The sequence below is a fragment of the Chenopodium album genome, chromosome 6 (genome assembly GCF_948465745.1).
Source record: "Chenopodium album chromosome 6, dcCheAlbu1.1, whole genome shotgun sequence".
In the NCBI taxonomy this organism is placed as follows: domain Eukaryota; kingdom Viridiplantae; phylum Streptophyta; class Magnoliopsida; order Caryophyllales; family Amaranthaceae; genus Chenopodium; species Chenopodium album.
The window spans coordinates 49,706,023-49,766,970 of record NC_137839.1 but is presented as its reverse complement, the minus strand read 5'-3'; the positions used below and the strand labels follow the sequence as shown (position 1 = coordinate 49,766,970).

Sequence of the window (60,948 nt, the reverse complement as noted above, 5' to 3'; positions counted from 1 at the left end):
CTTACGCTCCTTGGAGAGGTAGTGATGCCTCGCTTTGGCGTAGCCCACCACTACCCTCATTCGGTTGGTAAGTGTTGTTTTGGAATGGCAAGTTTTACTCAATATTTAGGGACCCAGGGTTTCTATGTTGGTTGATTTAAGTGAAATTAATTAATCATCACAACATTCGAAATTCTAAACATGAATCTAACATATAATTCATATACATAAACATATATATATATCGAAAAACATAAATATAGATGCATTTGGCAACTAGCATGACCCCTTGAGATCTTTAAATCTTCAAAAGGTCGTCATTTGCAACTTCAAGGCTACGTCTTCCAAGAACCTCCATCTTCAAGACTTGACCATAATTAAATGCAACTACTAGTATCTACGATTAGGACTAATCTAAATATTAAGGTACAAAAATACACAACGGTACGCAGACCGTATTTAGATTTACAAAAATACATCACGGATCGCAGTCCGTATTTTCTATCCTAATCGAACCCCACTAGTTGCCATTTCATAAAACCTGTGAGAGAATATACATTCCATTCATCCATTCACTATTTGTGAATGGCCCATGCATTTTACAACGATAAACAAGTAACAATGCATAAACACACGAGAACTAGTAACTAATCTAGCTGGTTAATCTGATTAACACGCCTAATTAAAACTAGTCAAAGTTGTTTTAACCGTTATGTAAATAAGCGCAGTTAACATTTGAAGCTCCCACTAAATTCCGCATCTAACTTAATTAATCCAATTAATTAAGCCGGTAAATCCCAAAATTTGTCAAAATAAATTTTGCCAATGCCGCTCAAAACCAGAGGCCTAGCCTCCAAAATTTTAATTAAAATAAACAAAACGGCCAAAAAGCAAAATTAAAACCGAGAGAAAATTTCATCGACTACCCAAAGCAAGCACCCTTGAGCACTCACACGCACACAAGTGTTGAGCGCTTGCCTAGCAGCCTCGGCCTTGCGTGCTGTGATGCTGCTGGGCGCTGCTTGGCAGCGCGCACTCGATGCACGTCTAGCTGCAGCTGCCTAGGACTGCTGCTATGCCTTGCATCCAACTCGCACGCCCCTCATGCACCAAGTCAGCACACAGCTCTTCGCACACACCTAGCACCACACGCACCAAGCGCAGTAGCCTCGTCCCTCGGCAGCCACATGCAGGCTGTGCGAGCAGCCCAGCTGGCCGAGGGATGCACATGGCTATTGTGCCTTGGTTTGCGTGCTTGTGCCTCGGGATTAATGCCCGATTTTGTGTGACATCTCTAACAATTCTAAATTAATTTTAGAATTAATTCATTGAGCAAAAATGAAAATTTAAACAAGTCTAACTTAAAATAAAATTTTCAAAGTGCATCTAACCAATATAATTCCCATGAACCATTCTTTAATTAAATTGGTTTAACTTGGTGCAACAAAAATAATAAGAGGGCAACTACTCACTATTAATTTAATTAGTTTAAATTAATCTTGAGTTTTTGACAAAATAAAAGAAAGTTAGAAAAAATGAACATAAGTTCAATAAAGATTCCAACTTTAATACTTGTGAATCCTTGAAAAACTTGTATCTTCCAATGTGAAGATAAATCATTTTCTATCACAAAGTTTCAAACTTTATGATTCCAATCAACTAAAAAATGATTAAATCAACAAAGTTCAACAAAAATTCATGGAATTTAGTAACTCAAAGTTTCAATCACTTAACATAACTAAAGATTGAATCTTTAGTACTTGGAAGCCTCAAAGAACATTAATTTCACACTTAATGCAATTAGTTTGCAATTATATGAAAAATAAAACCAAGCTTTCAAGCACAAATTACCACCAAGTAATCATGCCTAAAGAGGTTTAAAATTGCATATAAAATATGTATTGAACCAATTACATAACCACCATAAATATGCAATTAATTTTCAAGGTTAGAAAGACTTAAAAAATTTCGTAAAAACAAAAAATCCCTTAAAAAGTGCATTTCTGGTCGTTTTTTTGGCTAAAAACCGATCCCTGGAAGAATAAAACCATTTCCAGAACGCCTTTTCCACCCAAAATTCACTATTTTTGGGTCGAAATTTGGGTTCAGGGCTGATGATATCCTTAATACGAGGTTAAAATAAATAAAACGAGCTACTAATCTAATTAGCAACTCAAAACCAGAAATTTTAAACCATAAAAACACCTTAAAAATATTATGGTTTTAAAAATAAACGAGTGAGGCTCTGATACCGTTGTTGGGGTTTGGTAAGTCCAACTTACCGCGGAAACAACCCTGACCCAAAGAACCACTCGCAATTAATAAAACCATAAAAGGATAAAATCGGAATTTACCTTTGACGCATGCTTCGCCCTCAAAGTCGGGCTCTAACTTGAAAGCTTTAGCCCCGCTCACACGAGAGCCTCCAACGAAAGTCCACCCGCAAAAACTACTAGCGACTTTAAGGTCCGTTACCACGAGGTTAGCGAGGTCCGACCAAAACCGAGTATTATGTGAGTTTAAGAGTTTTTGCTAATGCAATGCTCTATTGAACTCCTACTCAAGCACTCTTCCCAAAAACCCAAGATGGGTATTTATAGGCAAGAGGGAGAGTGGGAATTTCTATCCCATCAATGTGGAAGTCATGAAATTCCACAATTTATTTTAAAGCTAAATTAAAATAAATAAGCAAACTAAAAATAAATCTACAAGTGGCACTATCATATGTAAAGGGTGGTGAGGACCACATGGAGAGAAGGGGACCATACTTATGACAAGGCAATAATCGTTTCGTTGAGAGACTACACCTAAATCAAATGAATTTATAACGCTCTACTGACCTAATACGTGTATAGGGTAAATAGAGGGGTCGAACCACAGGGAGAAATGCTTAAGCACTGCATTCATTACCTAGGGTCTAAGCTATCTCGGAACAAGAAGTGTGAATAACTAAAAGGTTAAACTAAGAACGAAATGGATTAAAATTAATATAGCTAGGCACCAAGGGAAATGGGTAGGTGAAGTTGACGCTTGATCATGCAATAACAAAGTAGCATATCAATGGTAAACTAAACATGCATGAATACCGAAGTAAAGGGGGTCCAATCTAACCGTCTTCTGGGGTTAATTGGTTTCTCCTAACATAGCCTCTATGTTTCCACATTAGAACCATATATTAGAAGGTGCAAACAAAGAATTATCGATAGTAATGAATCTCAACTAAGTCAACTTCCGTTACTTGTTAGAAAAGACTCATCTTTGATCAACTAACAATGTGCACTTGCAAGAAAGACCAAAGAATATCAAACATGCAAAGACTTTAATCACCATTAACATAACCCCAACATTAAAAGCATGAACAATTAGCAACTACACCATCCCCACACCCTTGGCTAGGTGACTACTCACAAATCATGTTGAAAACAATATCAATCATCAAATCAATAAGCATCAACATGATGAATAAGCAAAGAAGAAAAATCAAAGCAAATAAGCAAAATAAAAAAAAACAAAGGTAAAGAGAAAGAGTAAGAGATTGCTCATTAATTGAAGATGAAGGTCTACAAAGGATTGAACAAACTCCTTCTTCAAAATCCAAGTTCATCAATGAAGAAAACCACACTTTCTCTCTCTACCAATGAAGACAAATAGTGTTTCTCTCTCTAGATTAAGCTAAAATGTAGAAAAATTAAAACTAAGTTAATCTAATCCCCCAAAACGTTCTAAGATGGGACTTATATAGTCCGTACAGAGCCAGCTGATAAAAGGAGAGGTCCGACCGAACAATGGGAAGGTTCGGTCGGACTACAGGGTAGGTTCGGCCGGACTACAGGGTAGGTTCGGCCGAACCATGGGTAGGTTCGGTCAAACCTCCCTGATCCTGGTCTGGTCGAACTCCTGTGGTTCGGCCACTCCTGCAAAACTGCCAAATTTCATCTTGTCCCTGCCTCAACGTTCGGCCGAACCACTGAGCAGGTTCGGCCACACCTTCAGGAGGTTCGGCCGAACCTCTTCTGAATCATGCTTCCTCCAGCTTCCCTTGAGCTTAGCTTCCTCCTCTTGAAAATCCGATGGTTCCTACAAAGCATAAGCATAAAAATCACAATAAGAACAAAGCGAGAAGACTAAGAAAAAGGGAAGATAAAGGAGAAAGAAAAAAGGAAGCAAAACTAAGTAAAATTGCTTAGAAAAAGGGCCAAACAAGTGCAAATGAGGGGAGAATCCTTAGAGAAAAAGGATAAAAGAGTGGCATAAATGCCACTCATCAAAATCCCCCACACTTGCCTTTTTCTTGTCCTCAAGCAAGGAATACTAAAACAAAAAGACAACACACACAACAAGCATAATATGACAAGGGTTAAGAAAATCAATCAAGCTTCACGATGGGAAATGCTCCAAATGGACTCTAACATAGGGACATGAATCAAAGAATGCTTACTTTTCTTAACTCAAAGAGGGGGAACACGTTCTATGATGCTCATGGTTGAAGGAGACAAACCTAAGCTAAGCGTAGAGAACTAATGATTTCATCCTCTGGCCTAGCCCCAACCAAGACGGTCCGCGTTCTCTCCACTAGCTTTAAATCATCCCCAAGTTAGCTCCTCGTGATTCCTCAAGGGAACCGGAAAAAGAAATTTTATGTGGAGTCATAAGGTTATCCCGACATCTCAACTATGCACACTCTTTCCATAGGGTTGAAATCTATCTCCCTCCACCGTTCTTTGACCGCACTCCTCCAAGTCCAAGGGTCTTAACTCGGGTTGTAATGTCATGGCTAGGGGTTAAGGTTGGGAATTAATTTGAAAATTTTGGTGGCAAATCCTAAGTGAAGCAAAAGAGTGGCCATCTCTAAAGAACAACCTAAGAATTGAACCTAAATTCAAATTGCAACCTTCAATACAAAATTTCACAACATTACTTCATTTCTCTCATCATTTTCTCTTTCTTTTCTTTTTTTTCAACTCCTCTTTTTTTTCTCTTTTTTCTTTTTTTTTTCTTTTCTTTTTTTTTTTCTTTTTTTCTTTTGGTTTTCATACGTTGCAACCTTCCTCACAAACTTTTTGCAAATATTTTCTTTCATGAACAACTTTCAAAATCTCACTTGAACCAATATTCACAACTTTCTTGCCCTAAAACCAACACTCTCGAATTCGAACCTCAAAAGCCAGTGCTTCACTAACTACAAGGGTTGGTAGAACATAGGCCGATAGGTTTGTAATATGGCTAGATCAAGAAAGGGGATTGAGGTCCAAATTGGTTAGCAAGTGGGTGGATGTAAAAATGAAAACCAAATTTGTAACAAAACACAAAGAAAACAAAGAAAAATGAGAAGAAATGCCCTCTTCCTCCTTTAAAGTTGTTTGGTCACGATCTCGGGAGCTAAATACCAACACAAAGATTAAGACATGCATAGTTAAGGATCCAAAGCGCCGCTCACAAGAATGATGAAGGCTAGAACAAATGACGCTCACACGGGATAAAAATAAGCAAATACCAACCAAGGGAATCCTATTCACTACGGAGAGCAACACCATCTTACCACTTTCCCGTGAACTAGGGGGTTCAAACGTCATCAAAAGTTCTAAACCGGGCTACCTTAGCTTATAATGTGTCTAATTCAACCTTAAGCATTCTTAAACCGTGTAAACCCTCATCAACTAGGAAGGTAAGCATTCAAAGTCATGTCATCAAAAAGGCACACAAATTCTCGAATCCAAATGAATGAGCAAATCCACATCAAAAATATTTCAACTTGCCGTAGTCATGCTTGTTACACAAAAGAGAACAAGAAAAACACACAAAAAGGAGGAAGAAATTAAAAAGGTTTATAATCGAGGCATGTAAATCAAATAAATCCCAATCGACATACAAGTGATCGTTGATATCAACATCAACGATCCCAGGTTCCTTGGAACCAAAATCAATCAACCTCGAACCATTAAACTCTTCCTAAACTAGACCTAAACTAAGAACTCAAAGAAAAAGAAAAAGAAAGAGAGGAAAGGTCTCACCGAATGCCGCTTGAAATATAAGACAAGGTAATATATCCAATCTCACCAAGGGAGCTAGTGTTGCTCCTTAACGTCCTACATCTCCGCTTTAAGCTTCAATAAAGATGAGCCAAACAAAAGAAACTACAACAAAACAAGAAAAGGTTATAAAACAAAGAAAAAGACTAAAGAAATAAACAAAAAGAAGAAAAAATAAATAAAAAGCTATCTACAAAGTTTGGATTAAGGGGATTTGGATTTTCGAGAAATTTGGATTTTTTTTCTCGGGAGCATCTCCACCTACAAAAACTCAGGAATCATCAAAGAAAATCATCAGAAATCAGCAAAAATAATCATAAAACATCATCATCATCATCACATCACCACATCAATATCATCACTACATCACCATCTCATCACATCACCATCACAACGCCACATCAATACCACAAAGCCACTATCCTCACTATCCTCCTTATGTGCAAACAACTACCCTACCACTCTACCTTCCTATGTACACTTCAACCAACCAAAAGGACATCCTCCCCCACACTATTCTTTTGCTCGTCCCGAGCAAAAGTTACAAGCGAGAAGATCGGGGGGGGGGGGAGGGAAAAGAACCCTCATCACTGGTTATCATCTCCTCGCCCCCTAGGTTGAGGGGGGTTATCAGGATCAAACCCGGGAGTGTCCATGAAAGGGTGGAAGGGTTGGTTAAAGTGCTCATAGGGCCACCCTTGGGCACCCCAACCACCATCACAAGGAGCGGGGGTGGATGTGGACGCCGGGTCATAAGCCAGATCACACCCACCCGGACGATAGGGGTCGTATGGGGGGGTGCCAACGCGTTGGGTAGGGTCGATGGGACCTTCCCAATAGGCGTAGCAAGGGGGGGTGGGGTGTTGAGGGTCATAGGGTCCCCAATGATTGACCGGACCCTCTTGAGGAGGGTGGTAAGGGTAGTTCACATAGGGCGCTTGAATGCCGGCTTGCACAAGATTGTCATAATTTGCCCTCGCGTAGTACCCCCATTGCTCAATGGAAGCTTGATTGTCTCGACAAATATCATCGAGGGTACTACGAAGGGCATTGAAATCAAAAGGAGGAATGGAAGAAGAAGAAGATGCCTCACCTCCCCCGGTAAGGGGGGGAATGATTTGCTCTTGATGGAGGACCGGTGGAGGTTGAGGAACTCCACCCCGGGCTCTAGTTCGCCTCAGTTCATTGGGGATGTTTTGCTGAGGGATCTTCCATTTGAGAGGAGCGGAGTGGTCCACCGTAGTGAGGTCGGGGTCCGGGAGGACACACCATTCGATCTCCCTATCGACCAAGAGGATGAATCGGCGCTTGCTATTAGTGTAGTTGAGGAAGCGGCTGTGACGGAGGGCGCTTATGGAAAGAGCATAGGGAGGGAACTCGTCGGTGAGCTCTTCTCGAGTTTGGTGCACGGGTGGGAGCAATTTAATTTGATCTTTGTATGCTCCATTCTTCAAAGAAAGAGCAATGATAGTAATCATGCCACCCATAAATATCTCATCACCGAGACGGTTATCCCTAGTATCCAAGAGCCGTTGAATGAAGGTGGAGGAGCATTGAAATTTGAGCCGTTGAGGATTATCGGCCAAGAATAGGCAAGCAACCTCTTTTTTTACCTTGGAGCCGAGGTTGGCTTTGAAGAACACGGCATATTGGAGAAGCCGTACAAAATACCTCAAGGCTATATGAATGATATTGTTGACCTTTAAGGTATTGGTTTGGAACCTATCCTTGTTTGTGATACTCCTCCACCACTCTTGCTCGTTTTAAGGAATGCAATGAGAGGAGGTCATTTCGGACGGGTGATCAAGGCCGGTGGCATGCCAAAAGAAGATCTCATTTAGATAACTTTCCGTTAGAGAGTGATCCTCGTTGAACATTCTGAAGTGAATCATGAGTTGAGGATCCTCATCGACATCTTCTGGCTCATAAACTTCCTTGCGAAGAGAGGCAAGGAATTCCTAAGTCACACGCTCGTAAGTGTGAGCGTGGAGGTGAATGAAGTCACCCCATCCAAAGTTTTGAGCCAACCTTGTCACCTCATCCAATATTCCCAGCTTCCTCAAAGTTTGGGGGCAAAAGAATCTTGTAGACCGAATCGGACGCTTGACGAGTGACTCATAGATGGGCCAAAATTGCTCGTCCAAAGCAATAATGCCATGATCATTGATGCCGGGAGGAGGTGGGAATTGCGGTCCTGAAGATTCTCCCACTCTCTTCCTCTTTGACTTTCCTTTTCCCTTGCCGAACATCTTGATTCTACAAATTCACTAAGAGCATATCATTAGAAAAAATTGATAAGAAATGACATAAGAAGCCAAGTAGCTAGCCAAGGTAAAAATGTATGCATGAGAGTATACAATTCAAGGCATGCATGAATACATTTGAACCAAGGTTTGAATAAGAATTCCTATGTCATTCCTATATTAGTTCTAACAAAGTCTAGGTGAAATTGGGCATGATGTCCCCTAATTTTCATGATATCCATTCATCAAACCATCAAAATCAAACCAAAACAATGAATAACAATCTCCACCAACATCCAACTCATGCATTTCTCAATCATAAAATGGTAACATGAACACCCTAGTATGAAATCAACAATCTTAAGCAAAGACATTGAGATCAAAATAAAACCAATGCAAACATGCATAATCATCATAACAACATGTTCTACTATCAACAACCAATCAATTGCAACAAGTCAATCCAAAGAACCACATGAATCAAACAAGTTATTACTAACAATTTCAAGAATACCACAATTCATACTTAAATATGTAAAACATGGCAAAACTATGAGAAATTGAAGAAATAAAATTGCAAAAGCTAGGGAAAACTTACCACAATTGATTGGAAGCAAGTAAAAACCCAAAAACACCAAAGCACCTAAACCCTTGAAATTGGGGAAAATGAAAAGATGGGTTTTTTTGTGAGGAAATTTTGGTGGAGATTGTAGAAATTGAGTAGAGGATGGAAAATAAGTGAGAAAGGGTGAAGATTGGAGTGATTTTGATGGAGATTTGAGGTTGTAAGGGGAGGTGTAATGGAGGTTTAGAGTGAGAAGGAGAAGAAAGGGGTAGGTGACGAAAACGAGAGTGAGGGTCACGAAAATTCAGCAGCATAAAAATATGGCAGCAGCAAATTTTTTTTTCAAATCTGAAGAGAGGTTCGGCCGAACCAAGGGTATGTTCGGTCGAACCACAGTGAAAGTTCGGTCGAACTCCCCTTTGGTTCGGTCGAACCATGCCCAAAACTTAATTTTCTGAAATCCAGGCAGAATGTTCCAACAAATTCGCAAAAATAGAGGAGTGGCCGAACCTGGAGAGAGTTCGGTCGAACTACAGTGCATGTTCGGTCGAACCTCCTAAGGGTTCGGTCGAACCTTTGCTGAAACTTCATTTTTGCAAATTCTGGCAGAATGTTGCTGAAATTTTATAAAAATTGAGGAGTGACCGAACTCAGGAAAGTTCGGCCGCACTACAGTATAAGTTCGGTCGAACCATCCTTAGGTTCGGTCGAACCTTCCGCCAGAATGCAAAATTTTTGTTCTTGGCAGAATGTTGCCATAAATCCTTGAAAATGCTGCAGTGGCCAAACATAAAGTGGTTCGGCCAAACTCCCATAAAGAATCACGCAAGTAAAAATAGTCCTTAACACACATCTAAACACCATACAATCATGCTAGATGCAAAGCATATCAAAAACCCAAGCACAATCAAAACTCAAAAATCCCAACAATCCAAAGTTGTAGATGGAAAGATAGAAGCAACATGAAAAGAAAAAGTAGAAAAGAGTTAGAAACTCGGGTTGCCTCCCAGAAGCGCTTTTGGTTAACGTCGTTAGCTCGACGTTCCTTGAGTTGATCAAGGAGGGTCGAATTGACGATGCACATCAAGAAGTGTCACAGAAATCGGTTCATCACTTGGGAATCCTTCATAATAGGGCTTGAGACGGTGACCGTTGACTTTGAAAGGAGAGTGACCGTCTTGGGAGATTTCGTAGGCTCCATATGGAAACACTTCCGTGACAATGTACGACCCACTCCACCTTGACCTAAGTTTGCCCGGGAAAAGCTTCAAGCGGGAGTTGAATAGGAGGACTTTTTGGCCTTTGACGAATTCCTTCTTGACAATTTGAGCATCGTGCCAAGCCTTAGTCCGCGCCTTATACATGCTTGCGCTATCGTAGGCATTCATCCTCAACTCCTCTAACTCATGTAGCTCTAGAAGCCTTTGCTCACCCGCACTATGGAGATCAAAGTTGATTTTCTAGATTGCCCAATGCGTTCGATGCTCCATCTCCACGGGCAAATGACAATTTTTTCCATAGACAAGCTTGTAGGGAGTGGTCCTTATTGGAGTTTTGAAGGCGGTCCTATAAGCCCATAGGGAATCAATGAGTTTGGAGGACCAATCCTTCCTTGTCCTAGCAACCGTCTTCTCCAAAATCACCTTGAGCTCTCTATTGGTGACCTCCGCTTGACCACTCGTTTGAGGGTGGTAAGCAAGCCCTCTCTTGTGAGACACCCCATACTTATCAAGTAGTCGAACGAAGGTGTGGTGCTTGAAATGCGATCCCCCATCACTAATTATTGCTCTTGGAACACCAAATCTCGGGAAGATCACTTTCTTGAAAAGATTGACCACCACCTTAGAGTCATTCGTTGGAGAAGCCACGGCCTCTGCCCACTTAGACACATAGTCAACGGCGACCAAAATATACTTGTTCCCATGTAAAGAAATGAAAGGGCCCATGAAGTCTATAGCCCACACATCAAAAACTTCAAGCTCAAGGATGGGGTTTTGCGGCATTTCATCCCTTCTAGAAATATTCCCCATCCGTTGACATCTATCACAAGTCTTGACAAATATCCAAGCATCCTTGAATAGAGAAGGCCAAAAGAGCATAGATTGAAGGACCTTTGAGGCGGTCTTTTGAGCACTCATATGCCCACCACAAGGAGAAGAGTGGCACATATGGAGAACACTTTGAACCTCGTCGTTGGGGACGCATCTCCTCAACAAACCATCGACCCCTCTTTTCAATAAAATGGGATCATCCCAAATGTATCTCTTGGCCTCGTGCTTGAGTTTTCGACGTTGTTGCGAAGTGAAATCCGGCGGTATGGCACTACAATCTAAGTAATTCATAATATCCGCATACCACGACTCCGATTTCACTTCAAGGACATATAGCACATCATCTCTTAGAGCGTCCTCTATTGGCAAGCCATCATCTTCAAACCTTGCACCGCCCAACCTTGAGAGGTGATCCGCCACCACATTCTCGGCTCCCTTCTTGTCTCTCATCTCATAATCGAAGTCTTGGAGGACTAAAACCCATCTCAACAACCTTGGTTTAGCTTCCTTCTTCCCTATCAAATATTTGAGAGCCGAGTGGTCGGTATACACAATTGTCTTAGAACCAATGAGGTAGGTTCTAAACTTCTCGAATGAATGGATAACTGCTAGGAACTCCTTCTCGGTATTTGTGTAGTTTCGTTGGGCATCATTGAGAGTTTTAGACAAATAATGTATGACATGAAGTTTCCCATCCTTTCGTTGTCCAAGAACCGATCCAATGGCCTCGTCGCTTGCATCGCACATGAGCTCAAATGAAAGAGACCAATCCGGACCTTGGACAATTGGAGCGGTGCAAAGGGCTTCTTTCAACCTACAAAAGGACTTATGACAAGCATCATCAAACACAAACTCCCTATCTTGTTGCAATAGGGATGTGAGAGGCTTAGCAATCATTGAAAAATCTTTTATAAAGCGCCGATAGAACCCGGCATGGCCAAGAAAAGACCTCACTTCCCTCACGTTGGTGGGAGGAGGAAGTTTTTCGATGACCTAAACCTTGGCTCTATCAACCTCAATGCCGGCATGGGAAATTTTGTGCCCAAGAACAATCCCACTTTCCACCATAAAGTGGCACTTTTCCCAATTCAACACGAGGTTAGCCCTCTCACACCTTTCTAAGAAACTAGATAAATTAGATAGACAATCTTCATAGGTGGCTCCTCCAACGGAGAAGTCATCCATGAAGACTTCTATCTCATCCTCAATCATATCACTAAAAATGGACATCATGCAACGTTGGAATGTTGCGGGGGCATTACAAAGCCCGAAAGGCATCCTACGATACGCATAAGTACCGTAGGGGCATGTGAAAGTCGTCTTCTCTTGATCCTTGGGGTCAATCGGGATTTGGAAAAATCCCGAGTAACCATCAAGGAAACGATAGAAGGAATGCTTTGTAAGCCTTTCCAACATTTGATCAATGAACGGTAGTGGAAAATGATCTTTGCATGTACTTGTGTTAAGTTGGCGATAGTCAATACACATGCGCCAACCGGTAACAAGTCTAGTGGGTACTAGTTGATCATGATCATTTTTCACTACCGTCATGCCCCCTTTCTTAGGCACAACTTGCACGGGAGATACCCAATCACTATGAGCAATTGGGTAAATAATTCCCGCATCAAGAAGCTTAGCCACTTCCTTCCGCACAACCTCTTGCATGGAAGGGTTAAGCTTTCTTTGCCTTTTCCTAACGGGTTTGGCATCTCCCTCTAGATCAATTTTGTGCATACATAAAGATGGACTAATACCTTTGATATCATCAATGGTATAACCCAAAGCTTTCTTGTGTTTTCTCAAAACATTGATCAAGAGGGAGGTTTGCTCCTCCGTTAGGTTAGAATTTACAATCACGGGGAAAGACTCATCGGGACCAAGAAATGCATACCTCAAGCCCAAAGGTAGAGGTTTCAAGTCTACCTTTGGTGCTCCTTTACCATTGGGGCTCTCTTCTCTTTCTTCAACTTGAAAGAGGTCATGAATGTAAGGAGCCTCTTCTTCCATGCTCGCGCCCTTGCACTCCTTCTTGCTTTCCTCAAGCAAATCCTCATAGAATTGTATGTCTTCTTTATGAGTACCTATCTTTGATTCATTCAACAACACACTTTCAAGAGGATCATTAGTAGCATGCAAGTGGGAGCGAGAAAATTCATTAAGAACGGTATCAAGAACATCTACCCTAAAGCATTCACCACTTGAGGAGGGTTGTTGCATGACATTATTCAAATCAAACTCAATAGAATCATTGTCAAATTTCAAGGATATCTTTCCCTCCTTCACATCGATGATAGCTCTAGAAGTAGCTAGAAATGGCCTACCCAAAATTATAGGAATCCTCTCATCCTCATCCATCTCTAGCACATAGAAATCCACAGGGAATGTGAACTTTCCTACCCTAAGGGGAATGTCCTCAACTTTGCCCATGGGGAACTTAACGGAACGGTCCGCTAGTTGGAGAGTAATGTTAGTGGGAGAGAGGCCGGGTTCCTACACTAAGCTTTTGGTAGACGGAATAGGGCATGAGACTCACACTTGCTCCTAAATCACACAAGGCTTTATCAAATTCAATGCCATTGATAGAACAAGGGATGGAAAAGTTACCCAGATCTTTCAATTTGGTAGGTAGTTTGTTGGAAAGAATTGCACTACAATTGGCGGTCAAACTCACCGTCTCACACTCCCTTCTCCCACTCAAAAGATCTTTCAAAAATTTGGAATAGTGGGGCATTTGCTTCATAGCATCAACAAAAAGGACGGAAATATGCAGATTCTTAATGACTTCCAAAAACTTCCCAAATTGGGCATCAAGTTTAGCTCTCACAAATCGTTGTGGAAAGGGTAGCTTCTCCTCTCTAGGTTGGCGATTTAGGGGCAAGGGGGTGGCTTCTTTTTCCTTGGGCACCTCAACATGTTTTTCCTTTTCAACACTCAATGGCTCATTGGGTTTTTCACCCTCATTCTTTAACTCCACCTCTTCTTGGGGTTCTTCCTCAATCAAAGGGTCACTCCCTACTACCTTCCCACTCCTAGTTGTCACGGCATAAAAAGGTTTTGGGTTGACTCCTTGACTTGGGATGTGAGAAGAAGAAGAAGAAGAAGAAGAAGAAGAAGAAGAAGAAGAAGAAGAAGAAGGGGATGAATTAGATGCAAGTTGAGCAATTTGGGTCTCAAGCATTTTCATATGAGCATTGGTTCGTTTTTGGGCCTCTTCATGTTTCTTTTGATCCTCCTCACGCATTTTTAAAAGAGCATCTAATTTAGCCATCACGGGATCTATTGGAGGGGCTTCAAGTTGAAGAGGTTGTTGAGGTGGAGAAAGTTGGGGTTGATGGAAACCCGGAGGCCTATTAGTTTGGGCATAGTTAGAAACAAATTGGCCCCTATTGCCTCCGGTGCCTTGGTTAGGAACGTTGCTTTGTTGATTATTTCCCATGTTACCTTGGTCACCAAAATTTTGATTTTGATGGTAATGGTATCGGGAATTAGGTTGTTGGTTTTGATTACCATACCCCCTTTGGTTAGAGTAGCCTCTTCCATTGAAATTGGAAGGGCCTCCCCCACCATGGTATTGGTTATCATAACCACCACCACTTTGGTTCCAACCACGGTTTCCACCTTGATTCCAATTCCCCATTTGATTGGAGTTTGGCCTCAAGTTTCCTACATTTCCCATTCTAGGAGCAAAATTCATAGCATTGACATTTTCCATATTACCATCATGTTCATGGGAAGGGGGTTGAACTTCACAAGCATATACACAATGAGAGGTATCATGGTCATAGGTTTCACAATTAGAACAAAACATGCATCCTTGGGGCATTGTATTGTAAGAAGAGGGGGAGGAAGTATCCATACCATTGCCTCCCTTGGTTGAAGGGGAGGTATTACCATGAGGGTTGGACCTTTCTTTCATCAATTCATCCATTTGCTTGGTCATTTTGGAGATTTGGGTAGAAAGGTTGTTGATTGCGTTGGCTTGCTCCAATGCATAAACACCCTTGCTAGAAGTAGCATCCCTTTCTCCTTCGTGCCAATCATCATAGTGCTTTGCGGCCTCCTCTATAATACACTCCACTTCATGCTCTCCTTTGTTCATGATTTGACCACCGGCCGCGGCGTCTAGGCTTGTTCTTCCTTGAGGTGTGAGACCTCCATAGAAAGTGTGGATGAGTTGATACTTGGGTATCCCATGGTGTGGGCATTGACGTTGAAGCTCTTTGTATCGTTCCCATGCTGCACTTAGAGACTCACCACTCTTTTGGCGAAAAACTTGAATCAAAGACCGAGCCTCGGCGGTCTTTCTATGGTTATAAAACCTCCTCAAGAAAGTCGTAGTCACTTGGTCCCATGTTGTGAGAGAATTAGGGGGCACCTCCTTCTCTAGCCATTCTAGACCTCTCCCTATTAGAGAAAATGGAAACATTTTGAGGCGAATATATTCTTGAGTCACTCCATTGGCCTTTATTGTGTCACAATATTTCTCAAACTCTTTTAGATGCTCATGAGGACTCTCAAACTTTCCACCCGAGAATTGTTTCCTCTCAATCAAGGCAATCAAATTAGGCTTGATCTCGAAATTGTTGGCTTGAGTAGTAGGAGTTAGGATCCCACTGTGCGCTCTAAAAGCTTCAGGGGGCCCCAAGACGACTCAAAGGCGTATTCTCTCCCATTTTAGAACCTTCTTCAATCTCAAACTTATAGGTTGAGAAAGGGTTGATTTCTGAACTCGAAGATGATTTAGGGCTATCTAATTCTTCACTTGAGGGTGAAGAGGGTGGAGTATCTTCTAATTCTCTTACTCCTCTCGTTGGAGTATGGGAATTTCTACTCCTTGCTCTTGCTTCTCTTCGAAGTAGGGACAAAGACCTCTCTAGCTCTGGATCGATGGGAATCAAAGATCTTGAGCGGGTTTGTCCTCTGTTCATACAACAAAGCTAAGAAGAACGTAAGCACTGACAAGTAACAAAAGTAGCAAACACTAACAAATAAAGATGAGATAGTCTCAAACAAGCAATGAAATAGCAATGGAAACCGTCTCCCCGGCAACGGCGCCAATTTGACAAGGCAATAATCGTGTCGTTGAGCGACTACACCTAAATCAAATGAATTTATAGGGTAAATAGAGGGGTCGAACCACAGGGAGAAATGCTTAAGCACTGCATTCATTACCTAGGGTCTAAGCTATCTCGGAACAAGAAGTGTGAATAACTAAAAGGTTAAACTAAGAACGAAATGGATTAAAATTAATATAGCTAGTGTAGGGAATAATTTCAAGCCTTTAAAATCCCACTAGCTTGAACCCCACTGTGATCATACACTAAAGTACGGTGGCGTCCAAAAGGGAAGAAGATAGAGCAAAAGAGTCGCCAACAATTTTTTAAGGAACTTGTAAACCGTTCACGAGGTGAAGGTTACACCCCTTAACGATCCAAGAGATCGTCAACTCCATAAGGTCATGAACCAAATAAGGGTTCGAGGATGAAGGTACAAATCCAACCTAAAAGAGATTGAACCTGCCCTAATAATAGGCCTCTACTTTATTCTGCTCGTATTCATGTGCGCTTTCTGATTAACATACAATCAATAGGTTAACCCTAAACCTGTTTAATCTATGTTGGTTGAATTTAATGCACAAATAAACTATCATTGGCGACCACTTGAATTATAATCACAATTAACCCTAACAGGATTATTAATTATCTTATTAAGCGTGATTACAAGTACCAAATTCCCTTTAAACATACAATAAAAGGTGATCAAGCAATAAAAAAATAAATAATGTATCAAGAAACATAATCAATAATAATCATGAAGAATAATAATAATCATATCATAATAATAATAATAATAATAATAATAATAATAATAATAATAATAATAATAATAATAATAATCATAAATAAAATAATCATCATCAAAATAATAATAAATTATAACAATTATAATCATAATCATGTTCATGTTAATATTAAAGCATAATAAAAATAGCAAGATCCTAGGCATGATACTAACAAGATTAATAACAAACCCTAGCATGTCACTAAGCAATAAAAATCAAATCTTTAACCCTAACATGATACTAACAATCATAAATATTAGGAAGAGAATAAAAGGTATCATAGCAATCATATTTAATATTAAAAAATATCCTAGACATGATACTAGGAATCATAATAACAATCTAAACATGATATCTACATCATAAATCAATTAATCAACAAAATCCCTTAAAGTACTTACTTATATGCCTCGTATCTCTTTCTAATTACAAAATACACACGTTAGTAACTTCAAGGAAAATAATAATCAAAACAATTAAATTAAATAATTGAAATAGAGATTTGGGACCAAACCCTCAGAAATTAAAACCTTTCACATCTAGGGCGAAGGCAACTTCGAATATGGCTAGGTGTATCAAGATCTTGTGATGCGGAATTTTGTATTTGAGAAAAGGCTGGTTTAGAAAAGAGAGAGAGAGAATAATCAAGAAAATCTTGATGAGAGTTGGTGAATTGAAATAAGAATTGATGAAATCTGGTTATCGAAAACGGAGTTTTAATACGTTATTTATAGAGAAAATCAGCCAAAAAGATAAAATTAACAAAACAGAGTCTGGCGCACGCAAAACGAGGTTGGCGGCTGGCGCCAGGCGCCAGGCCTGGTTCCAGGCGCCAATGCCTGGAGTCAGGCGCCAAGCCTGTTTTTAACGCGTTTTTGTTTTTATCATATCTTTTGATCCAGAAGTCCAAATAAGGCATATAATATGTCGTTGGAAAGCTCTTAAAGCCTACTTTCCAATCCAATTAGAATCAGATTAAAATATTTTGTAGATAAAAAGATATGGCCAAAATAGTGGAAGGGTGTCAGTTTTGGATAAAGTTTGATATCTTATTCATATCTTTTTCGTTATAGCTCGGATTTAATATTATAATATATCATTGGAAAGATAATTTCAAGATCTATCCAACCATATAAAATTTGGATAAAAAATATGAGGCACGAAAATAATATCTGACTGTCTTTGAACATGTTTAAATCCGAATAGAATTAGGACTTTAAAAAAAAGGAAAGTTTTATAAAAAAGGAAAGTTTATATTTAAATCAAATTCCTTAATCTTATCTTTTCAAAAAAGGATAATTAAAATATTTTAGAAACTTATAGAAGATTCTAATCAATCCTAATTAGTTTAGGAATAGGATTAAACCTTTGGACCCTCCTCATGATCATTGGGTCGTAGGTAAAATCCGGTTTGGGCCCAGTTTAGTATTTTGGCCATAACTTCCTCGATATTTATCGGAATTGGGCTTATAATATATCGTTGGAAAGGTCTTTTCAAGCCCCATCCAACTACACCATTATTGGACCCTTATCATTGACCAAACTAAACTGGAATGGACGTTTTCATAAAATAGAGTGGGTTTTCGAAAACAGAAAGAAAGAATTTTAACAAAAACTAACCGCAACACTAGACTTTTCACACTTTCACCTCATTCGATTATGGTTCGACGTGAAAGGTATTCATCACTGGGTTTGGTTTTGGGGAGACACAAATGGGAGTCTACAGCTAGGCACCAAGGGAAATGGGTAGGTGAAGTTGACGCTTGATCATGCAATAACAAAGTAGCATATCAATGGTAAACTAAACATGCATGAATACTGAAGTAAAGGGGGTCCAATCTAACCGCCTTCCGGGGTTAATTGGTTTCTCCTAACATAGCCTCTATGTTTCCACATTAGAACCATATATTAGAAGGTGCAAACAAAGAATTATCGATAGTAATGAATCTCAACTAAGTCAACTTCCGTTACTTGTTAGTAAAGACTCGTCTTTGATCAACTAACAATGTGCACTTGCAAGAAAGACCAAAGAATATCAAACATGCAAAGACTTTAATCACCATTAACATAACCCCAACATTAAAAGCATGAACAATTAGCAACTACACCATCCCCACACCCTAAGCTAGGTGACTACTCACAAATCATGTTGAAAACAATATCAATCATCAAATCAATAAGCATCAACATGATGAATAAGCAAAGAAGAAAAATCAAAGCAAATAAGCAAAATCAAAAATACAAAGGTAAAGAGAAAGAGTAAGAGATTGCTCATTAATTAAAGATGAAGGTCTACAAAGGATTGAACAAACTCCTTCTTCAAAATCCAAGTTCATTAATGAAGAAAACCGCACTTTCTCTCTCTACCAATGAAGACTAATAGTGTTTCTCTCTCTAGATTAAGCTAAAATGTAGAAAAATTAAAACTAAGTTAATCTAATCCCCCCAAAACGTTCTAAGATGGGACTTATATAGTCCGTACAGAGCCAGCAGATAAAAGGAGAGGTCCGACCGAACAATGGGAAGGTTCGGCCGGACTACAGGGTAGGTTCGGTCGGACTACAGGGTAGGTTCGGCCGAACCATGGGTAGGTTCGGTCGAACCTCCCTGATCCTGGTCTGGTCGAACTCCTGTGGTTCGGCCACTCCTGCAAAACTGCCAAATCTCATCTTGTCCCTGCCTCAACGTTCGGCCGAACCACTGAGCAGGTTCGGCCACACCTTCAGGAGGTTCGGCCGAACCTCTTCTGAATCATGCTTCCTCCAGCTTCCCTTGAGCTTAGCTTCCTCCTCTTGAAAATCCGATGGTTCCTACAAAGCATAAGCATAAAAATCACAATAAGAACAAAGCGAGAAGACTAAGAAAAAGGGAAGATAAAGGAGAAAGAAAAGAGGAAGCAAAACTAAGTAAAATTGCTTAGAAAAAGGGCCAAACAAGTGCAAATGAGGGGAGAATCCTTAGAGAAAAAGGATAAAAGAGTGGCATAAATGCCACTCATCAACTTACTCCTCACTCAATGCTCTCCTTGTGCCACATGTCCCTCAGCCCACTTGCTCCCACTTGCTTTCCATATACTCCCACTTGCTCCCCTAGTACACGGCCCTATGGCCCAGCCACAGCCCGCCTACTGCCCAGCCCGTGCGTGCGCTACTAGTTGCTGCTAACACGCACGACTTGCGGCAGCTAGCTGCTGCTAGCACGCATGCTTGCTTCTGCTAGCATGCGATGCTTGCGGCTGCTAGCACGCTGCTGGCTGTGGTGCGCTAGCACGCACTAGCCAGTCGTGCATGGCTCGGCTTAGTGAGCTTACTAGCAACCTATGCTAGGATATTTTTTCCCCTAGCACTCGCATGCTCGGGGCACTCCGATGCTAGGGGTATTTTGGAAAATATTGGCGATTTATTATTATTTGCGCGTCTCGTCATTTATTATTTTTGACTCGACTTCTGACGCTCGGTTTCGATGCTCTAAGCTCGAATTTCCGACGTCTAAATATTTAATACTCGGGCGAAGAATTAATTTCTTCCGAATTAATTCGTCGAGTCGGTTCATTTACTGCTAAGGGTGTGACCCGAAGGGTTCAGTCAAGATTAAGCTGTAATATTAATTATGCATTAATATTACTGATTGGAAGCGACCTCCACCTAGGCATTCCGATCACTTGACCTTACTGAATATATTAGCTTTCTAATAATTCTGAACCCACTTACGGAATAGTACACTTGTTCGAAGGACATCATTCCTTTCATACTCCTTGATTAGTGATGAAGGCAGTATGTGGCTGGTCCTCTTCCGCCATGGGGATTTGATGGTATCCCGCATTTGCATCCATGAAGCTGAATAAAGCATGTCCAGCCGTTGAATCCACAAGCTTGTCAATTTTTGGGAGAGGGTGGTCATCTTTGGGGCACGCTTTGTTTAAGTCAGTGAATTCGACGCACATCCTCCATGCCCCAGAGGGTTTCTTGACCAACACCATATTTGCAAGCCAATCTGTATACTGGCACTCTTTAATGAACCCTTCTTCAAGTAGCTTTTTCACCTCCGCCGCGGCTCCGGTAGTGCGCTCCGGGACTTGATGCGTTAACTTTTGCTTAACATGCTTGTGACCTGGCTTGATGTTCAAGCGATGAGTCATAATGGCGGGATCTAAGCCCAGCATTTCGTCTACTGTGTAGGCGAAGACGTCCCGATGTGCCTTTAGCACTTTGATTATCTGACTTCGTAATGCCGCGTCAATGTTCGTACCAACCCGCACCGTTTCTTCTGCGGTACCAATGACTTCTTCCTTATCTCCTGCTATGGGTTAGGGTTTGTCCATTCCCCTTGATTATTTAGTGAATAAGACGGAAGGGTCGGTTATTTTGCTCTTCTTTAATGGTTCAGAAAGCGCTTCTGATGCTCGCTTCAAACTATTAACGTAGCATTCTCTAGCGGATCTTTGATCCCCATATACCATCCCAAATGTTCCATCTTCAAGCTTGAGTTGCATGAGCAGCTGATAGACTGATATGGTCGTCTTTACCTTGTTCATCAGCGGCCGCCCTGGTATGACATTGTAGGGCAAGGGTGTGTCCACCACTAAATAGTGGGTGACCACCGATCTTCCTTTCCCTTTGGGACCAAGTCGAACCGGTAAACGGATTGTCCTTTTGGGAAAGACAGATTGTCCCCCGAAGCCAATGAAGGGTTTGTCCACGGGTGCTAAATCTTTTTCGTTGTACTTCAAACACTTCAAGCAATCAAGGGTAATGATATCTGACGATGACCCACTGTCAACGAGCACTCGACTTACTCTAAAGTTAGCAATCTTCATCTCAATGACCAAGGGGTCATCGTGAGGGACTTGCAATGGGCGCTCTAACTTCCCTCCAAATGTCATGATAGGCGAGGCAGGCGCCGAAGTTGGTGTGATTTTGAGTACTTGATGTTGTAAGGCGTGTAGGCTGTCTTTTGCTTTGGTTACCGATCCTCCAAGTGCTAATCCACCGGTAATGACAGCAACGTGTCCTCCGGTGTCGTCGCTGCGAGCCTCTCTTGCATTTCTTTGTTTAAGCGGTCAGACCCCTTGAGGTACTTTTTAAGTTTTCCTTCGTCAGCAAGTTGATCAGGGGCTTTCTTTAACTCCCTACAATTTTTTGTGGTATGCCCGCATTCGGGATGGTACTCGCACCAGAGTCTCTTATCCCTCTTTTCCTCAGGAGTCCGAACTACAGGAGGCCTTGAAAACATGTTTTTCTCCTTGATATCCAAGTAGATCTCACGACGATTACGGTTGTACCGAGGGTCGTTACCATGATCTGTGATCAGGTTGGATCGTTTGGATGGTTGGCTTTTTGAAGGTTCATCCTCATGCTTTCATTTTTTCTCTGGTTGAGAATTCTCTTGGCTCGTGCCACAAACTTTTGAGGCTTGTATATTCTTGTGCGTTGCTCCATGGCTTCAGTAAGGGTTGAAACCCCTAACTCGATAAGCTTAAATTTAAAATCCGTGGAACTCAGCCCGGCCAAGAACGTTGTTAGTGCAGTCTCATCCGGTAAATTTTGGATTTTCAAAGATTCTTGGTTGAACCTTCATATATAGTTCTGAAAGGTCTCCGTCTTCCCTTGCTTCATAGTCATCAGATTGACACTTTTTTTCTTCTATCTTGCTCCGTGCTTGAATCAGCTAACAAACACACGTTCCAGATCTTGGTATCTATGTATACATACCTTTGGTACACACTTCTGGAACCACAACAAGGTTGGTCCCTTTAGTGTAGTAGGGAAATACTTGCACCAGGTGGCCTCACAACTCGTTTGTACACTCATTTGTGCGGCGTAAGCGGCTAAGTGCTCATCTGGATTGGTGATTCCAAAGAAAGGTTCTATAGTTGGCATCTTAACCTTGTCCGCTTTTGGGGTATTCATCAACTCCTGACTCAATGGAGTTAGTGGTGTAGATATATGTGATGGCAACCATGGTGGCTGCTCATCTTGGTTTTGATTTCCTTCTTCACCCCGAGTTCTATGGCGTGATATGGGACCTTGATCAGACCTATCCTGCCTTGGTGGATCTTCCGAGTCCCCTACATCTTCCCTACGAGAAGGTGATCGATGATTAGGCAACCTAGGGCTTCGGCTTTGCCGACGATTCGCGCCCCATTCTGGTCGTTTTCACGGGCCTGGTGCTGCTCTATTACCCTACGCCTGTTAATGAGCTCTCGGGCATCCATCTCTCGCCGGTGTAGGCGCATCTCGTCAATGAGTTTCCTAGCATTCGGGTCTCTAGCATGATTAGCCGGTTCACCGTCCCTTCAGTGTCGACTTGAAGTAGAGTGTTAACTAGACTCTATGCGAACAGGTGATATGACGGGCCGATCTTGGGGTGATCGACGACGCTTTCCAAACCTACTATGGACGGATCTAGTTGTGCCCTACGACCATGTCCTCCACTTCGTCGTGGAACATCGTGGGGTTGTGCCCTTTGATTGTCCCGCGACGCTTGGCGTCCTTGGTCTTGGAGCAGCCGACGAGAGGGACCTGCCTGGTTATTTTTCATAGCCTCGGTCCATTTTTTTAGGGTGTCTTGGAGAGTGGTGTTGAACTGTTCCGTCAGCTTTTCCAGATTTTGTTTTGTCACATGCTGTTGACCTTCCTGATTAACGGGTTGTTCAAACTCCATGTTTTCATATTGATCTTCACGATTGGACAATTGGTTATTCCGCGGCTGACGAGGTGGGCGCAATTGCCCTTGGGTTTGATTTTGCCCACCAGCGTTTTGAGAAGGATCGGTTCGACGGGTGGTAACCATGACTTTTTGTTTGACGAGTCCCCACAAACGGCGCCAATTGTTTCCGCAAAAGAATTTCGGATCCGAGTTGTATGGGACTGCTCATCAAGTCAAGCCGAGTCCTGTAAAACAACGAAAATCAACTGCCTTGGGGTGTGTTCCCGAGAAAGCCCCTCCAACGGTCAAGTCAATAAACTGTGTTTAGAGAGAGTATTTTTAGAGAGAGAGTGTGTGGAGAAAATTAATTACCTCGCTAATCTCTGAAGATTAGTATTTATAGGAGAGGATTAACTAACTTGATTAGGGTTAGGATTAGGGTTTCTGGCCGTTCTAGGCCATATTAGGCCTTGTAGGGCCACATTAGGGTTTCTAAGGTTGTGTGTTGTGTATGATGATTGAATTTTCCTGTTTAGGGTTTACATAGGGGCATTTTGGTAATTTCCGTATTTAATGAACGTGGGCCCATAGGGGGTCCAAACAAATAGTTTTTTAGAGGAAGTGGAAATGGAGGAATGCTATTGTAGACACTTAAAAATGTCTCCCCAAAACCAAACCTAATGATGAACAACGTTTCACCGCCATTATTGGTTGAGTTGAGTATTTAATCTTTGGAGTGATTAAATCCATGTTTCTATTCAATACATTTCATAAACCAATCCATTTCCTAGCTCATTTCCCTAAACCATAACTTGTTTTCCACTTTTCGTGTCCACGTCGCAAAATCGAGAGAAACTGATTTTTTGGTCTTATAATTTTGATCCAATAATCGAGAGAAACTGTCGCGTCACGGGAGATGATGACGTGGAACTGGGCATGCATGGTACCGTGACATGGGATTTTTCACCGTGTCACGGTGATTTCCAGTGTCTTTTCCGTGTTTCTTTCCCACACGCTTAAGAATTTAGACGCAAAAACTTCACCGTGACACGGGAAAAAGTGTCGCGCCACGGGAAGTATTGCCGTGTCACGGCATATATTTCCCGTGTCACGATGCACATCCCGTGACACAGTATTGCTCCGTGTTTTATCCGCGTAATCCCTAAACGCGTTTTATCCTCTGTAGGTTTGTTTCTGTCCCGCGTCACACCAAATTACCCCGCGTCATACTAAAGTGTACCGTGTCGCGACAACCTTTTTTAGGATTTTTATCTTTTTAGGGTTCCGTGTGTTCCCCTTTCTCATTTTCCCTATAAATATCCCCCTCCTTTCTACAGTTCGGGGCATCAAATCATTCTCTCTTCCTCTCTTTTACACCAAAAATCATTCTATTTTCTCTCTCTCCCATATTCTAAGCCTTAAACCTATATATTCCTATTTCCTATCTACATCATTCTTCCCTTAAGCACTCCAAGGAGTCCATACTTGACCCGAGGTTCCGTCCTTAAACCAAGGTGTGAAAGGTATAAGTTAATAAGGGTTTGGACCAAATCAAATCTACATTTATTTAATTTAATTTTCATTTGATTTTTATTGTTTATTGAAGTTACTAACAATTTATTCATGATGTAGCAATTTTAAGGAACGCGCGGAATGTGAGTAATTAATTATTTTAATTACTCCTATTTTATTTTAATATTGCTAGTATCATGATTAGGTTAATTTATATTCAATTTGACTAACGCTATTATTGTTAAATTGCTTTAAATATTAATGCTTATTCTATTGTTATTATGATCACCATATTGCATGTTTAAAGTGAATATGTAATTGAAAATCACGCCTAATAAGATAATTTGGACAACCGGTTTAGGATCTTTTTTAATCTTGTCATTAATTCAAAATATCACTAATATTTTAGAATTATATGTTGCATTAATATTCAACCAATTATCATAATAATTGTTTGGAGCAAATTGAATATTTTGTTTGTATGCCTTTAAGATCGCAAGAATCACTTTTCACTATAAGAATCGAGTAGAGGCCAATACGGGAAAATGTGAATCCATGACTCACTTCGTACCATCATCCCCGATCCTCCCTTCGAACCATATGGAGTTGGTAATCTCATGGATTATGAATAGGGTGTAACCTTCACGGGTCAATTGTTGTTACCTATCGTTGTCCCTTAATCGTGGTTGCCTTTTATGATCCGTGAACGGTTTACAAGTTCCTTAAAAACTTGTTGGAGGCTCCCTACTTTATTTATCCCTAATCATATTATGTCAATCCCACTTTCTATGAGTGCCAAGCATATTCATACATGCTTTAACGTAGGCGCACTTTGAACTACGCCTACAGTTATGCATTTGTAAATAAATAACATAGATTAAAATATTTTTAAAACACATGGTAGAGAGAGAAAAGAGGAGAGAAATAGGAAGAGAGAGGTCTGTAGGTGGACCCCACCTATTTTTTGGTCGGATTGTATCACGTGATAGGGGACCACATGTTGATTGTTCCATTGAAAATTTATATGGTACCATTGAATCCTCAGTGGTACTATTTATGCATAAATTTTGTACAACTGAATGCATCACTATTTATTCAGTGGTACTATTTGATCATCCAATGATACCAGAATATGCATTCGTTTGTACATATGTATAATTTCATGAATATCCCTTGTTATGCATTTTTACACGCCTAACATTCCTCCCTTTAAAATCCCTCAGTTTTTTCAGCATAAAATTTTATCATCTATTTGCATAAGCCTCTTACAAATACTTTGGGCCCACCCTTTAATTTTCCCTCTTCATTTTCCTTAGCTTCTTTTCTCAATTTCCCCTTCTTTATTAATTTATCACACATTTGGGCAAAAACCTATAATCGAGAAGTGAATAATTAAATTAGGGTTTCAAAAATTATTCCTCTTTCTTCAATACTAAAATGAAATCCAAGAAAAAAGTATATATTTCTCTTTAATGCTAAAGGCAACTTATTTGGAAATGATACTCGAGTTTTGAATTCAAATTTGGGATTTGATTGTGTTGAAATATTCGTGGAATTAACTCAAAAAATTTGTCAATTTTACGGTCTGATGAGCACTATTATGGTTGTAATTGATGTTTAAATTAGCATAACCCATAATTTACCTTTTTTATTTGTTTAATTCGCGCTAAAGTTTGAGAGCCACATGTCCCCAAAGTGTGGTCACCCTCTGCATTGAAATTAAAGTACATGTTCAAACAATGATTTGAAAAGGAGAGAGAGAGAGAGAGAGGAGAAAAAAAATATGGTGGGTGAGTAACAATAAAGGGAATTAAGGAAGAAAGACAATGGAAGTTAAAGACCAGAGAATGAAAAAAGAAGGCAATTAAAAGGATAAGTCTTAGAATAATGTCATGTCAGGGCATTTGGGAAAAGAGATGGTAATATTTGGTGTGAGCCCCAATAATATTATAGGTAGTAATAATTAAAAGAAAAAAATTAGAAAAATAATCCCAACTTTCATCAATTTTTGGATTATTTTGGAATAATCTCAACTTTTGAGGGGTCTTTTTTTCTTCAATCCCAAACCAGTCAACAAAAGTCAATGACCTGTTGTAACAGGTTATGTGCCATGTGTCAAGCTGCAATTTGTCCAAAAAAAAGAAAATTAAAAAAAAAATTAATCTAAAAAAAACCCAAAACCCTTAATCTCCTACTTGACAACCGTAACCCCCACCACCACCACCACCTGCCACCGCCGACCGTGCTAACCCCTCCCTTCCCCGTCCCAACAGTGCGCCGCTTTCCCCACAAACCCGCTCTGTCGGTGTTGCGACCCACCTATACCCCCAATCCCCTCCTTTTCCATTCAAAACACCCTCGAAACCCCTCCCCCACTCTCGAAAATCCCCAACAGCCACTTCCTCACCGTTGAAAACCCAAACCCTAGCAGATTGGGTTTTCGATGGTGGGGGAAGGGTGTTTGGTAGTTTTCGAGAGTTGGGGAAAGTTTCAAAGGGAGTTTTGAGTGGTGGTGGTGGTTGGAAAAGAGTTTCGAGTGGTGGTGGCCTGGCGGCTTGAAAAGGAGTTTTGAGTGATGGTGTTGGCGAAAAAGAAGGAGAGGAAGGTGAGTCGCATCACCGGCGTTGAGGGAGGGGGAAACCAACGTAGGGGGAGGGGGAGTAGCAGTAGCCGCCAGAGATAAGGTTGTGGGTGGACAGATTTGGGGTTTGGCTGATGTTTATTTTTTAATTTTGTTTGTTTCTTTTTGTGTTTATATTTTTAACCAATTAATGTGTGACATGTGTCACTTTTTAAAAAAATAAATAAATAAAAAGAAACTCATTCAACCAGTAACCGGTATTTGAGATTGAAGAAAAAGAAGACCCCCCAAAGTTCGGATTATTCTACCAAAATTGATGAATGTTGGGATTATTTTTTTCTTATTTTATCTAATTAAAATGAGAAGAGCAGTATGTGCAAATTATTAAATTAATTATCCTATAAATTACAAATAACTATTTAAGAGTAAATCAATCTAGTTAAAAAATAAAGTGAAAGACTTGATTCATTTTCACCAAGCTAAGGATCTGTTCACATTTACTTAATTTCAATTCAGTTCAGCTCCAATCAGTTCAGTTCAGCTTCAATCAATTCAGTAAATGTGAACAAACCCTAAGAGCATCAACACTTGTGGTATAATTTTATACCACGGTGTAAAAACTCATCAAAAACATGCAATTTTTTTACTACATTGGTGGTATAAAATTATACCATTTGATGGTATGCACCATCCTATGGTAAACAATTGCTTTGGTCCCCGTGAAACATGAACCAACCAGGTCACGCCATGTGGCCTGGTTATCATGTATCTTTTTTTTTCAATTGCATTTTAAGAAAAAATTATAAAGTAAAAATTTATGTAAAAATTACCATAAATTGTTCATAATTTTTCAAGACCTACACATAGACACCCATATTGATATAGTTTTATATATTTTTTCGAATTCACTTTTTACTACATAAATAACTTATTTATTTAATTAACTTTACAAATATTAATTAGTTATCTCCAATAATAAAATGAAATATAATTATAATTAAATTAAGTGTATTATTAATACAAATAGGAGAGAGAGTGTGTGGTGGTAAACTTTTTTTATACCATGGGTGGGATGATTTTTGGAGATGATGTATTGTGGTATATTGTATTGTGGTATAGATGATGTGGATGAGTGCGAAAGTGGTAGAAAGAGAGGGATGGTATAAATTTTTATACCATAAGTGATGATGGTCTAAGTGGATTATTTGGATTTGATTCTAATGCTCATTAATAATTTGCATCATATAAGACTACAAGAGTGATTGAATGATAGCAAAATCTATTCTTAGACATGTTAGGTAACCAAATAACTAATATAATCATTTATACATGTACACCTAAAAAGTTGCAAACAACTCTTATTTAACTCATTTTATTACCAACTTGACAAGAAATAGTCATAAATCCATCCTATTTTCACGGAACATTAACAAAACCAACCCAAACACAAACCCGTTTACAGAAAAACTCAGACATAATATTGCATATGACAACTTTTTTCATGCATTATTTTACCAGACATCAACCCATTTTTATGCCTATATTTAATACTCATCAACTTTATTAAAGATCATCAAAAAATTATGAGTGGAGCTAGGGTATGTTCATCTCCTCATCTTTTCTCAATGTCAACTAGCAATAATGAAGATTTAAGCTTAGAAGGTAAACTTTCATCGCTAATTTCCCTATATTTTTTTCAATGAAGGGGTGTAATAAGAGCACGTCCATGTTTATCTTGGAGATTAATTTTAATGGCACGTATTTTGTGCCATATTATAAAAATAACTTTTATTATTACCAGAAAAATAATAGAATGATTAAATTGTATCTTGTGATACATTTGCATCTTATCCTAGAGATAAATTTGTAATTCCATGTTTAATAATTTGATTTAATTTATTTTGATTATGCAAAGTTAATCAAATAGATTTTGGACTTAAAAAAATAAAAAAAATTTTAAAAAAAAATTTTTAAAAAAAAAAAAAAAAAAAAGAAAAACATTATCTTAATTATTTGTGTTGTGAAATAGGTATTTCAGCAAATGTAAAGCTGCTGTTGAAGCTGATTCAAGATCATCAAGAAGCATCTATTAAAGGGAATTTGGATGAACGAAAAGAACAAAGATTTGCTGGAATAATGACCATCTTAGACGACGTGAAAACAAGGCTGCAAAAATCTCAAACAAGTTCCAAGAAAAGTAAGGCAGAACTTAGACGTTGTTACACCGATTTACGAGTGAATCCTCCTAAGGATGTACAAAAAAAGGATGAAACGTTGATCTTAGACGAAAAGGAAAGGCTGCGAAGGGATCTAAACACGAGTTATGCAGCACAAAAGAGGCTAGGAGTTATGTGTGCAAGTTTAGGGAGGGAAAAAGAGATCATTTCAAGGGAGTTGACTCGAAAAGTACAAGAATTGAATGAAATGGAAGAGCATATTAATGATCTCAGGGCGCAAAATGAGAAGTTATCAGCTAAAATACAGGCATGTGTAGCAGAGCAGAATGAAATCAAAAGAAGCGCGAAAGGGTCAGAAAATAACACCAGTTATGCAGTATCTCAACAAAGGAATAAGGAGCTTTCAGAGCAACTTCTGAAGTCGTTGGAAGGCTATAAAGCGATGAAAAGGAAACACATAGAGGTGAAAGAAGAGAGGGATGGAATGCAATCTGCAATGGAAGAACTTGGAGATGAGGTTAAACATAGTATTGATATAGTCCATAGCCTCAGGCAACATGTCGCTGCTTGTGGTTTGGGTGAGCAGGGTTGGGAGATTGAAGAGAACATCACTTCGTTAGAGCATGTTTTTACAAGACTCAATGTGAAGACTTCGAGGATTAGGCAGGAAAGGAAGTGAAGTATTTGAGACTTAGGAAAGGAATATCCAGACTTCAATTTGCATAGTCTGGATTTTACAAGTTCTGTTTTTGTGAATGAAAAATTGTCCTGTTCTGTTTCTTTTTTGAGAAAAAGTTTTCCACAAACTTATATGTTCGATATTTTGTACCAAATAATATGAATATGTATATATATGTCATAAAGCTTTGTATGAAACTGATTTTATAACATCAATGAAGAAAGAAAAACACTTCTTGTTTTAGAATCAATTAGTATAAGCAACTCTATTCTCCTGGCTAACAACTAAATTTTCAGATATTACAAACACTTTAGTTAGAAAAATAACACATCAAATAATTTATGATTAAATATGGGCATAATCACACACAGAATTAATGATTTTGAGCATTAACTTTCAAACATGTTTATACAGAAGGAAATTTAAAGATGCTGCAACATTATAATTTGACAGATAAACTAGTGTTCCTGATAGATGATTAGATATCCTCAAAGTTAACTTAATACAGTGCCAATGATTTAACTTATTGACTACCTAAACTTCAAAATGCTCCAGAATACTAAGCAACTGTGCCATTCACAGATCTTGCAGTTTGTGTCCAGCTATGCAATTCAAAACCCATGAATTGCTCGCCAATTTCGCTCCACTTGAATTGGCAAGAGCTTCTGCATCTGATCTCCTGCTTTCAAGAATTATATTCTTCTTGCGAAGATCACAGTTGGCAGGCAGTTCAATGCTGTAGGCTATGATAGTTGATGATGCTGGAGAAGGGGATGCACCAATTTGATAAGTTTCTGCAATAGGCCTCCTGTGTAGCACAGTTCCTCCTGCTGCAGTAACAAGGTCTTGTAGATACCCCTTGTATGAAGGTTCAAAATCTACAGTAAAATAGAAATTGATCCCAGAAAAGAGCTTGGCTTGCTGCAATTTATAAAATTTTACATGAATATATAGATGGAAACAAACAGTAAGATTTTCATATAATTGCATTAAAGTTGTAAGCAATATAATGGCAAGTGGTAAAAACAACTGGAAGTAAAGTTGATAACATTGAGACTTTATAACTTAGAATGCGTTCAGGGTAACATAATTATAAAAAATTTGGTCTACCTATGGTGTTCACATTTACATTAGATATTCAGTTTGATGATCGAAAAACTAGCTCCACAGAGTCACAGACTCACAGACATGAAGGAATTGCCAGAAAATAGGGGTACTCACACAAAACAGACAATTCATGACGCTGTTTTAACGAATTATTTGACTGGCTAATGGTAACTTATTGTCAACACAATCTATGATGATAAAAAGGATTTCACCAAATATAAACACTTCAAGAGTCAAGCTTAAAGATATAAAAATAATACAAAAAACTAAAAGCAACGATAATACATTGTGGAATAAACCATTATCAATTTGAAGCAAGTGTTCTACATATCAAGTAGGTCAAACTAGGAAAATGAAGCAGGTTGTCAGGTTGCTAATGTACCTCTACTCAGCACTCAATATGCTTAAACATAGGAAGATGAATTTCTTTTTAAAACATTTACATCATTAGTGTAGATTAAACAAATAGTAATAGTTGAATGCTAAGTATTGAAACAGGACTTCTGATTGAAACATACTTTGTTTAGAAGCCTTAATCTACCCAAACGAGGGCCATCCTGGACTCCATGAATGTCAGAAGTGATTTCATAAGGAACCTCCTCAATTAGTCTCTTGGCCTCCAAACAAGCTTGAACCCCTGCAAACTCGAAAAGGTTAAATTTAAGTATAGCAAAGGCAAGACATTAAAAAGATTTTTAAAATTCACGACACTCTTAATAAAAGGAATGCGCTGACATTTGATGCTTAATATCCATTTTCCTTCTAGGATCCCCATCATAACTTTGAGTGTTCTTTTACATGCTCCATTCTCATTCGTTGATGCAACAACATGGGTGACACTTGGATTCCAGTGACCCAATACCTCAGCTCCAGATGACTTTGCTAACTCAGAAACAGCTTCCTGCAGATCCCGCTCACATTAAGGATATCTATAACAATTGTTGCCATATTGGCATACTTATGAAAAATATTATTACCCTACCTTATCTACAGTAGCAAGAGCCGAACAACAAAGGACCACTTTCTCAGCTGGCCGACCAGAGTCCCACCTGTTTATGCTAGTAACATGTCTAACTGCAGCCTGAGGTCTTTGGCAAGGAGGTTTCCTGCATAATAAAAGAATAGATTTCAAAATTTTGCATTTTATAATGCTTGTCTAAAATAGCTAATCAGAAATCCTATAGAAATTGGTTAGAGATTAGCATACCCCTTTTGATTGCGTTTTCTGACTTGCGTTAGAGGCAATTCACAAGGCAACTTTGAGGAGGCATGAAGAGGACATAATATAACAAAGTGATCCTGATGAAAAAGTGGTAAATGCAGATGAAAAATGTGGTTAGTTCTACAAGAAAAGAGTCAGTAAGCTTGATATACTACAACTAGTAAACACTTACAGCATCCCAACGACACTCTTGAAGCTTTTTGGCACAGGGGACATGAAAGCTTTTGCGACAACTCTTCTCATAACAGCCCAAAGCGGCTCCCTTCACTCCACATAAAGAGCACTTAATCCTACGGCTTCGTGTCAATTCTTCTTCAAGATTGACCGCAATATTATCGTTAAAATAAACATTAGGGGCCCTACACAAGAGTAAAATATAATGTTTTATTTATCACAATACCAATTGTCCAAAATGCAACTTCATAAACATTAGTCACTAATAGGCCTAACACAATGAGACTCAATAATATCAGCAAAATTTACAGCAGGTAAATAGCTGGACTGATTTTAGGTAAAATTGTCCAGTAATTTGTTTGCAACTAATATTAAGGATGCTTCCTATGTAGAAGTCGCGAAAATATATAAGCAACAGATTGGAATTCTTTTGGTTTGTTACGAAACATACCACTCAGTGCAGATTTTGTGCGAGTGGATGACAGAACCTTCAGAGTGATTGGCTAAAACTGGTCTACCTTCAGAATAGTGAGCCATTTCACCAGAAGCCTGCATTATTAACCATCAGTTAGTATATCTACTTGAATGTACTCAAGAGGAAATTATGAACTGACTGCTTGCAATAGAGTAATACAGTACCTCTGTCTCTTTGGATGAATGACAGAAAGCACATTTGATGGAAACTCTGTCACATTTGCGCAAAGCTGGTATGTCTTTTTGGCAATAGATCTTTCCCTTCTTTAGTGGATTTCCTGAACTATCATTGTTAGGTTTTCTTAGAACACACCCTTCAGCTTGAGCCTTTAATTGAACACTTCCACCTCCATCAGCAGCATTTCCTATCAAATTAACGTTTGCAGAAATCTCTTGTTCAGGAACAGATGTCAATTTACGCATCTTCGTAGGATTGTCATTGGACACAATGGATTTTCCTCTAATGACATCAGACTGGGCAAGATTTTCCTTCTGCTTCTTTCTTTTTACCGAGTCAGCATCATAGATGTGCTCAATGCTGTCATATTTCCTCTTTAACTTTCCCAATTTCATAGTACCTCTTTTATGTCCAGAAGCGTCAGGAAACTTGGCAGGAGCATTGCCATTAATTTCCTTCAATATAGTATCAAATGATTTAATTTGTCTTATTTTAGAAGTACCAGAAGCTTTTGCACTCTCTAAAACATTTTCAGTACCAACTCCTTGACATTGCATCAATTCAGCGGGTGTTTTTGAACCATTAAGGGCCTCTCGAACCTCCATTTTGTTCTTTTGGCAGTCTTTGCTTACTTTTCTACCTCTCTTGTAGGAAGGTTTACACCCATTTTGGCTATCTTCAAATTTTGTTCTAGGATAGGCATTACTAGGTAGCTCCTGGTCCATCATAGTATTCTCTTCTTGCCGGCTAACATTAGCTAGGTGTTCTGTAATCAATTTAGTGCCAGAAGATGCATCTCTCGAGGCTGCTTCCACCTTCTTTCCAAGCATTGTATTACTATTTGTCTCTTCAACCTGCATTTAACTCAAATTAATACCAGAGACTGGAAGATACCTCAACAGTATAGCTTGTGATGTATAAGAATGTCAGTTACCTGCTTCTTAATGGGGCTTGAACAAAGTTCAGGTGAGCATTCTCTTTGTGTCCATTCAAACATCTCACTGTCATAAATATCTCTATTGCACTTGCTGAGTGGCTCTTCCTACAAGAATGGATCAGATAATAAAAAAGCTAACATACCCAATTATTAAATAAAATAAATAAAGAGCTAGAAAAATTAGCAAGAGGCCAAGAGTAAAAATCAATTAGATAGACAAAGTAGGTTGAGCTGCATCAAAGCCTAACTAAAAGGCAGAAAGGTCAGCACATCTTCTGAGCTTCAAGATAAACACAAAATTCAACATAATATTGTTTAACTTGGTGTGAATATAGAAATTGCAAACTTACTTCCACAGATTTTTCTGCGGGCACATCATCATCTGAATCCTTCAGATCACTAAAAGAAGGGGCTTTCATTGGGGTACATGTCAATGTCTGATCCTCATCAGTCTGAGGACTTGACCTTTCTACTTCTTCTCGTAACCAGAAGAAAGGTGACATGTGTGACCGTTCTTTCTCAGTTGAAAGTTGATGTTCACTAGGAAATGTTGAGCACTTATTTATATGATTGTTGATTACTTTATTTTGAACAAGCCTGTCTTTTTCCTGTCTTGCTGGACTTTCAGTAGTGGGAGAATGGGGCACTTGAACCCTTTTATTCGTTGCAAATGAAGATTTCCCTCTGTTGCGCCCTGAACGTTTTGAGTTCACTTGTGATAATACAGACTTTACTCTGCCTGTTCTTTGACACTTCACAGTCTTAGGAGTTTCTTCACCAGTATCCCTCATAGCATCCAAATCACCATTAGCCTGAACTTTTGCATCTGCAAAATGAAAAGTATAACTTAATAGATGAACAAAAGATGTGTGTGTGTGTTGTATATAGGGAAGAGTCGAAGAGATCTCATGAGAAGTTTCGTAAAATGAGAAATAACTACACATACTTTTTAGTTGAATGTGCATATTTTGATCACATTTGAGCTAAAAAGAAAAGGTTGCACATATAGTTTTAAGAAAAAATGCATTCAATTCAAAAATAATGCACGCTATTTCCTTCATTTGCTACTATGACTTTAATTGTGGTACTGATATTGTTGTAACTTTTTCTTTTATTTCAAATCTTTGCACATTCTGTTTATCTTTGTAGCATGAGATATTGAGATCCAAACTAAACAGCTTATGAGCTGCAAAATCAAACTGGCGGCAATTCTTTAACAACAAGACAAAGTTTTTTTTCTGTACCACAATATATCCTGAGTGTCAAATTCTTATACTAGAACAAGAAAACACAGGAACCCTTACAGTTTCTCTTTTAAGGTACCCACTGAAATTACAACCATGAGTCTCTCTGAGCATATGTTTACATGAATCAGGATTTAGGAATCAATGTATAAGAAAAACTAAGGGATCTTGAGACATGGTGCCAAGACTGTGGAACAATCATGAAGTGGCTTTTGCAAACTAGGGTCCATTATGATATCACTCTGGATAGAAAACTAATCATACTCTCACACTTGATAATTTGATCTGGGTTTTAACTTTTAAGTTCCTCAAATTACTCCAAATCTAAGCAATCAAGCAATAATCCTAATTCGATCTTGAATACAAAATCTAAGGTTTGAATGCCTACTCCAAAATATATTACTAAAATAACAACCACTGACATCAACCTTTTTTAAATTGTATACATGTCAAGTTGTGGTAGAAAATTTTTCCGCCTAAATTAGTTACAGACATCATATTCTAATCCTTCTTTTTACCTTGAATTATTATAATACTTCGTTTTTTATTTTTTTTACAACAAATACTTCGTTTTATTGAAGACAATTATTATATTATATTAATACTCCATATTTTAAATTATGAATTTATGAGTGACTATTTGGCTTTCATATATAATTACTCCCGGTTAAAGAGTACTCATATTGTATTCTCCCTCTGTTTTCTTTTATTTGCATCAATATAACCAATACATTTGCCGAGACGAAACTTTGACAATTAATATCTTTAATTGTTAATTAGTAAAAATTATAACAAAATTATATTATAAAACTAGACATTATAAAAAATCTAATGATATATTATATAATAAATTTATTTATTTTATAGAGGTGAAAAAATCAAATTAACCATAGTATATGTGAATAGTGCAAAAATCAAAAGTGATGCATTTAAAAAAAATGGAGGGAGTAATTAATTTGGTTAAATTTTTACTTTCTTCAAAATTAATTAGATTTTAAAATAGCATTGCAATTAATAGTATTGTTTCTATAATTTATCATATGATGTACATATATAAAATATATTTATTTTAAAGAAATTTTTTATGTCAAATCTAGTATATGAAGTAAATCACAAACCTTTTTTTTTTTTAACTATGTAGCCCTTGAATGAGTGATAAAGTACCTAAACCAAATCATGGGCTTATTAACTAGCGAAACAATTAAACAGGCGGTAAAAAAAATAAAAAATAAAATAAAAAAAACAAGAACGTAACACAAGGTTACTCAGGTTGTCAAGAATCAAGTGACAACTTCAATTCATGCCTTAAATTCTACATCATATTATCACTACTAGGAGAAAAAATACAACGTCCATATGACACAACAGCCACCGGATGATAATGCCACTCGTGTAAAGAGTATGAGCAGGTCGATTAAGGGATCAGTAATTCATTTAAGTCATGCAAGTAATAAAAATGGATTAAAAATGATAAGCTAAAGTCTTCAAACAAATTCAGTCACAACAATAACCGAGGTTTAAAAACTAAGGCCTGAGCGGGCAATGTTTTCAGAACTGCTTACTAGAACCCTATATATATCTGGACAAAGTCACAAAGATGTTTCATTACCTGCTAATTTGGTCGAGGGTCCACTTTGAGAGACAAAGAGAGTAAACCCTGATGCAACTTCCATATTCTTGTATATGTTTACCAGGTTGTCCATGTGAGGAGCAGGACGAATTTCTGCAGCACAAGACAAAAGAGCTCGTTTAGAGAGAAAGTCATTGATTTACTGAAGAAACATGAACTGTCAATAAGGATCCAACCTTTCTTAAGTACTCTTTCTTATAAAAGAACTAACTCTTCTATGATATCAGAACGGACAGAACCTCAATCACCTTAGTGCGCCTTTAGCATTTTTATACAAAGGACAACAGAAACACATAGATATAGATATCAGCAACTAATTCCCTGATCCCTCAGCCAACAAAATCTTTTTCGACATTCTTAATTTCCCTTTCATTTCATTAGTACAAATTTCTAGCTTCAATTTCTGTACAAATTTCAAGGTGTTATGACATAAACTACTGTATAGTATTAAGCAGGTAAATACTACTGCGATATATTTGTGTAATACTAGCATTTTATGAACACATTACAATGAGAAATTCCTTAAATTGTCATCAATATTAATTCCTCAATCTCCAAGAGTTCTTCCGGTTTTTACTTTTTTGTGAGATAATCACCGTCAAACATAAAGAACTTTCAGAGACGGAAGAAATAGCAGGCAAACAATGGACAATTTGGACAACTTGATGTCAATGTTATTATACTCGTAATAAATAAAATGAACTAACACCAAAAACCCAATGAATTTAGAGAGGAATTGAGGAGTGTAAATGGACCTCGGCGCTGATAAGGCACTTTGCAAACCGGGCAATTGGAGCCTGATTTCATCGATTTATAAATACATGAACTGAAATTATTCAAAAACCAATCAATATAACATTCAAAAACTATGATAAACCATGAAATAAAGAAAAAGGAAAACAAAATGATAGTCACTTACTTGCAAAAAACATGGTTGCAGGTAAGAGAAACAGCAGAATTAAACAAACTCAAGCTGCAAAATAACCCAATTCAGATTAAAGTATATTCGAAACAACCCAGAATTTTCTTTGGAGAAATTAGAGGATAAATTCAAATAAAAAAGAGAAAATGGGTAGAAGGGGGAATATACCAAATAGGGCATTTGAGCTCTCGGCCCATTCTTTCGAGATGCGACGAATCCGCCATTATTGTGAAGTCGTCAGAGTTGAGTTATACTGAGGAAGAATTTGAAGAATTGGGTTTTAGGTTTTGAGATTGATTGACAGAATTCGAAAAAAATGAAAGTAAAAATGTGAAGGAAAGAGGAAGAAATGGTAGAAAGGGGATGAATTAAAAGGATAGGGGGAAGAAGATTGCGAAGGAAGGAAGTTTGGTGGGAAATGTCAAAAGTTTTTCAAAATTTTTAAACCCCGCCAAACTTTTTAGCCGAAACTTCTTCATTTGCTAACTCCTTCAGTACGGAGTACTGTTTAAAGGCGTAAATCAAGAATAACACGTGTTATTTTCTAATTGAGACATGTCCATTCATTTTTTATTATTTTTTATTTACTTCAAATATTCATGGTCATATAACTTACAACTAGTCTTTTGACCCATTCGATGCACTGGTTGTTACTTAGGTTATTTTTGTTGAAAAGTGTTAGTGTTGTTGTGGAATTTTATTAGATATATATATACATAGATATTGTAGGGCATGAAATGACACATTAGTTTAAGTTATATTTAAGCTTAGAAGATGAAAAGACTATTTTATTATTAATGTAATGAACAAAAATTAGTTTAACTTAGACTCAAACATTATTTATATATTTTTTTTTTATATTAAAATGAAAATTTAAAAAGAAAGGATTAAGAGAGGTGACATGTGGCTTAGTATAGATTTGTGGTTTGTGTTTTTAAATACTAAGTATAGATATAGAAGTATAGATGTCTCTTCGTTACAATTTTTTTTTTCTTTTTTTGACTAAGATTGAAATAAATTACATATTAATAGAAAAGCAAATTAAATGTTGTCCTGCTTTAGCCGCAATTTCGTGAGCTCAATAAACTTGCCAGTCCTGTCAAAAGCTGACCCGACTCGAAATACCGACTCAAACCCGATTATTAACCAACCCATCTGAACCCGAAAAAATCTTGACCTGACCCGACCTAAAACCAACCCTAGACCCTAGTTGACCCGAGTATTTGAGACCCAAACCCGAATATGAACCGACTCGGAGATGACTTGACCTAAATGTAACCCGTAAATTATTGGTCTAAACTGAACTCAACCTGAACCAAAATTGACCCAAAACCCGTGTTAACCCATCAAAACCCGAATTTATCCCGACCTGAATTCAACCCGACCCGTTCCTAACCCGACCCGAATTTTACCCGACCTGTTACTAGCACGACTCAAAATTCAACCCGACCTGTAACAAACCCGACCCAAAATCAACCTAACTTGTTATTAACTCGACCGAAATTCAACCCGAATTGTTATTGACTCGACTCGAATTTACCCGACTTACTACTAACCCGACCCAAAATTCAACCCAACTTGTTACTAACCCGACCCAAAATTCAACCCAACTTGTTACTAACCCGACCCGAAATCAACCTGACTTGTAATAGACCCGACCTAAATCAACCCAAATTATATTGTTCCTGACCCGATTTGAAATCACCTTAAATTAATTTAGACCATCTTATTATTATTGATCAAAGCATTTTGTTTAGGGAGAGCAAATTGGTCTAGGCCAGCAAAAGAAAGAAGCATCATTCCCAAATTTAAGAGTTAAATATAGTATATATTTGTTGTATAGTCAAAGGAGACAATTATCTTCCTAAATTATAGGCTATAGTTTCCTAGTATTTTGCCATATACTAAAATGTGCCCGTGCTAATGCACGGGTTATAATTAAGGATAGGATTTAAAAAAAATACAAAGTATATAGATGCAAATGGTATTTAATAAAACCAAATATAATAACAACAGAAACTAAAAAAATGAAAAAACAAAAAACAAATTGATTACAAATTACAAAAAATAAATAAATAAATAAATAAAAAGAAACCAAGTGTTGAATTCATATAAAAAAATAAAATTAAAGTCTTGAAATTATGCTAAATGAATCTAAGTCTTCAATTAGATTGTCCACCCATCTCTCGTTTCAGATAATAGAATTCTTCCTCCCATCTTACTTGTAAAACAGATGCAACTATGATATCATCATTTCCTATCTCACGAACATGTAGTATGAAAGTGAATGTATTCATCAATCGTTCACTCAGATACTCCTCTAGAAAGAAGTCTCCAAATTCCTGTTCATAAATAACAAATGTAGCCATTATGCCTGTGAGTAATTCCTTAATATATATGATTAAAGGATATACTTACATTATCTGTCATCGCTTGAATACTTGATATTGGACAACCAATAATCATCTCAGCATATTAGCCAAAGAGTGTAACAGACATTGTATTTGTATCTGTTATTATTTATATGATATAATTAGGTATAGTGATATGTGAAGCAGGTTATAATTATATTTTTTAAATAAAATAAAAAAAAAAGTGAAAATACCTTGGCCTACTAAAAGAGGGTTCACACTCCACGCACATATCAGCTCTCCTTAAGTGTCGAGCTCATGATTCATACCAAATAGGCATAGAAGAATCAATAGATAACACCTTTGCTAGTACTCGAAAGTATTTTACCTGGAAACACACATCAAATATTAAATACCTCATGTATAAGAAAATGAAATCAATAATTGTTGATATACATACATTATGAGTCGCTGAAAACTAATTTAACTTGATCCTTTTTGCATTAAACACCATTTCCATTTCAGAGATACTCTTGGCTAATATCTGACTCCAGCTAATATGTTTTTGGACATATCCATCATCCGCATACCTATATGAATTATATAAGTACATAAGTATGCAATATAAACTTACATTGTATATTATGATGTTTTTAGGCTTACCAGCCATGCATGTAGATCATTAGTTTCATCAATATCAGGATAAATAAAAAGTCTGGTACGTCCAACAGTCGAAAGACATGCACTTATTTGAAGGTTAGTAAAAGTATTCAAAGCAATGATAATAATGAAAATGACACCATAGTCTTTCCATGGTTATCTAATTTTAAAAAACTTATTTTACCATAATAGGAGCCAACTGATACCATGGATGCACCCAACACATGATCCTGATTAAGCTCATTGAATAAGAAACGACCTTGATCATGAGCAAACCCTTCCCATAAAGTTAGCCTCATTGTTTCCATGTTGTAAATCAAAATATATCATTAGATTTTTTTTAAAAACAAAAAGAAAACAAAAACTTAACATTGCATAAGTTGTTATAATTACATAAACATATAGTAACTTTTGTCATATGCTCTTACTTTGTGTTGCAGAGTAACACATCTCTTTTGAATTGTTGTCTCCCATCCGAGACTCCATATGATTCAGACACATATATAGCCAATCCAATAACATCTGTGTACATTCATCATCAAGAAAAAAAGATTGGATATGACCTTCAGAACTCAAAAAATAATTTTAAAAATACAATAAATATTTGTACTATTTATTTTAATTACTAAAAGACAAATACCGATGAGAGGACTATTGCGCATGTGAAGGTACTGTGGAATGTGACAAAATTCAATAAACCTGAAATTGTACCTTGGGATATCATCAAAATCATCAAGAATTTCTGTTATCATGGTCTTGTTGCCAAATTTCAACCTCATTTGGCTATTGGAATATTTGTAAGATGTATCTAGAGGCATAAGATCTAGCTGAGCAATTGAATACACCTTTACTTGTTTCAAGATGTCTTTATATTTATCAATGTCAGCATTAAATAGTGTGATTTGAACTTCGTCCCCCCTAGAAATTGAAAATTTAATACATACATAAGTGTCAAATAAATGAATATATATTGAAAAAAAAAAAGAGTAAGCACTAAGTAAAAATATAGTTCAAACCTCTGAGTCAATGAATACCATACTCCACGAACGATGGACGTAATTTGTACCTCTAGCTCTACTTTGTTTATTGACCATCCATAATAAACACACTCTCATATTCACATTCAATGTCGTAAGGGTAATACAACGACATGGTGTGTATCTTGTGTTCATTTCCTGCATTTTAACATCATTGAAGTGGGCATAAAAAAATAATTTATATAATATATCATTATTGATCCAACCTCACACATGTATAAAGGTTACATAAATAGTATAGATAATGAAATAAATCTTTAATAAAGTAAAATAGAAGCATTAACATGACAAAGAAAATCTAATCTATATATAAAAAATAGTATAGCTTTGAAATTACACTAAAACAAACATTGTTAAGAGTTACTAAATAAATGTTATAACAAAACTGCATACATAGCTAATTTACATTGTTTAATACTTCCTTATACACAATATTTTTAGTCAAACTGTGTGAAACATCCTTCTTATTTTGTACTAAGATTTTTAGCCCGGAAGGAGATGTAACTCGTGACATTGCAACATATAATTGGCCATGACTAAACACGGGCCTAGGGAGAAAAATGCCAACTTTGCTCAACGTCTGTCCTTGTCTCTTATTTATTGTCATGGCAAAAGCTAATTTTAATGGAAATTGCCTTATTTTAAGAAGGAGATCTATCTTCTTGTTGGAAGGTGTTAAATCAATTCGCGGAATTAGAACTGATTCTGTAGCTCTTGGACCTGTGATCACTTGTGCCTCAATCACTATGTAACCCAATTTCTTGATTACAAGGCGTGTTCCATTGCACAACCATATGGATTGGTTCATATTTCGCATCAACATTACCGGGGCACCAACTTTCAACTCTAAGCAATGATTAGGAAGACCTGACAAATTTAATGAGTTTAATAATTCCACATGTTATCAAGGATACCACCATCTCCTGTATGACCCAAAGTATCCGAACTATAGTAGCTATGCACATTTCCTGGTAGCATTGATAAAATTTTCGAATTTAACTCATCTACATCATTGTTCGTTGGTGCTAGAATTCCGCGATCCTTGAGGTACTTCCAATCCGTGTAATTTGAAGGCAAGTTGGGGTAGACAAAGTTAATGAGATTTTGCAAACCATGTTCATCATTGGTTATAAAAAAATCACGTGGTATTTCAATCCAATTTGGTTCACCTTTCTCTGTAATGGGCACTCCTTCTATAACTCCTTCTCCAACTTTAATTATCCAATCAGCAAATTCTTGAATTTGTTCAAGGGTATCGGAGGGAACGTCACTTCGACATAAACGCATGTTTATCTTTAGACACATAACTTGGTAGTCTCTCCAAAAGGACGCTCGATGCAAGGTAGCTGCAACAATAGATTCTCATCCTTCATCTGGCACCACGGGAAGTATCTGTCTGAATTCTCCACCAAGAACAACCAATTTACCTCAGAAAACTCTATTGTCACTACAAATATCCTTGAAATGTCGATCTACCGCCTCAAATGCTAATTGATGGGTCATTGGAGCCTCCTCCCATATAATTATTGATGTTTCCGAAAGGAGGCATGGAGTTTTTCTTTTATTGATGTTCCAAATGGAGCATGGGTTGGACAACCTTGTCTATTGTGTAATCCAATGAATAAAAATAATGATTTACCTATTATTAATTAATGGAGTCTTAGTAATATAAATAGTTGAGTCATGTGTCGAGTCTATAAACTAATGATGCGTAATGGTTGATTATTAGTAGCTTGTTAGAGATTTCTTTTATGTTTTGCAGCTTGTATGTACTCAGCTTTACTGATTGCTTGCTTTGTGTGTCTTTCTTTGGTCATGGCCTTCGCCTTTCAATGACCCTGTGACGATCCAATTTTTACACTTGTAATATTAGGGAGCAGATTAACCATAGGTTCTTACACATGCAGCATTCGCATCAGAGTTGTGGGATTTTGAGTGGAGAGTTGGTTATTATTCGCAGTTTATTTCTTTCATAAGTTTGAATTTATTTAAACTCTGGTTTTATTTATTTACTACTTTTGTTGGGTTTTGAATAAGGGCCTTAATGGTTCCAGCTTGTATCATTTAATTTGGTTTTGGTTATTGGTTTTGAAACTTATTTATAACTAAGTTAGTTTTTCCGCTGTTATTTTTTGATAAAGCCTTAACGTTTGAACACGTGGCGGTAGCACGCCAGTAATTCTTTAGAATATTGTTCAGGGTCCTTACATGTTTAAAGAGAGAGTTATTGGGGTGTTACAGCTGAGTCTTTTTTGAAGTTACAAACGAAATGTTGACCAGGATCAAAAGGAATCTTGAAAGTCGAATATGCGGTTTTACCCCCAGGCAATAATAAAGCAGCAATCCCCGATGAAGCCACAGAGAGCACGATCTTTCTTTCAAATCTGAATTTTGCAATCAGAGTGTTCCACAAGTATGTCTTTCCTATCCCACCACTACCGTAGACAAAAAAATAAGCCACCTACATCTCGAGAATGAGCATCGAGTATTGCAGCATATACTCTATATTGATCCGTGTTTAACCCTCTAACTAAGGTATCAAATCTGTTGGTGTAGGCGTCGCTCAAAGTGCGCCTACGTTAAAAGCATGTGGTGAATATGCTTGGCACTCATAGGAAGTGGGAATTGACATAATACGATTAAGGACAAGGAAAGTAGGGAGCCGCCAACAAGTTTTTTAAGGAACTTGTAAACCGTTCACGGATCATAAAAAGCAACCACGAATAAGGGACAACGATAGGCAACAACGATTGACCCGTGAAGGTTACACCCCATTCATAATCCATGAGATTACTAACTCCATATGGTTCGGAACCACGAAGGAGGATCGGGGATGATGGTACGAAGTGAGTCATGGAGTCACATTCGCCCGTATTGGCCTCTACTCGATTCTTATAGTGAAAAACATTCCTGCAATCTCAAAGGCATACAAACAAAATATTCAATTTGCTCCAAACTATTATTAAGCTAAATTGGTTTAATATTAATGCAACACATAATTCTAAAATATTGTGATCACTTCAATTAACAACAAGATTAAAAAGGAACCTAAACCGGTTGTCCAAATTATCTTATTAGGCGTGATTCTCAATTACATATTCCCTTTAAACATGTAATATGGTGATCATAATAAATATAAGAATAAACATTAATATTGGAAGCAATTTAGCCATAATTCCAACAATATAAAATCGTTAGAACAATAATAGAAATAAAAGGAACATAATTCTTACTTTGATTCTGTTTGTTTGCAACTACAAAATAATAAACGAGTTAGTAACTTCAAGGAAATAACAATAAAACAACAATTAAATTAAATTAAATAAAGTAGAGTTGATTTGGGGCCAAACCCTCAAACAGTTCTACCTTTCACGCCTTGGCTTAAGGACAGAACCACGAGTAAAGTATGGACTCCTTGGAGTACTTGAAGAAGGAATTTTGAAATAAGAAGGGTAGGCTAGTGTTTAAGCTAAAGCATAGAAGAGTGAAAAATCAACTAGAGAATAAATTGATGCCCCGTACATCAGAAATGAGGGGGTATTTATAGAGAAAATGTGCCGAGGGAGCACACGGAACCCTAAAATGATAAAAACCCTAAAAAAGTATCCCGCGACACGACAAACTGTACCGTGACACGGGAAATCCCATCGTCAGACGGGAAACATTCCCGTGACACGGTGCATTTTTAGTGTGACGCGGGAAATTTTTAGTAAACGGGGAAGAAAACGCGTTAAGGGTTTACGCGGAAAAGACACGGAAATTCCCGTGTCACGGCAGATTTCCCGTATCACGGGAAATCCCACCGTCAGACGGGAATGATTCCCGTGACACGGTGGGTACCTGCCGTGGCGCGGGAATTCCCAGCCCGCTTTTCTGTCTAAATACATTTTTAACCCTAATTTCGTTCAGCATTTTAAGTGTCGATTGATAATTTCGAGCCTTTTTCTGATTTATTATAAGAAAATAATTAAATAAAATAAATAAAAGGTTTGGGCCAAAAATAAATAATAAAACAATAAATAAAAAAGGTTTGGGCTAAAATTAAATAATAAAACAATAAATAAAAAAGGATTGGGCTAAACTTAAATAATAAATCTGGGCTGAAATTAAAACTATGCTTTTACCAAACATCAAGACCAATCCATGGACTGTTCAAAAATATGAATTTAATCAAATACGATTTTTTAAGCACTCTCGGGATTAAATACTGAACCCGACCAATAGTGGCGGTGAAAGGTTGTTTATCATCGGGTTTGGTTTTGGGGAGACATTTTTAAGTGTCTACAGAAGCCCCCCACTTTGACTGAGTTTGTAGAAACGTTAGTTTCGAAAACGATAGTCAAAGTAGTCGATAGGGACGGAGAATGATTTAAGACGTTCTGCGATCCTAAATCACTTTGTATACGCCGATACCTGTAGAAAATGTTAATTCCACAGATAAAAGAGTAAAAGGATAGAATACGTATCTGGCACCAGTGTATCGGTGACAAACGAATTTGGCAGCTTCCTATGCTTGAAGGAATCCACCGGATGACATTTGTTGAAACGCTTTCCATGCCTGAGGAAAGCCGACTGAGGAGTTTGGTAGTTTTCTAAGCCTGAAGAAACCTACCGGATGATACTTTCCATGCTTGAGGAAAGTCGACATATGAATTTGGTGTCATTCTATGCTTGAAGAAGTCCACCGACGATGCCTTCCATGCTTGAGGAAAGCCGACAAAGGAATTTGGCGGTTTTCTATACTTGAAGAAAAAATCCACCGATAACGCTTTCCATGCTTGAGGAAAGCCGACTTGGCGGTTTTCTATACTTGAAGAAAAATCCACCGATAACGCTTTCCATGCTTCAGGAAAGCCGACCTGGCGGTTTTCTATACTTGAAGAAAAATCCACCGATAACGCTTTCCAAGATTGAAGAAAGCCGACTTGGCGGTTTTCTATACTTGAAGAAAAATCCACCGATAACGCTTTCCAAGCTTGAGGAAAGCCGACGACTACTGTAATCGCTGAAATTTGCAAGTGTATGATGGTTAGATTATCCCCGAACGTGGGCCGCAGATGATTCACACCTTCAAGTCGATTTTTAGACCATATTAGGTGCTTAAAATATCGACAAAATGACTTTAATGCTTCTAGGGGCAAAATAGTAATTTTGGTACCCTCCAACCGTCAGTTAGAATTTTCCGCGTAATTTTACCGAAAAATTAACTGTCCAATTTGCGCAGAAAATCGTGCAGCTTTGGTCAAAATGCCAGGAATATTCGCAAATAGCTATGTAGGGCAGGCGTAGGACCACCGTGTCACAAAAACAATTCCCGTGACACGGCAAGGGTCCCCGTCACGCGGAGCAGATTCCCGTGACGCGGGAATTGTGTTGGCTAAAAACCAGTCAATTGGCATCTTTGACCAGTCAAACCACGTGTGCCACGCCAATATATTACCGTTACATGGTAACGGGATCCGTTGCACGGGAAACGGGATGTAACGGGATGCTTTTTTGGCTTTAAATTCTAGCTGCTTCTGCCATTTTTTTGCCATTTCCGCACTCCCCTTCTCCATTTTCTTTTTTTCTTCAGCTCAAACTACCGAGCCGTGGCAGAGTTTTACCGGCGCTCGGAGTTGTTCCCCGTCAGACGGAGATTCCCCCCGTGTCGCGGCTCTGCACTTTCTTCTTCCTTCTTTTTTTTTGTTATTTTTTTCTGAAACTTGCTGCTGCTCGCTGCTATTACTGCCGGGTTGCTGTTTATCGGAGCTCCGGCGTCCTCTGAATTTACCGTGACACGGGATTTCATCCCCGTGACACGTTTTCTGCCGTGTCGCGGCGTCACCTGACCGTGTCGCGGCGGGTGTTCTGATCTTCGCGGTTTTTAGAGCTCAAATATTCATCAATTCTGCTCTAATTTTTTGCTACTTTCCTCATTTTCGATTCTCTACAAGGATCTATGTAAGTTTCCCTTGATTTTGCCTCGAATTTGCTTCAAACGAGTAATTTCATGAAAAACCCTTAAAAATCAATTTGGGGATTTTTTTTTATTTTGTGGTTTATGTTGAAATTCTTGCTATGAATTTACTTGTATATGTATGTATGCGCGTTTGTGAGCGATTTGAGACAAAAATTGCATGATTTGGTGAAGAATTGAGCAAAATCACCATTTTTGGTACTACTTGTGGTAAATGGTGTTCCTTGTTGTTCATGTTGTTCTTTTACACTTGAATTGATGACATGTTGGTTGTAGATCTTGTAAAATATGCTATGATGCGTCGATCTATTGTTTTTGTGCAACTTTGAGACATGTTTTGTATTGTGTATGTACTACATTGTCATGGAGAACATATTATCATGCAATTAGGAGAACATAGTATTAGTTCATCATGGAGAAACTAAATACTATAAATAATTCCATTATTTTGCCAATTTTTAGCCTTGAGGTAAAAATTTAGCGTATAATGCGATAAATAACTAAATAACTTAGGAAGTGATGCTAAGCATTTATATTTTTTTTATTAAAATGCAACTCGAACTAAATGTCTTAGGAAATGATGCTAAGCATTTAGATTTTTATCTTTATAATAGCATCTCTAGGCGACGGGATCGCGATCTTTCTACCCATGGCCAGCGTCAGGCTTTTCGGGAGGACACTCCCACGATTCCCGAGGCTATGGACGACGACTTTTAGAGTCTGAGCCTCGGGCCTCTACGGGTAGAGGTAGGTGGGTTCCACCTCTGTGGACTCCAGACCAATTGGTTTTCTGTCGTGAGAACCACGTTTCTCACCGCCCACTTGCCGGCATAGTTGACGGCACGCTTCGCCACCACGGTTCTGGAGCCGGAGATTTGATTCCTCGACTTCACCAGATTATCACGAGGGATCCTGCTACGAACGCCTTATGGGAATCGACTGGTTTAGTGGATTTTTATTCAGCGGTCGTAGGATTTCGCAGCCCCCGGGGTTGCGGTGCGACAGTCGTTCGCGCATTGTTGGAGTATTTTTGGGATACTACCAACACCTTTCACTTTGCTTGGGGGGAGATGACAGTGACTCCTCTGGACTTTAGCATGATTAGCGGTATGCGCTTCACTGAACGGGTCGTAGCACAGATGTATGATCTTTCTTGGGGAGCGGCTGAGGCAGCCGATTTGTTAGGTCTGATCGTTCAGCACATCAGGACCCAACCAGTGTCTCGAGGTGGTCCTAGGAGCGGGCGATCGGAGCTAGCTTCGGTTCTAGCTCGTGGTTTTGACATGGAGGAGACGCCGACTGAGCAGCGAGTGCAGATCTTCATTCAGATTCTGATCTCCATGACTCTTTCTCCTGATAGGAGTTCACGTGCACTCCTTTGCTATCTCCCTTCTTTAGTCAGGATTAGTGAGATATGATCCTTTAGCTAGGCCAGCCTCGGATACGCCGACCTTCTCTTGTCGTTGCGTTATGGCTGTAGGCAGCTGAACGAAGGGTCTCCCGTCACTGTCTACGGTCTATGGAGAGTCGTAGAGGTGATGATCCTTTCCTCTTCTTGTTTTATTTTAATTTGTTCGACTCATGTGCTCAAAGATTACTTTTCATTGCAGCTGTGGTTCTACGAGTACTTGCCAGGATTGGCTCCTCGACGGCGTCGTGGAGCGGTTCATGACTTCCCTGTCGGGGTCAGCTGGCGTGACCGAGGAGAGTCACGGGTGGAGTCTGTCTCTGCGCTGCGCGGGCTGCTACGCCGAGGCACCTCTTCTGTTGGCGTAAGAATTAGTTTTGTTGCCTGTTATTTTCTCTCTGACGTTATTTCCGGTGTTTCATGCCAACTTTTTATGGTTTTCAGGTTGCCATTGATGTCCAGTATCGTCCTTGGGCCGGGATGACTAATCTTCCTGAGGCTTTGCATCTTTCAGCGCACCGCACCATTTTGGTTGGTATCGGATGCTCTGTCTTGTATTTAGGGGAGCGTGTCGTTCGTCAGCATAGTGGTGATCGCTTTGTTGTGCCCTCATCTCCACCGGAGTCGATGCTGGACTTGCGCTTGCTTAGGGAGTTGATAAACAGGGGAGAGCGCTACACTTTTCCTTGGCAGGAGCTTGTGCACATGGAGGGTGATTACGCGCAGGACTTACTTCCCTCTCTGGCTCCTCCACCCCGCCTTCCTGAGGTATGATTTCTTTTGAGGATTTTTGTCACTAGTCTCTGTTTAAATAGTCGAATAACTTGATTATTCGATCGTATTTTCAGACGACTGTTCGCCCTGTGGGGAGGATCGAGATTCCCTCTCAGTCTGTCCGCTACCCAGGGCCGATTGGTATTACCGAGGACCATATTGCTGACGCGCTAGAGGGTTTCAGACAGGCGCAGGAGTCTTTGCCCGAGGTTTTTGAGCCGGTAAGTTTTTGATGCATTATTCATCCTTTTAACACCGCTTGTTAATGATTTTTCTTTGTTTTGTTCTCAGCCTAACCGCTCGAAGATGATGGGATTCATGAAGCTGGTTGACGCTCTGAAGTACTACATCATCAAGCTTCGGCGTGGTGCGAGTTGTTGGAGCATTTCTAGCGATGTTCTTGAGGTATGCTCATTTTTTCTACTTCTACCATTTGTTTTATTTTGCATTGTTGACTCCTTTTGATTTTGTATCTTTCAGGAGCAGCGGAGGTCCCGCTCGCGCTCGAGGCATAGAGGCTCGGACGAGGAGGAGCTTGTTCGTGGTAGACGATCTCCTATGGTTCATGGGCATTCTCAGTCTCAGCGGGGGCCTCAGATTACTCAGCCGTTTCAAGAGGCTTAGTGGCAGCAGCCTCAGTCTTCCCAGCGCTTTCAGGGTCAGGGGTAGCGGCAGTCGTTTTTGCAGCCTTCACAGCCTGAGTTTAGGCCTGTTTTGACTCCCGTGGATCCTGGTTTATTTTCAGCTCCATCGTCTGGGATTCCTCCACCGGTGTCGGGCTTGTTCTCAGTTTCGATGTATGGGACGATTCCTCCACCGAAGATTCCCGTGTCTTTGAGTCAGTCTACACCGTTTGCCAGTTGGACGGGTCCTGCTTTGAGTTTGACTGCTGCCGGAGTCACAGGGACTAGTAGGGACACTACTCCCTGTACTCGGATGATGGCGGGACTCTATGGCTCGTCGTTCCCCCCCGTATTCACAGGCTGGAGATGATACTGATCCTAACTCTTCTAGTTCTGCAGACTTTTGACCGAGGGTCTTTATTTGTACATACTGTGATGACACTTGACGCTGTTTATTTATTATGACTCATTTTGTACATTATTCACAGTTTATGTATTTATTAGTGTGTGTTAGTGTGTGCTTGAGACTCGTTGTGTGTGATCGTGTATTTATTAATGACGCGACAAAAAACGTAAGTGGAGTAAGTGGAGGGTACCGACCTTCCCCAAAAGAAAAAGAAATAAAAAGACAAGAATAGAATGAATAAGTAAATATATAAATGATAAAGAAAAAATAGAAATAAAAAGAATAAAATACTAAAGTAATGAATAAATAAATAAAAATAAATAAAAATGAAATGATAAAAAAAAATAATAATAAAAAAAAATAAAAAATAAAAATAAAAAAGTTGAGAATTTTATTAGGAATGAAACTCTTAGAAAACTGAAAAATAAACGGTGAAGATAAAATACTAAAAAAAAATCCGGATAGATACGGGAAAAGATAAAAAAAAGAAAACGCGTGGGGTGCCGCGACTCGGCACTGTACACCGTGTCACGGCAAAATCTGCCGTGTCGCGGCAAAAATTCCGGTGACACGGTGGGACCTCCCGTGTCACGGTGCGCGTATTATATGACGGTGTGGTTTACGCGTATGGAAAGATAATTTCTGAGTAGTTCCGAGCGCTTTTGCTATAAAATAGGACCAGTATATTCGTGATATGCATAATTACGAAACACAAAATAATTAGAATTTCATATTTCAATAATAATGTCTCAGAATTTTGATAATACATTGCGCGACTAGTCTTATTCTTTGACCAATGCTGACAAAAGAGAGTTAGAATTGTTTCATGTCAGGGCTTTACTAGCCCTGAGGCATGTAGCGATTGAACATGATTTTCTTAGGGCAGCATTAGACTATTGGAGTCCAGAAACACATTGTTTTAAATTTGATTACGATGAAATATGTCCCCTGCCGGAGGAATTCGGTGCAATCTTTGGATTTCCTGCTAGAAATCTTATTGCCATGCCTACCCTACGTGAATATTATTACCAAGATTTTGAACGCCATCTGAATATAACAGATCCAGATTTAAACAGAATTGTGTGTGGTAATGAGGTAGACTTAGAAAAACTTGCAAATTTATATTTTAATCGCCCTATCTCTGAGTCTTATCATGTATATCGTAGAAGGGCATATATTTTTTGCATGTTTAGCAAGATTTTATTTGCAAACGGTAGGGTAGGACATGCTTGTTTAGCGTCTGTGCTTGAACATGTTGAATCTAGGAGATCTCCTATGCCTACGTGCCTTGGAGAAACGTTTCGTGGCCTTGACGAAGCAAAAGCTGACCGGAAAGCCATCAAGAAGGGCTCTCTGGTACTGCTGCAGGTAAAAATACGCTCCGAGTAGCCCCTGTGACACAAAACAGGCACCGTGTCACGGTGGCTCTCTGCCGTGACACGGTGAAGTCTGCCGTGTCACGGGAATCTGCAATTTGTTTTTTATTTATTATTTTTATCAACAAATGTTTTTTTTTTTTTTTTTTTTTTTTTTTTTTTTTTTTTTTTTTTGCAGATTTGGTTGATGGAGCGTTTAGAACTATTCGAAGCCCCCGACGATATTGAAAAATATGGCCCTAACGATCTAGTCCGCAGGAAAAAGAATTACTCTGTGAACATGTCGTATGAAGACTGGAAAAATTTCTTTGCAAAGAGGGAATTTTCCATTCGTTGGGTGGTGCCTTGGTGGAGGCTTACTAGGATGGTTGGCACGAATGATACTCCATATTGCCGTGTTCCTAGTATCTCAAAACTGACTTTTTATTGTCCTTCTCGACTGATGCGGCAGTATGGACATGAACAAGTAGTTCCACGCTATAACGATAGTCCTCGTGAAGTATCGTTGCATGAAAGTAACGTTCACAAATACGAGACTTATTGGATTGGAAGACCTTTGTGGACCGTGTCTGTAAGTAACCAAGCTCCTCCTCCTTTATCTAGTGCATACAAGGCATGGTTGAACCCTAGAAGTAGGAGGGAACGATTCGGATCACGCAAATCTGATGTGAAGAGTCGTCTTGGCAATAAGAAAGCACCTCCTAAAGATCGTTTAGGTCCAAGAACACAAGGGATTGAGTTTAAGACTCCTATAATGCCGAAAAGGAAGAATTATGTGAAAGGGAAGGGTAAAGAGAAGATGGTCTATAGAGAGAAACAACCGAAGAATTTTAAGAAAGGTGAAAGGGGTGAAAGTTCGACTAGGGGTGTGACGGTTCGGGCTACAAAAGACACATTAATGGTGAAGGCCGACCTAATTGAAAAAGAGAATGAGGTTCCGAAAGTGAAGAGGGATTAGATCAGTATTGCTTTGCTTTTATGATTTATTATTTTTTATTTAAAATAAGGCGTATGATGCCAATAATTGTAGTCACATTTATTTCAATAATAATAGCATATTTATTTTAGCCTTAAATAAAAAATTACAATGACTTTTTATTTATTTATTTATTTATCCGAGTCAAGGAGTCGGACGCAATGGAAGAATGAAAATAATAAAAAAAACATCGAACAAATAATGAATTCGCAAAGACTGAAACCGAAAATCTGAAATTCCACCGTGCCACGGTGAAAATTTCCGTGACACGTTGGAAATTCCCGTGTCACGACAATTTTTTTTTTTTGCTCAGGTCCACCGTGCCACGGTGGACTGTACCGTGACACGGTAGAATGTCCCGTGACGCGGCAGAAATTCCCTTTTTTTTTCACTGGTCCACCGTGCCACGGTGGACTTTATCGTGACACGACCGTGACACGGTGGAATGTCCCGTGTCGCGATAGAAATCCTTTTTTTTTTTTTTTTTTTTTTTTTTTTTTGTCGTGACGCAATGCTGAACTGATGCGTATACTTGATCGACGGAGGGAGGATTTTTATTTATTAAAGTGGTCGGGCCCCCTTGAGGGGTTGCCTACGTATCCATAAAAAGGAATCAGGCCGAACGTAGCTCTATTGGGTCATGAACCCATGCGACTAGGCATAGAATTTCTTGAGTTGATCCAAGTTGGTTAAATTGTGGAAACCGTTACCGTCCATGTCTACCAATTGTGCCACTCCGCCAGACAAGATGGCTTTAACAATGTACGAGCCTGACCAATTCGGTCTGAATTTTCCTCTTGGATCTAACACATTTTTACGAAGTGCCTTAAGCACCAGAGTCTTGACTTTTTTTATTAAAATGTCACGCCATACGTTGTTGGTAGGTTTGGACATGATGCAAAGCTGCCAAGCGTTTTTCATCAAGTAAGACTAGTTCATCATATCTTGCTCTAATCCAGTCGACTTCATCTAGTTGGCTTTCCAATGCGATTCAAAGAGAAGGGATTTTGAGTTCTATTGGTTGTACAGCTTCAACTCCATAAACCAGAGAGAAAGTGGTAGCCCCCGTTGATGTACGAACAAAGGTTCGATAACCCCAAAGGGCGAAATGTAGCTTACTTGGCCAATCCTTGTAATTTTCTGCCATCTTTTCGATGATAATTTTCACATTCTTGTTGGCCGATTCGACCGCACCATTTGTTTGTGGTCTGTAAGGTAATGATCTGTGATGCTTGATATGATATTTCTGTAATAATTCCGCGCATTCGGCTTGGAAATGCGTTCCATTATCGCTGATCATCTCATGTGGTACCCCATAGTAACATATGATATTTTTCTCAATGAATTGAGCTACGTGTTTCGCCGTTAGCTTAGCATATGAGGCAACTTCGACCCATTTGGTGAAATAGTCGATCGCTACGAGGATGAATTCATGGCCCCCTTGTCCTGGTGGTGTTATTTTTCCAATGATGTCGATGCCCCAAGTGGAGAAAGGCCATGGAGAAGTATATGTGTAGAGAAGCGAAGGTGGAACATGCTGTAAATTTGCGTAGACTTGACACTTCATACATTTCTTGACGTATTCGTGACAATCTCTCTCCATAGTAGTCCAATAATAACCTTGTCATTGAATCTTTTGGACTAACATCTTTGCATTCATGTGCGTTCCACATATACCGGCATGAAGGTTTTCCATGGTTCTGTGTGCTTCTTTCTTGAATATGCATAAGAGATTTCTCCCCATTGCAGTTCTCTTGTGGAGTTCTCCCCTGAAGAGCACATACTGTGAGGCCAGGAGCCTCAAAGCACGGCGTGCCCTTTTATCAATATTAGGAGGGTATTCTCCTCTTGTCACATAGTTAAGGATATCTGTATACCATGGCTCTTCATCTTCTTCTTGTGGTTCTTGTTCATCGTCGAGTGCGTGAACATAAGCCGGCTCATATCTTCCTTCTATGGTCAGCGGCATTCTGATTGTATCCGTTGGAATTCGCACCATTGATGCTAATTTAGCTAGTGCGTCGGCAAATTGGTTTTCTTCTCTCGGCAAATACGTATATTCCACTTCATCTAGTTTCTTCGTGAGAGTTTCTAAATGAGCTTGATACGTAGCGAGACTTTCACTTCTCACTTTCCATCTCTTGGAGATTTGGTTAATGATTAGTGAAGAATCACCGTAGATTCCGAGCTTCTTAATTCCCAAGGCGACCGCTGTTTCTAACCCCAAAATACATGCTTCATATTCTGCGGCATTGTTGGTGACATCAAAGTCGAGCTTCATGGAAATTGGGATGTGCTCTTCATTGGGTGATACAAGCAAGACTCCTACACCACATCCTTTTTGGTTTGAAGCTCCATCGAAATAGAGCGTCCAACTATCATCTTCGATCATGAGTAAATCTTCGTCAGGGAAATCGTACTCATCTTCTTCTTTCTCAACTTCTTCTAGCGGAAAGTCTGCTAAGAAGTCAGAAACCGCAGAACCTTTGATGACTTTTTGTGGTACAAATTTCAAGTCAAACTGAGCAAGATTGACTATCCACCTTGATAATCTGCCATTGAGCGTTGCTTTTTCGAACAAGTATTTGAGAGGATCCATCTTGGACACGACATGCACTGTATGAGTGAGCATATAATGTCTTAGTTTTTGTGCGGCCCACAGAAGTGCGAGACACAACTTTTCAAGTGGTGTGTATCGTGTCTCATATCCTTGAAGCTTCTTACTCAAGTAGTAGATTGCGTTCTCCTTGCTTTCAATCTCTTGTGCTAGAATTGCCCCCATCGTTTCTCTTGTGACCGTAAGGTAGAGTCGAAGAGGAAAGTCAGGTATTGCTGGCGCTAGCACGGGTGGGTTTGCCAGGTACTCTTTGATTTTATCGAAAGGTTTTTGGTAATCGTCATCCCATGTGACTGGGACGTTTTTCTTAAGCTTCTTGAATATAGGTTCACATATCGCTGTGAGCTTTGATATGAACCTACTTATGTACTGCAGCCTTCCAATGAACCTCGAATCTCCTTCTCATTCTTGGGCGGTGGCATGGCCATGATCTCTTTTACTTTTGTGGGATTTATTTCAATCCCTCGAGAACTGATCACATATCCGAGTAATTTGCCTGACGTGACTCCGGATGCACACTTTGCTGGATTTAATCTCATGTTGTACTTGCAGAGTCTTTCAAAGAACTTGCGAAGTGCAACGATGTGGCCTGGGCGATCTTTAGACTTAACGATCATATCATCGACATAGACCTCCACCTCTTTGTGCATCATGTCATGTAACAATGCTGTAGCTGCTCTTTGGTAGGTGGCACCCGCGTTTTTCAACCCGAATGGCAATACCGTATAGCAATATGTACCCCATTGTGTGATGAATGTGGTTTTCTCCATATCTTCTTCGGCCATCAATACTTGATTATATCCGGCGTAACCGTCCATGAATGATAGGAGTGCATGGTTTGCTGTGTTATCGACCAGAATGTCAATGTGAGGTAGAGGGAACCCATCTTTCGGGCTTGCTTTATTGAGGTCCCTGTAATCAACACACATTCTAACCCTTCCATCCTTCTTTGGAACTGGAACCACATTTGCTATCCATTATGGATACTTGGATACTGTGATGAAACCTGCGGCCAACTGCTTTCTGATTTCTTCTTTGATTTTGAGAGCCACATCCGGTTTCATACGGCGCAGCTTTTGCTTGACAGGCTTCATACCTGGAATGAGTGGTATCGTATGCTGAGCTATATCCCTGTCAATTCCCGGCATATCTTGGTATGACCAAGAAAATACATCAACAAATTCACTAAGCAAGTTAATTAGCTCTTTGCGTTCATCTTGACTTAGTGTTAATCCAATTTTCACTTCTTTAACAGTCGTATCATTGGAAATGTTAACTGTTTCTGTATCTTCAATAACTGCTGTTTTATTTTCGTGTTCTTCCATTGCTTTTATTATTTCTTTGTCATTTTTATCATTAGCAAAACAATATTGATCAGGGTTAGGGGAATGATACGCATCGTAAGCAAAGGTACTCATTTTATTGAATTCATTGGCTAATACATCAAGAGGGGCAAGGTCAGCTGCGACCTCACCGGAAAGAGAAGGCTCAACAAGAGACTCAGGATTGGGCTCCATAACAGAAAGAGGGTCGGCCTCAGACTCTAAGGACTCGTCTATAGACTTAGACTCAAACTCGGACTCGGACCCAGACGACTTAGACTCATCAAACATAGGACCTTCGCCAGCGGTTATTTCCAACTTCTCTCCGCTTGGTGTAGTAATCCTTAATGTCTTGCGCCACCCCTTTGAAATATTATCAGCTCGGACGATTAACTCAGAGGGGTCAAAATCCTTGTTTGCTATGACAGCTTGAACGAGCTCGGAGTTATCATTGCAGACGGGCTTAGACTCATTCTTCTCCATTCCAAAAAGCAGGTTGATTCCTAGATCATCAGAGTTTGGGCTAGCTGGTTTCTCAGTTGCAAAGAGCTCTTCGTCTTCATCAACAAATTCACAATCGAGGAACATCTCGAATCCTGGTTCACGCTTCCCATCGTGGACGAATGGCTCAGGGAATTCATAACATGGGAAGTCTTCCCCCTCTTTGATGTACTGGCCATTGAGGGTGAATGGATATGGATCCATGGCCATTTCCGTCTTCGTGATTCGAGCATTATTGCGAGCCTTCATCTTCAAGAGGGCTTGTCTCACATCTTCTTTTGTCGGCTTGAATCCTAAGCCAAAAGTATCCTTCTTGAGTGCACCAGGATGGCCCCAAAATTTAGCCATTTTCTTTTTGAGTCCGAGGGTCATTCCAGGGAAATGCCCTTGTTTCTTCAGAATGACATTAATATTGGTGTTTGAATAGGGATCAAAGTCGAGATGGGACTTTTCCTCCTCTTCAATCACGAGAACATCATCGAGTGAAAAACCTCAAAGATCTTCGTCTTCTTCGTCATGTTTGACATGGACGATAGGAGTGTCGATAACTTGAATGCGCATAGGAGAGGCATCAATGGTAATTGGAACCCCTCCAACTATGGATTTCACTTTCTGGTGCAGCGATGATGGAATCGCCTTTAGCTCATGAAGCCAAGGGCGTCCTAACAATAGATTGAAGGAGGCCTTAATGTCTACCACCTGAAACTTGGTGCGACGTTCAATGGCCCCAGTAGTTATGTTTAGTGTGATAGTACCCACGGCTTGACGACGAGTATTATCATAAGCGCGAATCCCTTGAGTAGAGGGAGTCAGTTCTTCATTCTTTATGCCCAACTTCTTTACAGTGCGGAGTGGGCATACATTAATTGCAGAGCTGTTATCAACCAGGCTCATAGGAACATTCATCTGCCTACACACCACAGTGAGGTGTAAGGCCTTATTTTGTTGATCCCCTTTCGGGGGCAGATCCTTGTCAGAAAACGAAATCAGATTGCTAGTACTTGGCAATTCAGTAGTGAGAAAGTTGACCAGTCCTTAAGGAGTCATGTCATCATCAACTCCTATTTTCACTAGAGCATTCATCACAGCCTTTCGATGCTCGTGGGAGGTGGCCAAAAGCTTCCATACATTCATCTCCACCTTGGTCTTTTGCAATTGTTTGACCACATCGCTGTTCACAGGGTCAATGGGATCAACTATCGGATGTGAATGTGGTGGAGGTGGAGGTGGAATGGGTTTTTGTAACCGTCCACTTTTAGTGAGAACCTTGACCTCAAAGTCTCTCCAAACATCTTCACTTGTGCCAAGAGATGAACAGGCTATGTCCTTGAGATAGACGTCTTCATCGTCACTATCCCAAATTCCATTCACTTTTTCAGAACTCGAGACAAATACAACTTCCGGCAGAGGTTCATTCACAGGTTGAATGAGTATTGACGGATCAAAGGAGACTTCATATCCCATGATAGCCAAAGCATCAGAAAGAGGACCTGTTTGAATGTTAGGCTTCTTGCCCCCTGAAGGGACAGGAAGTTGATTAACATCAATTAGGTCTTGGATTGCATCCTTCAACCTCCAACACTTCTCAATATTATGACCCTGGCTTTGATGAAACTTGCAATAAGCATTGGGGTCATAGCTAGCGGTCATATTCTCTGGTCGAGGTTCTGGAAATGGTCCAATTGGCATAATTAGTCCTTGACCATGCAAACGGTCATAAGCAGCATCATAAGTCATTCCCAAAGGCATGTAAACCCTCCTTTGCCTTTGGAATCTTTGAGGAGGAGCATTAAGGGCCAGCACATCATTAATATTGATATTTTTGGTAGCATTATTGGGCTTGGAAGACGAAGAAGAAGGAGTGTCGTTCTTCTTGTTTTTCCAAGTGCTGTTATTATTGTTGCTACCAGCAGTCTTCATTAGTTCATCCTCGATATTGATTCCAATATCGTATACAGCTTCAAAGGTACTCAGAGGCAGAAACTTCAAGTCTTGTTTGTACTTATGAGTCAGATTGGCAATGAACAAGCGAACCATCACTTTTTCTTTGGGGGGATCCACCAAGAGCGCGACTATTTCCCTCCACCTGCTTAAGTAAGTGGTGAAGCCTTCATTCTCTTTCTGTTTGAGAATGGAGAGTTCACGTTTAGAAGTCTTGGCCTGAATGTTACACTTGTAACGATTCATAAAGCTTTCAACAACATCCTCCCAGGTCGCGACATGTTTGGATTCCAAAGAGTAGAACCACTGTTGACAGGCATGCTCCAAGGAAAGAGGGAACACTGTAGGGAAGAGTGTTACATCTACTCCCTTAAGAGCCATGGTTGCAGAAAAAGCCTTCAAATGGAAACGCGGATTATCAATGGGCTTGAATTTGGGAATGTCAGCAGTGGAAAACTTTTCAGGAAGCTTGTCCCTTATGGACGAAGAGGTGACAGGCTGTTCCACATAAGTGAATTCTTCAGAAATCTTGCTCATCTGTTCCTTAATCTTGTCCATTGCAGCGGTAGTGACATTGTTTTGATTGTCTTGCTCTACCGTGTTGACTCTAGTGGTGAGAGTCTGCATCATATTAGACAACATTTCAATTGTCTTGTTGATGTTCTCGATGTCTTCCCTAGTAGCCATTGGTTGAAAGTAAACTGGAGATGGATCTTATGGAGATGATTGTGGTGGTTTCCTTATACGCCTCTTTGGTATAAGAAGTTGTTGAGGTATTGACTCGAACCATAACAATCTACCCC

General features: G+C 39.2%; 3 protein-coding genes and 1 non-coding gene across 4 annotated transcripts; 2 read left to right on the top strand and 2 right to left on the bottom strand.

Annotated features, from left to right (window-relative positions):
* Positions 1 to 15,054: 15,054 nt before the first annotated feature.
* On the top strand, positions 15,055 to 15,160 carry LOC145637571 (small nucleolar RNA R71). The gene has a single exon (XR_014114340.1). It is a non-coding gene; the product is annotated as a small nucleolar RNA R71 (small nucleolar RNA).
* A 5,879-nt stretch (positions 15,161 to 21,039) lies between these two features.
* LOC145636932 (uncharacterized) lies at positions 21,040 to 21,591 on the bottom strand. The gene has a single exon (XM_081688465.1). It carries the CDS (start codon positions 21,589 to 21,591, stop codon positions 21,040 to 21,042), a length of 552 nt encoding a protein of 183 aa, XP_081544591.1.
* Positions 21,592 to 28,876: 7,285 nt separating this feature from the next.
* On the top strand, positions 28,877 to 30,520 carry LOC145634882 (uncharacterized). Its single transcript, XM_081686216.1, has 2 exons — positions 28,877 to 29,112; positions 29,480 to 30,520. The coding sequence occupies exons 1-2, from the start codon at positions 29,034 to 29,036 to the stop codon at positions 30,304 to 30,306; spliced, it is 906 nt and encodes a 301-aa protein (XP_081542342.1). The 5' UTR covers positions 28,877 to 29,033; the 3' UTR covers positions 30,307 to 30,520.
* Positions 30,521 to 30,666: 146 nt separating this feature from the next.
* On the bottom strand, positions 30,667 to 38,515 carry LOC145634881 (protein BREAST CANCER SUSCEPTIBILITY 1 homolog). The gene is made up of 14 exons (XM_081686215.1): positions 38,363 to 38,515; positions 38,192 to 38,245; positions 38,028 to 38,098; positions 37,252 to 37,365; positions 34,749 to 35,224; positions 34,396 to 34,503; positions 33,449 to 34,315; positions 33,261 to 33,358; positions 32,808 to 32,994; positions 32,621 to 32,712; positions 32,396 to 32,519; positions 32,149 to 32,314; positions 31,932 to 32,050; positions 30,667 to 31,227 (listed from the first exon to the last, which is right to left on the bottom strand). The coding sequence occupies exons 1-14, from the start codon at positions 38,416 to 38,418 to the stop codon at positions 30,883 to 30,885; spliced, it is 2,877 nt and encodes a 958-aa protein (XP_081542341.1). The 5' UTR covers positions 38,419 to 38,515; the 3' UTR covers positions 30,667 to 30,882.
* Positions 38,516 to 60,948: the final 22,433 nt, after the last annotated feature.

What these genes read in the sequence shown, in the direction of transcription:
- LOC145636932 (XM_081688465.1), bottom strand. Translation starts at nt 21,591, where the DNA reads ATGACATTTGGAGGGAAGTTAGAGCGCCCATTGCAAGTCCCTCACGAT.
- LOC145634881 (XM_081686215.1), bottom strand. Translation starts at nt 38,418, where the DNA reads ATGGCGGATTCGTCGCATCTCGAAAGAATGGGCCGAGAGCTCAAATGC. An exon ending in ACCCTCGACCAAATTAGCAG is followed by an intron (nt 35,225 to 37,251) that starts GTAATGAAACAT and finishes TTCATTTTGCAG; the next exon opens with ATGCAAAAGTTCAGGCTAAT. An exon ending in CTCTTGCTACTGTAGATAAG is followed by an intron (nt 32,315 to 32,395) that starts GTAGGGTAATAA and finishes CGGGATCTGCAG; the next exon opens with GAAGCTGTTTCTGAGTTAGC.
- LOC145634882 (XM_081686216.1), top strand. Translation starts at nt 29,034, where the DNA reads ATGAGTGGAGCTAGGGTATGTTCATCTCCTCATCTTTTCTCAATGTCA. An exon ending in TGAAGATTTAAGCTTAGAAG is followed by an intron (nt 29,113 to 29,479) that starts GTAAACTTTCAT and finishes GTTGTGAAATAG; the next exon opens with GTATTTCAGCAAATGTAAAG.